At 41.6% G+C, this 72,089-nt stretch overlaps 1 protein-coding gene across 1 annotated transcript; it reads left to right on the top strand.

The window, feature by feature from the left end:
• Positions 1-34,230: 34,230 nt before the first annotated feature.
• LOC311271715 (uncharacterized protein) lies at positions 34,231-36,492 on the top strand (the record flags this gene model as incomplete). The annotated part of the gene is made up of 8 exons (XM_084377506.1): positions 34,231-34,297; positions 34,382-34,458; positions 34,577-34,763; positions 34,882-35,003; positions 35,287-35,360; positions 35,405-35,514; positions 35,817-35,963; positions 36,225-36,492. The coding sequence occupies 8 exons, from the start codon at positions 34,231-34,233 to the stop codon at positions 36,482-36,484; spliced, it is 1,044 nt and encodes a 347-aa protein (XP_084233632.1). The 3' UTR covers positions 36,485-36,492.
• Positions 36,493-72,089: the final 35,597 nt, after the last annotated feature.

Raw genomic sequence — 72,089 nt, 5'->3', positions numbered from 1 at the left:
GAAGTGAAGGGAGGAATTATCATCGCAGTGATTTTTTTCACCGCAACAAAGAGTTGGTGAGTTAGAGTTTTATGCCAGGGATTGACGCTGTTTTTCAGGCAGAAATGTCACTAAGAGTCTGTTGAACCGACAGGCTGAAAGACACTTCTCGACGTATAACTGCGGTATTTTTTTACTCACATAAGTTGCCAAAGACAGTACCAGTTACTCCGTTACTGTTGTTTTGTCCTGTAACGTTTCTTTGTGGGACATTTGTCTGTATTTCGTTGAGTGAACGACATGTTTACTTATCAGACTGTCACATCGACTACGCCTCTGATACCACCGGAGGATGCGGAGAATTTGCTCAGCATCCCCGCATGCAAACAGCAGTGTGAATGGGGTAATTATACACTCCTAACACGCTAAATTTCCCAAATCTCAGAAAGCTCTAAAGTCGCTATTGCCAGCTGCTCACTCTCTCTCTCTCTCTATTTAGTCCACGTACTCCGACAACTTTCCCCTGTTGCTCAGCAACCAAATGCCGTGCGCTGCCATATAATTTGTTGATTGATTAATGTGTTGCATTTCTCCATCAATAACAACAGGGTGTAGTCATGTTCATATCCTCGCAATCAATTTCGCTTGCTAGCACTGTCCTGAGAATATTAATCGTTTCTTCCTTCACCAAACGCAAACCAAACGTGACAAGAATATATTGTAATTGTAAATAATTTTTCAGAAGTGTGGTTTTACTTTGCCTATCAGCAAATGGAAAAACTGGTATATAGTCAGAAGTAGGCACTTTCTACGGAGGACTAAACATGACTTAAGTATAAATAAATGCATAAATAAATAAATGCATAAATAAATGTATAAATAAATTCTGAAATAAATAAATAAATACATAAATACATAAATAAATAAATAAATGTATAAATAAATACAGGAATAAATAAATAAATGCATAAATAAATAAATGCTGAAATAAATGAATAAATAAATAAATAAATGCTGAAATAAATGTATGAATAAATACAGTAAATAAAAGAATAAATAAATGTATAAATAAATATATAAATGCTTTATATTTATTTCTACATTTATGTTCACCTACATTTATTTATTTCTGTATTTCTGTGTCCATACGTTAATGAGGACTACTTCTGTCTTACTAGCCGTGCTGATGTTGTTGGCTACCAGCCCGCCCGCTCAGCTAACCCTTAGCTGCAGTTCTGGTTTAGTAATGGCAGTTTTTGTACGAGCGATTGCGAATGAAGTACGATCATTAGCGAACGATTTAGAGAACCATGCAACCAACGACTATGTTCAGTTTCGTCTGGATAGATTGATGGATGACTTGGCTCAGCTCAACACCGATATGGATGTGCAAACTGAGCTAGCAGTGTTAGACGGTCTGGAAGAAGTCGGCCGCCAATTTTACATCCTGTCAGAGACAGAAGAAGGGAGTAGTATGACCATGAGTGTGTGTAGTATGTAGTATGACCATGAGGAGACCATTGGTGTGTGTAGTGATTTTGGAGTCTCAATACTGTATAACAGTGCAGCTATTGATTAATATTGGTAGATATTAATGATTAATACCAATAAAAAAATCACCAAAAATATGCAAAAGGCACATTTATCCAAAACAGCTGTTGTAGTATGACCATGAGGATACCCTTGGTGTGTGTAGTGATTTTGGAGTCTCAATACTGTATAACAGTGGAGTTACTGACTTTTGTTTGCAGCGTCTTGCTCTTGTATTGCAATTTGCAGACAGTCCCTGCGCACTCGGCCGGCTGCCGGCTGTGCATAGCGATCAATGTTGTCCGTCCAGCTCGGAGGACGGCTTATTTTTGTAAAAATCGGGGTTTTGGTCCTTGTAGCTCGTAGTCTATGCTATCACGGTGGGATAGAGGACATCCAAGGGTCCCTTCTTCTGTCTCTGACAGGATGTAAAATTGGCGGCCGACTTCTTCCAGACCGTCTAACACTGCTAGCTCAGTTTGCACATCCATATCGGCGTTGAGCTGAGCCAAGTCATCCATCAATCTATCCAGACGAAACTGAACATAGTCGTTGGTTGCATGGTTCTCTAAATCGTTCGCTAATGATCGTACTTCATTCGCAATCGCTCGTACAAAAACTGCCATTACTAAACCAGAACTGCAGCTAAGGGTTAGCTGAGCGGGCGGGCTGGTAGCCAACAACATCAGCGCCGCTAGTAAGGCAGAAGTAGTCGACCCGAATCGAGCACACTCCTGTAACCAATCATGCTGTTGACTGAGGTTAGGACCTCCTACCTCATTAACATATGGACACAGAAATACAGAAACAGAAATGTAGTAATAAATATAAAGCATTTATGTATTTATTTATTATTTTATTTATTTATTTATACATTTATTTCAGCATTTATTTATTTATTCATTTATTTCAGCATTTATTTATTTCAGCATTTATTTATTTATACATTTATGTATTTATTTCAGCATTTATTTATTTATTCCTGTATTTATTTATTTCAGCATTTATTTATTTATACATTTATGTATTTATTTATGCATTTATTTATTTATTCCTGTATTTATTTATACATTTATTTATGCATTTATTTATTTATTCCTGTATTTATTTATACATTTATTTATTTATTTATGTATTTATTTATTTATTTCAGCATTTATTTATACATTTATTTATTTATATATTTATACTTAAGTCATGTTTAGCCCTCCATACTTTTGACACAAGTTTTGAAAGAAAACGACTCGGCTGCGTGAGGCTGCGTCTTGCTGTTACGTCAAGTTAAATGTATGATGTGATTGTCACTCAACATTGTCTCCATGGATTCCAAAGATTTCTGATTGGTTGTTTCGAAAATTCTCCTCCCATACAGTAGTAGCCAGTCAGCGGCAACTCAGCTTGTCGGTCTTTTTCTCTCCGCAAGAACAGGTAACTACCTCACATCTCATTCACGTGTAAGACAACAGCTAATATGGTGATATTAAACGTTAACAACAAAACATAGCTATTAGCAACACTGATAGCTGTCAAGCTAGGTTGTTTTAGCATTCAGACATTGTGTTGAAAGTGTCTTCTGATGTTGCAAGTTATTGCTGGTTAGCTAGCTAGCTGGCTAACGTCAGCTACAACGTGGCAACGTTAGCGTTGAGTGAATACAGAAATTAAAAAGTGCATGTTACTATTAATATAAATATTGGTGTTGTTAGTGCTGTGATTGAGTGATATGTAATAATTGTGGACAGGTTGTGTGTTTCTATAGAAAACTCTCTGAGTTCCCCAAGCAAATTTCCTCGAAGCGCTGACGCCGACATAAGCAGGCTTCGAGAGAGTCTGCAACTTTTTTCTGTAAGTATTTAATGTTGCATTTGGTGAGAGTGGTGTCATGTAATGTGTGTTTGTCTGAGTATTGTTAGGTACATTTCTGTATGTTGTGTATGTTGCAGTATTGTTGTCGAGATGCAGCGGTTAACCCTGAGGGGCGATACAGACAATCCCTCGTGGTCGGCGAGCGAAGCCTTGACATCGCCATGCGCTACCTGAAGAAGAGCAAGGCAGCCTGCTCCGTGATGAGTGTGAGAGGAAACAGGAAAGCATCCTTCAGCTGCAGGCAGAGTTGCAGCAGCTGAAGGAGAGGCTGCAGCCTGTGACACCTGGTAAGTAGAGTTACTGTGTAAGCCAGCAGTATAAGTATATGTTCAGTAAGCGTGGGAATAACTGAAAGACTGTGTGGGAATAATTGAAAGACTTCATGTAACAGAATGGTGATTGTGGCTATTTGCAGATATAAGTGATGATGACAACATCAAGACATGTGAGGATGGTAAGTTTTTAATGTGGTAGTTTGTTCTATTTAATCCCTGCCTTTACATGTGAGTGTAATTGAAGTGTAACAACTTATTTGACTGTGTTGTGTATGTTGTTTGTTGTAGGAGCACAGGGTGTTGGCACTGGCGGAATTCTTGATGTCTAAAAGAAGTTGTTGTTAAATGATTTCAACAAAGTTCTGTTTATATTTGGATGCATGTTTGTTTCCTTTCGTATACATTTTGTATGGTGTTGAGGGTGTTTGAAATTGTCATAAATTTTCACACAGAAAACAATCATAATCTTACAATATGGCAAAAATAATAATAATTAAAGCTGCAAGCAGCGATGAACGGGCCCTCGCCCCCCCCACGTACGCTGGGCTGTGGCGCCGTCGGAGGCCTGTGTGCCCAGTTGTGTGCTTGCCCGTTGCCTGTGGAAATGTCCTACCTAATGTAAATGGGGGGATCTGTATCACACAAAACACAACAGTGACATCTTCAGTGACTTCCTGTGTCCAGAGGGTGGCGCTATAGATATGACACAGTATTGATGCAGAGACGTATTCAGGGAGAGCCCCTCTACATGTGTGAGCAATTTGATGCCGATGGGAAATTGTATGTTGAAGTTATCAGGACTTCCTGCTTCATGGCGAAGGATCGATTCTGAAGGAAAATGGCGGACCTCCTGTTGGACTGAGGGTATGTGTCCAAGAGGGTTTTTTGTGTGACTGGTCATGTTACATGTGCGTACCAACTTTCGTTAATATGTGTGCATGTAGGAGGCGGGGCTTCAAGTTTGAAATATTCCAGGGGGCGCTATGGAGCCATTTGTTCACTTAAAGGTGACATTTTATGCTCATTTCTGCTTGTTGACATGGGTCCTTGATGTCTAAATGGAATGATAGTAACACGCTTTGGTCGAAAAAACCGAAGGATTGAGCACAGCAGGGTTGTTTACACACCAGTTTCACAGCCCTGCTCTAAGCGGCCGGTTTCAGTGACTTTTTTTCATTATGCTAATGAGCTACTGCGCGTGCCGCCCACTTCTTCCTGCCGACCGGAAGACGTGAGGACGGCATCGCGGGACCATGGCAACAAGCACTACACAGCAACTTTCATTAAAGTTGAGAAAGAAAAAAAAGAAAAAAGAAAAAAAAACAACAACAACGAGCAATACACAACGCGACGCAGCTTTTCTGTGTCCGTGCCTGCATATAACTGATAGTAGCACAGCAGACATGTAGCAAGTAGTGACTGCTTTACTGCAGATAACGTTTTGGTGCTCTCAGGTCTGGTCTCTCATGCCAGCAGCTAACGCTACAGGCTGTAGCATTAGCTGTACCGTTCAACGACGAGCTGTAGCCTACAGCTAACGCTACGGCTAACGCTACGGCTAACGCTACACACGTATTATATGTATACCACCACACAGAAAAACGGTCAGAGGACAGTCTCCCAGAGCCATGACATCTGCCAAACTACAGCAGCTCCTTGGGCTGTCACACAGTCAGCAGTGCATTCAGAGAAGACACGCTTCTAGAAGTTTGCTTACACACTGTCCTTTAGCACAACATGCTAATAAATGAACGTAGCTCACTGGCCGTGAATAACAGAGACCAGTTCATACCGTTTCCTCTGCGTGTTCACCGTGGAACAGCAGCTAAACGTCCGCGAACAACTGACACACACAACTGAGACGATGTCACACCGTCTCCTCCGTTTGTTCACCGCCGAGCAGTGGTTCACCGGCCGGTTAGAAGCGATAAAATCTCAATATCCTAATTCATTTTCTCAATTCACCATCATGTTTTAAAAGAGTGCCGATATGACAAATTAACGTTTCGTATCATTAACATTATCGTGAATCCTACGGCCAGTAAGCCCAACGTTGATAACTTCACATGTAATGTTAGTTCAGCCTCATATTTACACCCACAGTTAGCGTTAACACAAACTATACTGTTTAAATACTTACAGTTCCATCATTGACAGTGGGTATGGATCCATCTTTTAAGGGACAATCTCGTTGCCAGTCGAGCGTTATACTGACCCTGGTTGCTGAAACAGTCCGACGTCAAGTGACTGGCACAGACCATAACGCTTCTGCTCACTGAAGCTGGGACCCTGATAAATAAAATGTAGCCACTTCGCTCTGATATCCTCTTTGGTAGGGAGGCGATGTAGCGAAACATTAGGATCTGTGCATCCGACGACAGAGCAGCAGTGCTTGGCTTTCGGGTTGTACATGGTAGCGGTCAGGCTGTCGCATACAAGTTAGCGAGGACGACAAAATGGCGGATCCTCTTTCAGGTAGCTGGCGTAGTGTGGGAGGAGATACCCAGCGCGAAGGCGGGGAGTATGCAAAAGACCGGATTGTTACGTCACAATCCGGTCGAAATCCAAACGGCTCGTTTAGAGACTCAATTCCTGACTCTGCCAGGTACAAAATATTGACCTAGTTGTCAAAACTCATGCTTAGGGGGTGGGGAGGCACTCCGGATACGCAAATATACATACTAAAGCAAGGAAAAAGTCAGTTTTGCATAATATGTCCCCTTTAACACAGTATTAATGCATAGACCTATTCAGGGACATCCCCTCTACATGTGTGATCAATTTGGTGTAGATGGGAAATAGTATGTTGAAGTTATAAGGACTTCCTGCGTGATGGCGAAGGATCAAAATTGACCGCACCGCCACACCCACCAAGCACAACGCAGGCTGTTGAAGCCTGTGCCATTAAATCTGTAGGACGAGTTAGTTAAAGTACGAGGCTTAGAAATGGGTTCCTACAGAATGGGAACAGCCATAAGGGGTCATTGCACTGCCACGCCCACCAGGTATATCGGAGGCGAAAGCTTTGCACAAGGTGTCATCATCAAGGTCTGAAGATGATTTGTAGTGAGTGTGAAGTCTGTGGCGTTAAATATGTAGGACAAGTTACATAAAGTATGAGGCGAAAACATGACAAAAAATGAATGGGAAAAGCCTTAAGTGGGGCGTTAGGGGGCGCTACTGAGCTATCATGCTGCGCATGAGGGCAGTTGTGGTATCGAATTAATGTACTCATATGTGAGGAGCTAAGGGCCAAATTTGGTGAATCTGCGAACATCCTAAAGTTCCGAAAAATGCGTTGGAAAAATGAAATTCGCCGCACGCCGTTCAAGATGGCCGACTTCCTGTTGCGGCAAAAATTCTGACAAAAATAATTCCAGCCTAAATCCTTGAGACCCAAGACTCCTGTAAATTTCAAGACGATCCGAGAAAAGTTCACAGGGACAAAACGACGTTAGGTGGCGCTTTGGAGTCCCCTGGCGACACCCACCCCCAATTATTTTGAATTATCAAATTTTTCACCACATGTGATGTATGTTCCAAGTTTGGTGAGTTTTGGGGTATGTTCAGGCCGCCAAAAATGCGATCTCTGGGATGGAAGAATAATAATGAATTCTGCCTACAGATACAATAGGTCCTCGCACAAGATTCGTGCTCGGGCCCTAATTAAAAAAAAGTGTCCCAGATGTGTTACTGTCAGCCATTAGTTATCTTTGTGTTTGTAAAAGATGGAACAAAATTTTTGTAATGTTTGACTGTAGCATGTGAGAGGTGGTTTGTTTTGTAATCAAAAAGGTAAGATTATTGATGGAGGCACGTAAGCATTGTTTGAAGTATAAAGTTAAGTTTATATTTCTCCTTAAAAGCTGTTTACCTTGCCTTGTTTGGTGTCCTTGTTTTCAGCACAATTTCACTTATGTGATTTTCAAGTAATTTTTTCATTCTGACATATTGTATTAATATATTTAACTTAAAATCACACCAAAAAATACAATCTCAGTAGGAAAAAGTTTGATTTATTACTGTCAACACATTGTCTTTTTCCACCAATAAGAAAAGGGGGTTGGCATGTTTTTTCGCCTGCATGCAGTGAGGCTGTGTGTCGCTGCTACGTCATCTCAAATCTGTCATCTGCCACCTGCTCGTCATTTTTGGTATGTGAGTTACAGTCACCAGTTTATACACCCCTTTCCAGTTTGTAAACAATGATGACACAATCGGGATGCGCGCGCATTGTTGAGGTAATATGGCGGAGTTCAGTGACAGTACGTCAACGTATACAAGTGGATTAACTTTAAAAGATCGGGAAAATTACTTAAACAAACTAACATTACCTAATGGTAAGCAACTTCCAGATCCTTATGGAATTACAGAGTGGGAGGAAGACGTGGCCCGATGTCCAATGGCCGGTTATTCGTCTGTATTTAGTGGAGAAACCCAGTGTTTACACTAGAGAGAAACTGCAAGCCTACAAGTCTTTAGATGCTTACAATTATGTAATGTGTGGCCATGTACAGAGCATAAAACATCATGACATCGATCCTGAGTCTTGTGTTTTAAGATCGAAAGTCCATTTGCCCGGGTCAGCCGAGTGTTAAAATTATATTCAACAAGTCAATGATTCCATCATTGATTGCATTTTTTTCACATTTCAGATTTGCTTCATGCTGCAGCCATGCAGCAGCAATTTAATTTAAAGTTGAGCTCTGTGTCAGGATGGGGAGGACAGAGAAGTGTGCAGTTACAGAGGAAGCATGTTCATGGATACCTCAGAGCAGGAAAGAAGTAGAGCCAGCTCCACTTAGGGACATCAGCTTCCAGAAACTAAAGAGGCTAGACAGGCAGCTACCAGAAGTTTCCAAATCCGCTAGGAGGAACAGTGTCAAACCCAAAGGCATTTAATAGTTAGACAGAGGCTAGATAAGTTTCCTTTTGTCACTGTGCATTTAATTCATTTGAAGAATGTTCTCCTGCATCCTCTAACACCACAGACTACCCTGACATTACCTTATAATACAGAGATGAAAATCATAACAATGTATAGGCTAGACAATGAGTCATTTCAATATATGAGTAGGCTATTTGATTGACCTTTAATATTCAGAATCCACACAATAATTTTCTTCTTTTTGCCCTGTCATTAGCGCTGACCGATGATGACATCCTGGAACTGAAGGTTGTGGCCCCAAATGCTGCAGTACTCACAAGCTTCGAGGACAGTGACACAGACACCGCCTTGGAGGACACTGAGGCGAAGAACAACCAGGCATGCCAGAGCCCTTGATTGCTTTATTCATCGCAGCAAACAGGGAGCTCTCACCACAGGAAACACTGGTGAAAAGTGAAGAAACATTTCAAGAACTAATAACTAAACTAAACCATAATGAGTGTGAAAAACTGGAATCAGTAACACGGCAACAGTCAAAATCAAACAACTGGCACACCCATAGGGCTGGTCGTATCACTATTACAAATTCCACCACGTGACCACTACTGACAAAATAAGCAAAAATTACTTGACGGATATTATGGGGTACAACAAAACAAAATTTAATGTTCCATCTGTTGTCTGGGGTCAGGATATGGAAGAAACAGCAAGGAAAGATTACACTACACACGTGTCAGAACCATCAAGACTTTAAGGTCAGCCCCAGTGGATTAGTGGTGCGGCCCTGTGAGGTATTACAGCAATAATAACGAAATGCACATAATGGTAATGTGATTACTAGTGATAACAGTAGTAGTGGTTAACGGTAAGGATAGTATGTAGTAATGCATTACAATAATAGTAGTGGAACGTATGTAACAGAGATATGACTAATATTAGCAACAGTAGTGGTGGGTGTCAGGCAGGGTCATGGCAGTAGGTGCATCCACGATCAGGCAGGGCCATGGCAGTAGGCGCATCCACAATCCACGACCCGGGTGCGGCCAGGATCCATGGGAGCCTGTAGGACTAGAAAGCACAAGGACTCCGGGGAAGAAGTGAAGTCAGTGACATACAGAGATGGGGCATGCATACAGGCATAATGTATACAGATGGAGAGGAGAGGAGGAGAGAGAAGCTCAGTGTGTCATTTGTCCCCCGGACTAGGCCTATAGCAGCATAACTAAGAGCTGGTCCAAGACAGGCCTGGGCCAGCCCTAACTATAAGCTATATCAAAAAGGAAGGTCTTAAGTCTGCTCTTAAAGGTAGAGAGGGTGTCTGCCTCCCGGACCAAAACAGGAAGATGGTTCCACAGAAGAGGAGCTTGATAACTGAAGGCTCTGGCTCCCATTCTGCTTTTGGAGACTTTAGGAACTACAAGTAATCCTGCGTTCTGGGAGCGTAGTGCTCTAGTTGGGTGATAGGGTAGTATGAGCTCCTGGAGATATGATGGTGCCTGACCATTAACAGCTTTGTAAGTGAGGAGAAGGATTTTAAACTCTATTCTTGATTTTACAGGGAGCCATTGCAGAGAGGCCAATACAGGAGTAATATGATCTCTTTCCTGTCAGTACACGTGCTGCAGCATTCTGGACCAGCTGAAGACTCTTTAGAGACTTGTTAGGGCAGCCTGATAATAGAGAATTACAATAGTCCAGCCTGGAAGTAACAAATGCATGGACTAGCTTTTCTGCGTCTTTTTGAGACAGGATGGGCCTGATTTTTGCAATGTTACGTAGATGAAAAAATGCAGACCTTGAAATTTGTTTTATGTGGGAGTTGAAGGACATATCTTGATCAAAGATAACTCCCAGATTCCTGACGGTGGTGCTGGAGGCCAAGTTAATGCCATCCAAACTAGCTATATCATTAGATAATGCATCTCTAAGGTGTTTAGGACCAAGTTCTATAACTTCGGTTTTATCTGAATTTAACAGCAGAAAATTGCAGGTCATCCAGGTCTTAATGTCCTTGAGACATGCATGGAGTTTAGTGAGCTGATTAGTTTCATCTGGCTTTATTGATAGGTATAACTGGGTATCATCTGCGTAACAATGAAAGTTTATGGAGTGTTTCCGAATTATATTTCCTAGAGGGAGCATATATAAGGTGAACAGTATGGGTCCAAGCACGGAGCCTTGAGGAACACCATGACTAACCTTGGTATACAGGGATGACTCATCATTAACATGTACAAACTGAAATCGATCCGATAAATAGGACTTAAACCAGTTTAATGCAGGTCCTTTAATGCCTGTAGTAGAATGTGATGATCAATGGTATCAAATGCAGCACTAAGATCTAGTAAGACCAGGACAGAGACAAGTCCTTTGTCAGAAGCGATTAGGAGGTCATTTGTAACTTTCACCAGTGCCGTCTCTGTGCTATGATGTGTTCTAAAACCTGATTGAAAATCTTCATATAAACTATTGTTATGAAGAAAGTCACATAGCTGGTTGGCGACTGCTTTCTCAAGGATCTTGGAGAGGAAAGGGAGGTTGGATATAGGTCTATAGTTGGCTAAAGCTTCTGGACCAAGATTAGGCTTTTTAAGGAGCGGTCTAATTACAGCTAGTTTAAAGGACTGTGGTACGTATCCTGTTATAGAGACAGGTTGATCATTTCTAGTACAGATGAGCTAATTAAAGGTAAAGTTTCTTTCAGCAACCTAGTTGGGATGGGGTCTAGGAGACAAGTTGTTGGTCTAGATGAAGAAATCATCGAAGTTAGTTGGTGGAGGTCAATGGGAGAGAAGCAGTCTAAATATAAGTCAGAATTTACAACTGTTTCTGAGGTTCCTGTGTTTAAAGATACAATAGTGCCAGTTGAGGGCAAGCGATGATGGATTTTGTCTCTAATAATTAAAGTGTTATCATTAAAGAAGCTCATGAAGTCATTACTACTGAGCGTTGTAGGAATACATGGTTCAGTAGAGCTGTGACTTTCTGTCAGCCTGGCTACAGTGCTGAAAAGAAACCTGGTGTTGTTTTTATTTTCCTCTATTAATGACGAGTAATAGTTTGCTCTGGCATTGCGGAGGGCCTTCCTATATATTTTAAGGCTATCTTTCCAGGCTAAGCGGGATTCTTCCAAATTGGTGGAACGCAATTTCCTTTCAAATTTCCGTGATGTTTGCTTCAATTTGCGGGTATCCGAGTTATACCAGGGTGCTAACCTCCTGTGTTTTATAGGTTTCTTTTTCAGAGGGGCAATAGAGTCCAGTGTTGTTCGCAATGAGCCTGCAGTGCTATCAACAAGATGATCAATTTGTGAGGAACTGAGGTTAGCGGAGGAGTCCTCTATTATATTAAGACATGGCATTGAATTTAGTGCCAGCGGTATAATTTCCTTAAATTTAGCTACAGCACTATCAGATAGACATCTAGTGAAGGAGTTTTTGCCTAATGGTGTGTAGTCCAGTAATAGAACTTCAAAAGTTATTAAGTGATGGTCTGATAAAAGAGAATTCTGTGGAGAAACTGTTAGATTTTCAATCTCGATACCATAAGCTAGAACAAGGTCAAGGGTGTGGTCACAACAGTGAGTTGGTTTATGGACACACTGAGAGAAGCCAATAGAGTCTAATAATGAGATAAATGCAGTACTAAGGCTATCATTAACGACATTCACAGGAATATTAAAATCACCTACAATAACTACTTTATCTGATTTGAGGACTAGATTTGATTGAAACTCAGAGAATTCAGATAAAAATTCTGAGTAAGGACCAGGTGCTCGATACACTACAACAAATAGAACTGGCTGTAAAGTTTTCCACGTTGGATGTGAAAGACTAAGAACAAGGCTTTCAAATGAGTTATAATTTAATTTAGGTTTAGGATTGATTGACAGACTTAAGTCATAAATAGCTGCAACACCACCTCCACGGCCGGAGCCTCGAGGAATGTGAGTATTAATATGACTAGGGGGAGTGGATTCATTCAGGCTGACATATTCTTCAGGATGCAGCCAGGTTTCAGTAAGACAGAAAAAATCAATATTACAATCTGAAATTAAGTCATTTACTAATACAGCTTTCGATGACAGGAGTCTGATATTTAGGAGTCCGCATTTAATTCTCTTGTCTTGTTTTGAGATTGCAGAGTTGCTGTTAATTTTTAGTTAATTTTTTTTAAAAAATTTAAAATTTAAATTAAAATTAAATTTTTTTTTTTTATGTCAGCTACTGCGACCTTGTGGTGTGGACGAAAGAGGAGTTCGTTCTGCAACGTATCCTAAAAGATGAAGAACTTCTGCAGCAGACTCTGCCAAAAGCACAAGATGTCTTCATCACATGTGTGTTGCCAGAGCTACTAACAAGAAGACACCACCCTGCGATGGAGACACGGAGAGCCTGCAAATCCTGTAAGAGGCCTGATTTTGGCAAAACAATCGACTGTGTCAGATGCAACAGCCATTTTCACTACTGCTGCGTACAGATCAGGCGGAAGCCAGCCAAATGGTTGTGCCAGGAATGTCTTGGGATGGGGTGCTCCAGTGGCTCACTGGGTTAGAAATGGCTGGTCAAGGTTGTGGTGACATTGGTGTGATTCCTGTCTACGCCTGCCTACTCCATTTTCACTCCCATTGTTGTTGTGAATAAAATTAAATGTTCATTGTTAAGTAGAAAATGCAGTAAACTTAGGCTATTCTTTAAGGACTGCATTTAATTTGGTTTTCCTGTTGAAATGTTTCTGGTTTACCGGTAATCAATATGAATACATTTTGATCATTCTTTTTCAACGGCCAAAATTGCATCTTAAAATGTCTCTTGTGCACAAGACAGATATTCAGTTAACCGTCACAGAGAGAAGAAACCAAAAGTGAAAACATTAGTGAAACTTTAATAGTTAAGTAAATCATTAATGGGTTATACTCAATTCATAGTTACAGCTCTAATCATTTGATGGGAAAATAAAAAAAGGTCAGGACTACACTACACCACACAAAACTTTTGCAAGGTTTGTGAGGGCACCACACACAACAACAATATCATCAAGGTCAACCTGTGAAACTGGAATTCTTGCTTGCAAAATTTTAAAGTTCTTCCATCTCCCTATAACACGTTCGACATGTATCCTGACACGAGACAGTTGTCTTGATGTGTCGACCTCCTGTGCAGAAAGTTGCCTTTTGCCTTTAGTAAAAGCTGGCGTGCAAAGGGTGGCACCATGAGCTGCAAGTTCTTCTGCGATACGAAATCCCCTATCTGCCAGAATCTCATCATTAAATTCCAAAAGATCTTAAAAAGAAACCCGCCCACCCCAACCTTCGGAGAGAAATGAAATTGCTCCAGCTGGAGTGATGCCAATCAAATATTTCATAGTGTTATGTTTATAGTTTCACCATGACTGGGACCTGGAAGTCATATGACTGGGTCTGTTAATGAAAATCTATGTGCAATCTATTATACAACGGCATCTTTTAAACATTCGCTTGAACATTTTAGGTATATTCCTTAGTGTAGCTTCCTTACTTGGCCATTTAAAGCTATGGTCTACGATTTGAAAGATTTGTCATTATTATTAACGTCATTTAGATGGTGGTTATGGTCCAATAGTACAACCTACACAATGTGGAGAGTAAAAGGAACCAAATAAATCTATTCTCTTTAGTGGCTGTAAAACTGAAAAGAAATTGAGCAATAGGAGCCATCCGGTCCAGATGGCTCCTATTGGATCAATTTTCCGATCCAATCCTCGCTCACTCTCCTGCTCCTGCTCACGTCTGGTCCCGACCCACTTCTGCATTTGAAACTACAAGCCGACAAGAGGTTTGTTTTGCCCTGAGCAGTTCAGCTGCCTCTGCTTGCCCCACCGACACCAGTTTCAGATTTATTTACAGATTTTTATTTTATTTGTCCGGATTTATTTCTCCATAACAACCTCTCGCCCGGTCACTACTCAACTGTTTTGCTAACCCTCCTCCAGGTCTTGTCTGTTTGTTTTCAACGAAGCCTTTGCTAAATCAATATGATGGATTATCATATAGGCGTTACGATGTGTGTATTTGTGTCTTATCTGTCATGAACAAGAGATTACGGTTTACGGGCACGTTTGTGTCGCGGCCTGGTGCTACTCAGACAACAGCTGGGACACAGCTGGTACGAGGCTCACACAGGTTTATTTTTCAGCCACAATGTGGAAGCGATCGTTGTGATGAAAGCTGACGGCAGCATCTGTTAGTCTCTTGGCCCTCAATAACTTTTAGAAGTGGCTAACTTAGCTGTTGATAAATAGTAACTTATTACGTAGCTGTAACGTAACGTAGCTGTAGCATGCTAATGACGTTACGCTAGCTTGGCTGTGGAGCTTAGCTGTGGACATTGTAATGACTTACAAGATTTACGTTAGTTTCAACGTGCATTGTAATAACTTTACCTGTGAATCCGACATCGTTACTCCGCATTCAAAGCTGGGCTGTATTTGGTTTCTGCCGGCTTGTTGCTCTTGGTGCTTGTTGCGGGAGGGGGTGTGTCGCGGGACTCCGAGGGGAGAGCGATACGAGCTCGGAGGGGAGGGGTTAAGGAGCACAGAGGGGAGGGGTGTGTGTGGGGGGGATGCTTTTTTCAAACCTTTCTCAGATCGTAGACCAGAGCTTTAATAAGTGGCTTGAGTACTATGGCCATAGCAGGTAACCAGCTCCGACAAATTTTAGATAAGGTGGCTGTCGAGACCTTAAACCTGTAGGCTAAATCAATGTTAGTTAGGCCCAGCCTTAATTTCATCAACACAATCAAAAGATGATCCTATAGAGATAGCTTCTTGCTGAATGTTTTTACACTATCTGTCATTTTGGTGCACAACCAGTCCAAGAGCACAGATGTAATTCCAGTGAAAAACAACAGTTGTACCATGTTGAACTTGATATTTGAGTAAGAAAACGAAGATTTTTTAAGCTCTTCTTTCAGTCTCTCATTTTCATTCCGTAGCTGTTGACACTCTTCCTGCAGTTTGACGTGGTCATTCTTCAGCTGAGTGTACCTCAGGTTCAGGTCATCGTACTCTGTCCTCGTGACTGGGATGTCCTCTTCAGCTTTAGCAGAAAAGAGAAACGTTAGCACATACAAAAAGGTTGGGGTTGAGTGTGACAGACGTCAAAATGCCGCTAGTGCGCACACCCCTGAGAGTGTGTTTACAGTCCTACATGCATGAGGAGTGTTGAGAATAGAAGAGGGGGAGTAGAAGTGTAGAGAACAGGAGAGGAGGGGCGTTGGGATCAGTAGAGGAGTGTTGAGAACAGGAGAGGAGGAGAAAAGGAGGGGTGTTGGGATCAGCATAAGAGGAGAGGAGGAGTGTTGAGAGTTTTGTCTCCTTACAGTCTCCCTTTAGCTAAGTGGGTGCATGTGCCTGTCTCAAATGCTGCAGGTGGTGGGTTCAATCCCAGGGTGGTACTAACTGAGGTCTGTTAGATACCCTTTAGGGCATGGAATGACACCGGCTACACTTACCAGAACTGTGATCCATGCTGGTGACTTCTTCCGGAGTTTCAGGAGCAGGTTGATTTGGTGGAGCAACCCAAACTCTTTCACCCCGTTTCTTTTCTCTATGGTACCTTAAAGCAATAGTTCACTCTAAAACAAGATTCAGTCATTATCGACTCACCCACATGCTGATGAGAAGTCCGGTGTAGTTTCTTATTCCTCAAAGTGCAGCTGGAGACCTGCGGGGGTACTCTCCGCCAACGATAATCCATATAACGAGCGTAAGTGGCGCCCGGGAGAAAAGGTCCATAAAAATACACAAAAACTTTATAATATTCCTCCATACTACTCGTCCGCTGCAATTTAAGTGTCCTGAAGTGGCGACATCCAGAGTTCACTCGAAACGACGTCATTTAGTACATTTCTCTAGCTAAACAGTCACTATGCTATGTTTACACGGAGGCACGCTCCGTGTTCACGCGAGTCTCCCTCACAGCCGATTGCACTACGATTGCCGAGATACACACCGGTATTTACTTCCTGCTGTGAGCCACCGAGTGACACACAAACACAAGAGGGATCTGCCTCCAGGCAGATATAGCATAGTGACTGTTTAGGCTAGAAATTTGTACTAAATGACGCCATTTTGAGTAAACTCTGGATGTCGCCACTTCAGGACACTTGGATTGCAGACGAGCAGTATGAAGGAATATTACAAAGTTTTTGTGTAGTTTTATGGACCTTTTCTCCCGGGCACCACTTACGCTCGTTACATGGATTATTGTTGCTGGAGGGTACCCCCGCGGGTCTCCAGCTGCACATTGAGGAATAAGAAACTACACCGGACTTCTCATCAGCATGTGGGTGAGTCGATAATGACTGAATTTTGTTTTAGAGTGAACTATTCCTTCAACATAAAAAACTCAGAAAATGAACAGAAATACTGATCTCAAGCCATATTACTGATCTCAAGCTGTAATACAAGAAATTCCTCCGGCTTGTCTGTTATCAACATCCGGGGTCAAACTAGCAGTAGCAGCTACAGGTAAACAAGCCGGCTGTCGCGGGTGCGCGCGCAGCTCAGAGATGACATCTTCCAGGTCAGAGGTAGTAGCTCAACCTACAGACCCCGGATGTTGATAACAGACAAGCCCGGACTCAGAGGGGAATATCGTATCGTAACAAAAAATTGGTGAAATGAACTAGTTTCGTGGCAGATAATGCTCATAGAGGCGCCTCTGTGCCCCGATCACTTGCATTATATGGATATACGCGGCGCTCCACTGGATCTAATTTCGTCCGAACGATGCCAAATGACACCAAAGTTATCTGGGTGAGTAAATGGTAGTATTTTATGCTAGAAATAAGGTCCAGGTTGTAAAAAAACGGTAGTTATCCTTTAATACCAAATGGAGTAAAACATTGGTAAACATTGGTATTAATGAGTAAATCCCTTCACTAGTTTGAACTAAAGACACACATAATTGCATACCGGTAAATGTACGTAGCTAGGTCTTGTACAGACATTTATTATTCTTACCTTTCAATAGGGGTGGGCGATACTGCAAATTTTGGTATTGTTCCAATACCAAGTAATTATAGGGCCAGTATTACCGATACCGATACTTTATACTTGAAAATCTGCATGGAGCCAAAATAGGAACACTAATGTTCCTTCAACAGATACACAACTGAGGTAGGCTATATATCTTAATATAAGTATATATTTTTGAGATCCAGTAAAACAATTAAGAACCCTGAGAGAGGTGGAGAGGAGCGCTGTGTATAAGGACTAGCTGCTGCGCTCACACAAACTGAAATGTGAAGAAATACGAGTGATTTGCTGAACTTATAGAAGAGAAACTACAACAAAAATATCGATCTCATCACGCTAGTATCAATCCGATACCAATACTCACCTTGGTATCGATACTATCGATATTTGGATCGATCCGCCCACCCCTACCTTTCAATCTTTGCCTCTGGGTTCTGGTTTTGTTTTGTGTAAGAAAAAATGGAGGGCACAAAATCAGGACTCTCGTAGTTCAGTGACATCTCAACTGTACAGTAGGTACTACTTCAAAGTGGCCATTTCACTCGCGGGGAGCGAGATTCACGCAACGCGTGAAATATAAGTGACAACTGTAGCCACTAGGTGGAAGCATAGTACTGAATTGCAGCTCAAACGATTTTGGGACAATTCCACATTTGACCACAATGTAGCTGCAATGGAGAGTGGGGCTGTTTTAGGCTACAGGTAGAGTGAATGGAGAGGGGGACTGCTAAACCGTATCAGATTGATTCAGACTGATTGTTTCACAGCGGTGGGACACCTCAGTTATCTGGGTGACCTTGGATAATCACTTGTGCTTTCTTTGTTTTACAGTAGAGCTAAAATATGGACATTAGTTGTTTTTTAAGGAACATTTGTTTACTGGTAAAATTGCCGACCTGAATTATTGTCCCAGTCCGCCCCCGTGAGCCTATATCACGGCCTGACTGGATGTTGCTTAAATATAAGAATAGCCTATAATAATATCTGATACCCTAAAGACATCTGAGGTTGTAATTTTGCTTGCTCGCTGCAGCCACGGCTAATAAGCGGAGACAGAAACAATTACGCACAGCCTACAGAAGTTTCAACGTCCATATAAGCATTTAAGAAATGATTCTTATCAGTTCCATAATTCAGAGAGGATTTTTACTCAACGAAAAAATGTATAAAGATCAGTTTTTAGGTTGAAGACACGACAGCAGCACGTATGTCCAGACGCTGATGTGTGTTATGACTGATGTATAGCTCCCCTGGTAGAGCAGCTCCCTCAATGAGCAGAATCATCCGCTAGTATGAGTTCGAATCTCAGTGTAGGCAGTACCTTTAGTTAATGTGTTTTCTTTTCTCATCATCATTATGATCACATATAGCTCCAAGTTTGAGCAAATAAATGAGCAAATGAGCATTAATTCTCCGCCGGGCCGCGGCACCAGCTTTCCTGCTTGTGTACATAAAATCAAGCGTAGCGTTAGTTCTGGCAGGTCACGACGTCAAGCTCTAATCAGCATCAACAGCGTAGCTGTCACACGGAGCAGATCAGCTGATGGCTCAGCTGACTCCCTGTGCCCACTTCCATTGGGAAATTGCATTCAGAGCGCACTATTTAAACTGCTCTAGCCCGACCTCACTTGCTGCTTCCTCTGCTGGCTTTCTGCAAACAAGCTCCCGTATGAAGAAAAAATCGCTGTTCGTGTTCTTACTCACCCTGCTGCTCCCGATGTCGTCGCCCTCCGTCCATGATGAGGACCCGTGGCAAAGTGACGGTATCTTGGAGGCTCAGCAAAACTTTGAAAGAGAGGAAGCCATCTACGACGATGAGAGGGCTCCTTCTCTCCGTCGAAGCTCTCGCCTGGCAGGCAAAGGTAACGCCACAGATGCTCCACTGATCCACGACTGGCCGATTCCAAAGCTGCTGGAGTTTCTGTTTGCCAACAATGTTACCGCTCCGGTCGGAGCGTCACACCAGGAACTGTTCGCTTTATTCCTAAATTGCGCTGGGTTTCAACCTCCACCCCTCGATCAGCATCCTGTCTCCGCTCCTCGAAAAGCCACAGCTAAACGCAATCACAGCTCCCGGAACTCAGCAGTCACTCCGACTCCAGCCGCTGCCCCGCCGGCCAAAAGAGCTAGAGCCCCGACTTCGGCAGTCGCCTCTGCAGCTCCGGCAAACGAGGCCATCATGGCAGCGCTGTCTTCAATTCAGACGTCCCTTTCCAGCATGAACTCCAGGATCCAGACCTTAGAGGCCGCGACCGCTTCATGCTCTCCTCTCCAGGCCGCCGTGTTTACACCCCGGGAACCGGCTGCTTCCTCCTCGACGCGGGCCGATGACGTCACTCCTACACCTCTCGACGGCATCTCAATCCCGCGCAGAACTCTGGGAAGTGCAGTCCCAATCTCCAGCTGTGTCCCATTCTACCCTCCTGCTGCTGCCATCTCCTGCAACCTGAGAAGCCAAATCCTCGCAGGTAATGACGTCAATCTTGTCAAAATCCTGCTGTGCTCAGATGTAAGTGATAAGCGTGTGGTAGATTGTGGTGATGTGTCTGTGATGTTGAAGGATAGTGATCCCAGACTTGCAAAGACTCTGACACTAGCAGAATTCACTGTTGCTTTTGGTGTATTCAGAGATGTAATCTGTGAAGTCTATCCATCCCGTCGAGCCGAACTGGACACTTATCTTTCCATCATTGCCGATCTTGCCATGTCATACGGTGGAACTCTGTTCTACGAATACCATAAATCATTCTCTGCCAGGGCTGCTATGTTCATTCAGAGGTTCAACCAAAGGCTGGACTGGTCTGTGGTTGACCTGGCGCTAATCAGCAGGCACTGCACTGGCCGCCAAGCTCTTTCTTGCTCCATTTGCTGTTCTTTCTCGCACTCATCAAACATGTGCCCCAAAGCTGTGGCTATAGCCCATCCGCCGGCAGGCTCAAAAACCGATGAGGATAAGCTATTGTGGGGACGGGCATCCAAAGTCAGTGTGCCCCAGACGTACCCGCCTCCTGAGGAAGGAAAAGAGAAAATAAAACCTTCAACCCCAGTCAACATGGCTGAGCTGGGGAAGGCTTTAAGGAAGCATCCAAACCGCTGCTTTGTCAATTATTTGTTAACTGGACTGGTTCAAGGGTTCATGGCTGGTCTGTTGTGGTTGCCTAAAGTGTCTCATACATGTAGTAATCTGCAGTCTGCTCTGAAAGAGCCTGAAATAGTAGACACTTTACTGGAGAAAGAAGTTAGGAAAGGTTTCATGATCGGACCTCTGGATAAATCACCTTTTCCTGTATCGCGCATCAACCCCATAGGTGTTGCTACCCGGAAATATTCCGGCAAAAAGCGTCTCATCATTGATTTATCCGCTCCTCATCAGGGTGGAGTCCAAAGCGTTAACAGCCTCATTCCACTACTGCCTTTCTCTCTGTATTATGCCTCAATCGACGATGCCATTAAGCTCATCAAACAAGCAGGTAGAGGTGCGTGGTTATCAAAGGCCGACATCACAGACGCTTTTAAGGTTATGCCCTTACACCCCTCTCAATGGCATCTGTTCGGCGTTAAATGGAGAGAGAAACTGTATTTTGCAGTTAGGCTCACCTTCGGGTGTCGCAGCAGTCCAAAAATCTTTGACACGTTGTCAGAAGCCCTTTGCTGGATCCTGTTAAATAACTGTAAGCTGCCATTCGTGCTTCACCTGTTAGATGATTTTCTGCTCGTAGATTACCCTCATGCCAAGCCAGATCATGCTATCACCACACTTAAAGATACCTTTAAAAATCTAGGAGTCCCCTTATCCGAGGAAAAAACTTCAGGTCCCTTCCAAGCCATTGAATTTCTGGGTATTAAATTGGACAGCATTTTCATGCAAGCTTCCCTGCCTCTCGAGAAATTAAATCACATTAGGGAAATAATAAAGGAACAGTTTTCAAAAACCATCTCAAAAAGAGATCTGCTCTCCCTGCTAGGTCATCTCAATTTCGCCATGCGCGTGATTCCTCAGGGCCGCTCTTTCATATCCAGGCTTCTCGACCTCTCAAAAACAGTTGAAAATCTACACGACACAGTAACTTTTGATGAAGGGTGCAGATCAGAGCTCCGGTTCTGGTCTTTGCTGCTTGAAAAATGGAACGGCATTTCCTTTTTCTATAATGACAACACCGAATCCTCTTTGGCCATTAGGTTATTCACCGACGCAGCTCCTTCCGTGGGTTTTGGGGGTTTCTTTAATAACCAGTGGTTTGCTGATGCGTGGCCAAAAGAATTGTCATCCCTACCAGCCAGTGCTTCTTCTTCTGCCCTAATGGAAATATACCCAATCGTAGTAGCTTGTCTTCTCTGGGGGAAACACTGGTCCAGGAAGAAAATAATATTTTTTTGTGACAATGAAGCAGCTGTCCACATCATTAACAAAGGACGTTCCTCCATACCATTAATTAACAGATTTGTAAGACACCTTACTTGGGCATCCGTGCTGGGGAACTTCATCATTAAAGCAGCTCACATCCCAGGATTGGATAATAAGATTGCTGATGCACTGTCTCGTTTTGAATTTCAGAAATTCCAGACTGTGTCCAGAAGCAGCGCCATCCAGCCTGCCTTGCCCTCCTTTCCGCCATACGGTGCTAGATTAGACACCTCCATGCAGTCATACATGCTGTCAGCTGCTCACTACATGCGTAATGGTTTAGCAAAATCTACATTAAAATCGTATGACTCTGCATGGTCCTATTTCACCGCATTTTGTTCCACTTTTTCTGTTGCAATTCTTCCTATAAGTATTCCCACTGTATGTGCTTTTCTGGTTCACTGCTTTGAGTCCCGCAAACTGCAGCCATCCTCCATCAAAGGCCTCCTCGCAGGTGTTCAGTTTCACCTGCGCTGCTTGGATCCATCCACCAACAGCTTGCTAGAGAACCCATCCATTAAGCTCCTGCTAAACGGCTTTAAAAGAGAGAAACCACAAGGCAATGACATTCGTCTCCCTTTCACTCCTCCACTTTTGCACAAATTAATCACTCACTTAAGGAACGGGTGCTTTGGTCAATATACAGACTCACTGTTAGAAACTGTCTTCCTCACAGCCTTTTATGGGTTTTTAAGGTGTGGAGAATTCACCACACGCTCACAATCTTTTGATCCCTCTCAAGACCTCACCATAGGCGATGTAACAGTCCACAGTCATTACTTTTGTGTTTTCTTGAAACGTTCAAAAACTGATAGAGACAGAAGGGGAATATCAGTCCCAATTTCGCAAACTAATTCTGATTTTTGTCCATTGTCTTCTATGGTCCGCCATCTGAAAAGCCGTGCTCCAGCCAGCCCACAGGAACCGCTGTTCATCGCGGAGGGAGGGGAACCCCTGTCACGAGCCTGGTTCACCTCTCGCCTCTGTCTCCTCTGCCAATTCTGTGGTTTCCCTCCAGAACGCTACACGGCTCATTCGTTCCGCATAGGAGCAGCAACAACAGCAGCAATGGTCGTTCCTGTGTCCACCCTAAAAGCCATGGGCAGATGGTCCTCGTCTGCTTATGAACGTTATCTGCGTCCTGGAGATGGAGCCATCCTAGATGCTCAAAAAGCCATGAGCCAATTATTGTAATTATATCAGGATAATAAAACATATAGGCATGATAGGATACGTCTGGCTCTCTTTATTGTTCAAGCTGAGGAGTAATGAATTGGCTTATTTCTTAGTTAATGGGCTACTTATTCTCAACTCAGATAGCCTCCTAACATTTCTTGTAGCAAGAGGGTCCAAGGATTTGCCGGTGTGGTCGTTTTGGGGGTTTTTCTTTGCTGCTGCGCTCCCTGCTTATGCCGTTCATGATGGCTCGTGAAGGGCAGGAAGGTGTGCTCTTCCTGCCTCAGGCTTTCCACGCAAGCGCGTGGAAGAGCAGGGGGTCCCAGAACAGTACCATACTGCCAAATGAAACTTGTGCAAATAAATAAAGATTATTTTGACAAAGTGGTCCTGACTGAAATCAAGCGTAGCGTTAGTTCTGGCAGGTCACGACGTCAAGCTCTAATCAGCATCAACAGCGTAGCTGTCACACGGAGCAGATCAGCTGATGGCTCAGCTGACTCCCTGTGCCCACTTCCATTGGGAAATTGCATTCAGAGCGCACTATTTAAACTGCTCTAGCCCGACCTCACTTGCTGCTTCCTCTGCTGGCTTTCTGCAACCCACCTCCACCCCAGCGCCTCCTGTCATCTGTTATGAATCTTACCATTGTATCTTGTTGGTTACTCTGCTCTGTCTGGGTTTTTCTTTGCTGCTGCGCTCCCTGCTTATGCCGTTCATGATGGCTCGTGAAGGGCAGGAAGGTGTGCTCTTCCTGCCTCAGGCTTTCCACGCAAGCGCGTGGAAGAGCAGGGGGTCCCAGAACAGTACCATACCGCCAAATGAAACTTGTGCAAATAAATAAAGATTATTTTGACAAAGTGGTCCTGACTGAAATACATTAAATTCTGACACCACAACTGTAGCGTACTGAATATCAATAGATGATAACCAGAAAAAAAACGTTCTATTGATCTGATTCACCGGCTTCATGGACGTCGGAACTATTTTCTGAGAGGGGGGGCGGGGGAAGCACGCACTTTTATCAATGATTAAGGATTTGATTTGAAGTTATTTTATAATGGCGTGCAGTTATAAGAGAACTAGATGGATGAACACGGCATCTTTATTGTTAAGAAAATGAAACTTTGATCACTAAATCAAGCCATTTAAGGAACATAACAGCATTGGCGGCGTTTCCCAGATTCGATCGTTCTTAAGGACTTAAGAAGGCTCTTAAGAAGGGTTCGGCTAAGAAGGAGCGCTAAGATACGGGTGTTTCCCAGACGCGTTCTTAACTGCCTTTCTTAGGAGAACCTTAAGATCAAGCCAAAGAAGCTTCTTAAGAAGCTCTTAGTGGGAGCTGTCCACCGCGGTGCTGCTGAAACTGAATCAAGCGATGCCAGGCAAATCGATCACCCACCTCTTTATCAGCGCATAAGTCACACACAGCGCCCCGTGGTCCCCCCCCACAGGTGCAATTAGGCTACGCATGTATCGTGTGTGTGTGTGTGTGTGTGTGTGTGTGTGGGCGGGGTGTGGGTGCGGGTGTGTGTGTGGGTGTGTTGACGGCCGCGTAGTGCTCTCTACCGATCCAGCACGGATCTACCAGGGAGGGATTGTGGTTTGGAATGAGGGTGCCATCCATGGCATGGCGCAGGAGAATCGGTGTCACAGCTGCCACACTCCGCGACACCGATGCCTTGCTGAGGCCGGTGCCATCCCCCACCACCTCCAGGAAGCTCCCCACTGCGTAAAAACGCAGCGCAGCCAGGAGCTGCACCTCCGGGCTGAGGGCAAAATTGCAGCGGGTTGCTCTCTGGATGTGTGGAGACACCAGAGTGATCAGCCGTTGGATCTCCGCATGGGGCAGCCAGTACTTTGCCTGGACAGCCCGGTCTGACAGCACGTCCAGTGGGGAGAAGTGCTGACGCACGTATGCATTTATGTAAACCGTCTGGCTTCGCGCACGGCGACGCTGTTGGTTCGCAGCGAGAATGTGCTGTATTGTAGCCATTGTTTATCGCACGCGCGGACTTTGGCAACGCATTTATATAGAGTAGCAGGTGAAGCCTCTCTGGGTGAGGTTTAATTACATCTGTTCCCTTGATATCTGTGAAATGCCACAGGGTTGTTGTATTTTTATGTGTAGTACTATAAACTCATATGCAGATGTGTGTGGAAAACTTAAACGTGTAATTCAATAAAAAGTTGTTTTTCTTCTATTAACCCTCTAGGCGCCAAAGTCGCATTATTGCGACAGGCAACATTGCTGAATAAAACAGCCCATATCTTTAAATCTACTGCCTTGTGCTGTTACTGCTTGCTACCACTAGATGGCCACTAGATTCAGCTTCAATCCTGACGTCATTTGTGGGTGTGTTTCTATGCAAAATACCTGAGAAAAAAAAGTTTGAAACCCGACACCAGCTGTCAGAGCGGCACCGGCTAAGCGGCAGAGTGGGAGAGGAGAGAGCCGCGGAGCAGTGGCAGAAGTGTGCTGGACAGATAGAGACACAGATAGCGATTTTTGTAATGAAAAACAAAATGCCCAAAAGACTTTACAGTGCAGATGAGATGCTTGCACAGATCTTTGCTGATCGCGATTCAGAAGGGGACGATTTGCCCTCTGATGACGATCGCTTGTCAGAGACGAGTGACTGAAGATGCTGCAGCTGCAGACACTGTCACACAAGCAACACACACTGATCACGGCGAGAGTGAGAGTGATTAGGAAATTGACTCCTATCAGATTCCTGTTCATTTACTCTGAGGATGAGAGGATGAAAAAAATCTATGAAAAAATGAAATGAAAAAAAATCCACTGTGTAAATATGTTCAGAATTCCGTTTTACTGAATTTTACCTGGTGATATACAAATTAGATTAGTAAATTTACTCCTATCAAACTCCTGTTCCTTTATTTTGAGGATGAGATGACAATATAAATATTTTTTTTCTGTGTAAATATGTTAAAAAATCAGTTTGACTGAAAGTTACTTTCAGTCAACTGGTGACGTCACAATATGCAAATTAGATGACTAAATTTACTCCCATCACAAACTTTAGGTCATTATGTATATTTTTCTCATTTACAGTATGGATTTATCTCTCACCACTTCCAAGCTACAGCCTTTTGAAATCTTAAAGTCCAAACGGAATATTTTCCTAAATAAACTCTGGCACCTAGAGGGTTATCCTATGTTTCTTGCGCCAGTGGTCCGCAGCTATGAGCGCATTTCAACATTGAGCATTGTTTTATTATTTCGAAAAGTGGAGGATGTAAATTTCCCTGACGCGGCTTGATCACTGAGCATTTGGTCGCTAAGAAGGCTGTTAAGAGTGGGACAGCTCGAACTGTCGCTAATATTAGTCACATCTCTGTTACATACGTTACACTACTATTATCGTACTGCATTACTACATACCATCCTTACCATTAATCACTACTACTGTTATCACTAGTAATCACATTTCCATGTGCATTTCATCATTATTGCTGTAATACATCTTTATGTACTTTCACTCCTGTCAACCATCGCTTATAATCGAATACATTGTGATCTTGTTGATCTGCTCTGTACATGCGACATCTATTGCACGTCTGTCCGTCCTGGGAGAGGGATCCCTCCTCTGTGGCTCTCCCTGAGGTTTCTTCCGCATTTTTTTCCCTGTTAAAAGGGCTTTTTTGGGGCAAGTTTTTCCTCACTCGAATCGAGGGTCGAAGGACAGAGGGTGTCGTCTCTGTACAGATTGTAAAGCCCTCTGAGGCAAACTGTGATTTGTGAATTTGGGCTATACAAATAAAATTTGATTTGATTTGATTTGATTTGATCTTACATTTCCTTCTTAGTGAAAGATCTTCTTAAGCTAAGAGCGACTCTGGGAAACACATCCTTCTTTCACAGCGTTCTTAAGAGCGCTCTTAAGAAGATCTTAGCACTTAAGAGCTTCTTAACGAATCTGGGAAACGCGGCCATTGGCAGGGCCAGACACAGCTTAATGAGCTTCTCCACCTCCGAATGCAGGATGGAGCTTACTTCTCGTCCCCTACACACATTCCTCAGTATGGGGGAATGCAAATGTTAAGGCATCTGGAACAAGTTCGCTTAACTGGAAAGACCACATCCATCCCCCACACTTTTGAAAAGCTTGCTACGCCAGTGCCCCCACCCCCGCGCGCTGAGGACAGCAAAGAGGTCTGCAACAAATACATTGATCACTTGGCCAAGGGATCTCCTCCTGCAGGGAGACGGCTTCAGGGACTCACTCCGCTTTAAATAACCTTCTGTATATCCGACTACTGTGAAGCTGCTGATTATGTATTTTAATAAAGCTAGAGAAAACTGTCTGACATGACGTGGCGTCGTTCTTCTTTCTTTAAGCCTGTTGTAGAAAATATAAGGAATAGAAAGCACAAATATTTGTGTTAAATTCTGACACCACAACTGAAAGAAAGAAAGCAGCCGGTGAATCAGATCAATAGAACGTTTTGGTTTTTTTTCTGGTTATCATCTATTGATATTCAGTACGCTATAGTTGTGGTGTCAGAATTTAATGTATTTTATGTACACAAGCAGGAAAGCAGGTGCCGCGGCCAGCGGATAATTAATGCTCATTTGCTCATTTATTTGCTCAAACTTGGAGCTATATGTGATCATAATGATGATGAGAAAAGAAAACACATTAACTAAAGGTACTGCCTATACTGAGATTCGAACTCACACTAGCATAAGATTCTGCTTACTGAGGGAGCTGCTCTACCAGGGGAGCTATACATCAGTCATAACACACATCAGCGTCTGGACATATGTGCTGCTGTCGTGTCTTCAACCTAAAAGCTGATCTTTATACATTTTTTCGTTGAGTAAAAATCCTCTCTGAATTATGGAACTGATAAGAATCATTTCTTAAATGCTTGTATGGACGTTGAAACGTCTGTAGGCTGTGCGTAATTGTTTCTGCCTCTGCTTATTAGCCGTGGCTGCAGCAAGCGGGCGAGCGAAATCACAACCTCAGATGTCTTTAGGGTCATTGACGTGTGCACAAAAAAACATACACCGATATCACCGATAAATACAAAATACAAAGAATAAGACCTTAAAAGACATTTAAAAGGCTTCATAATGAGTTGTTGATGATGTTGATGGCGGATGAGATGAATGATTTTTTTCACTAAGTTTGTCCTTGCTAGAGGGACCCTGTAGCGACAGGCTGAGGGAAGGAGTTGGAATGAGGTGTGGAGTGGGTGAGGTATTATTAGCTACATTCTTGTATTTAAGCAACAACGAACAGAAACATAAATCAGGCAACTCTGTCCATTCCCGTTCATGGTCACTGCTCCCTGCTGCTGCATGTTGTCGTCCTCCTGCTCACAGATGCCACCTGGTGGTTGTTTGGGCACATTGCCGCTTCTCCTGAAAACACAATTGATCCTCCACTAAAAAGGTGCGTGATTCACGCGCACGCATGAACTCGGCCACAACGAAGTAGTACCTACTGTGAATAGCAAGATACACATTAGCCAAATAATACCAGCTAGCCAACTTAAAGCTGCTTAAGTGTTCTGAGATGCTCATGTAGGAGATACACTAGTAATAAATGTAATTTATTAATCACTGGCGATTAATAAAGCACTCGTAAATGGGGCACCACCTCTGTTGTTTTGTCTATTTGAAATATCCGGAGGGAATTAATCAAATCCAACTGGACAAGGTTAACTTGTAACAATTCTAATCAATTTTAAATAAATGTATTCAATCTCATAAACGAAGTAGTGACTTCTACACAGTTTCTATCGGTTCTCCACATTAAAAACAAACCTGCACAGACAACGACATACGGTTAAATATGTTTATTGACTAAATAATTAAGAGTAAATAAATGAAATGGTGATTTAAACAAACAACAATGATAACAGAAAATGTGGAGACTGTAATGATTAAAGTAATGGGATTATATTAACATGTGCTGATGGTGAAGTCAGTTCGGGGAGCATTCAAACATTACGAGAGTAATTTTAATATTAACAAGAGTAATTTTAATGCTAACGAGACCCTAACCGAATTCCTCTTAAGCTAAAAGATATGAATCAGAAGCAGAGTGGCACCGCTTGTGAGCGTAGGAGGCAGGACCGCTCTCGGCTTGGCACAAAGTCTTTCTGTTGTTGCAAACCGCTTGCACGGTTTCGGACACAGCAAGTTGCTGTAGTGTCGTGATGATGATTTTAATAAAGATGTTCTTCTTTGTTGCTTCGAGTGGCTCTCAGGCTCTGACTTTGTAAACTAAATCTAACTTCTTGAATAAAATAACTGACGATGATACGTTGATCAGGCAGATCTTCCGCTGTTTGGTACTCAGTACAAGATAAATTAAATTAAGTTCACTTCCTCTAAATCAGGTTACGATACTTAACTGTATAGACTAATTAAAACAGAATTTCGTTCTGGTAGAAACTTAATAAAAAGAAGAAGTTAGTCAGTACGTCGAAAAAATATAAAAGTGAGGAAAATCAACGCGTGAGCACTTCTGCTGAGATCGCTGTCTTGAAGCATGTTTCAAAGTAAAAGTAAAGAGCGGCAAAATTAAAGAAGAGAGTAAGAGCGTTACAAGAATAAGAGTAAGTTTTAAGAGTAAGAGTAAGACTGGAGAGAAGTGATGTCTCTGTTTTGTTGTCTCCAAACAGCGGGCGTGCATGGGGGCAGGGCTGCCGGCATTTTGTCTCCAAGTAGATAGTAGAAAGTGTGAAAATTCACAGGAACTCACTAAAACTAAACTATAGTTTTGAACGTTTCAAAACTGTGCTTCATCTTTCCCAGAATGGCCTAATATGTGGACTTGGTCCAACACAAAATCATATGTCATTATTAAAACCACTTTAACATTCAAAAAGGAATTAAAACTGGATCAAAACATCTAAACACACTTGATTATACAGTAGAACTAACCACTCATATATTTTTTTTAGGTCTAGCCTAATAATAAAACAGGGCATATCAAAGACATTCACTGGTAATAATCCAAAAACATATTAACAAGATGATTGAAAAGTTCTTCCCAATCATACCAGGACTCATCCTTAGAGGGTACTGTGGTTCCACGGAACACAGGACATTTTACACGTTAAATTTGATCTCAGTCAATCTTAATCGTAGAGAAATGTAAGAAAAATCAGATTTAATAACTTTTCTTTCTGTTTAATGATCTGTCAGAATTAGGAAGATGAGGTTCTGGTTTAATGGTTATTTAGAACTTGCTTGAAATCTGGATGAGTGCAGAAACCGTTATAGCTTTATAGGTTGGAATGTGGCAGATAGGAGCAGACATAGTCGTACATTTCTGAGCTGTCGACCAAGATCAGTAACAAAGAGGGGGAGTTACCAGACCTTGGAAAAGTGTGTGTGTGTATGTTAATTTGGATCAGGAGAGAACATAACAAATCAGCCATTGTTAATTTCATTTACAATTGCAAAGACATTTGATAATAACACATCTTTGTCACAAAACAATTTCAGCCTGTTCCTCTTGATGTTCAGAGAGTGGACTCCTCCCTGTTGACCTCGACCGACCTGAGAGAAAGGAGTATCTGTCTTGAGGAGGGGGGAAAGAGGGCACATGGTGTTGCAAAGTTGTAAAAAACGATAGATGGTCTCCTGGGAATCATCTATTCGACGGTTTTATTGTAAACAAAACAAGTCGTCCTTGCCAGGTGAAAAGGGGAGAGGCTCTAAGGGCCTCTTTCCTGACAACAGTCAGCTTGCAGATGAAGGGAGTAAATTAATGCAAGAAACAGAACCTCAATGAAATGCAGAGGCAATGAACGTGTTCCTACACTCAAGTCAGGCGAAAGGGGCAGCCAGGGAACACATCACAACCAATTTTTTTTTAAACGTTATATAGCTATTCTTTAAGGTCTTGGGGATTAGGGGAAATATAATCAAGGCTCTGACTATTATATAAAATATATTATTTACATTATTTGCAAAAATGGCCCACTGGCCTGGTATGTCTCGCATGAAAACAGTGTGTGTTTGCAGTGAGGCAGAGAGCCACAGTACAACCCTGACATTTACATAAGGTTCACAGACAATTTGTGTGTGTGTTTTCTGCAGTAAACACAGGTTCACATTCATCTCAGGCCCATTTACTGGTCTCAATTTGCATAAAATGCAAAAATGGTAATTTACGCATTATTTATTAGGATTTACAGGAGATTTCCTGATAGTAGTAGTGATCATACACGGCAACAGAGCAACCTTGGATTTTAGCCCGTCATGTGACGGCACACGGACACCTGATCTTACCGGCTTGACAGCTCAGCTTCCGGGCAAGCTACAGACACACCGATGGGATTGATGTAAAGGCTGAAGTGTCCCGCTTTCATTAAAAAAGAATTACGTCGCTCTTATTTTCCGTTCCGTAAATAGACACGAAAGAGTATGACTATACCCCCGGCATTGCCGGCGATGCCGCCGACCCCATAGAGTTGTTAACTGATTGTCTAGTTATGCAACATATCAGTAATAATAACAATAAAAAAAGACATCCAACTTAAGGTAAACAAGATAGTCACGATAACTTACCAGATATGAAATGAGCACCACAAACGTGGGCATTTCTGATGATGTCCTCTGTCCAGTCTGTTCGCTTAATGGCTTGCAACCACAGGCTCCTTCTGTGTTTCTGAAATAGCCTGTTTCCTCTTGGAATTGCAAAACGTTTTAATTCCTTTGAGCTCCGACTGGTACACCCGTACACGCAACAGCGAGGCATGTTGATAGTGTATAAAATACAACTATTTAACTAAAAAACACTAATCTTTGCAGCTACTCGTTCTGTCTTCCACTGTTTATGGGCCAATGATGCGTGCGCATCCTGTGATGACGTAGGCTGGAAAGGCACCTATACCATCAATGAATTTTGTTGACATAAGTATTATGGTGTTGGCACAGTGCCAAAGATTTGATATTTGAGACTGAAGAATTAGGTGGCATTTATGGTAACCTGTGTCTTTTTCACGGTTATATGCCCACCTGGCAGCCACAGTCTCCTAAAAATGTATCATATCTGTTGATTATGGAAAGTATTTTCACACAAAATGCTGCGAAAAAGCAACAGAGTTTCATTTTACTTAGGTCTTGAAACGGATTTGAACGCATCAACCACTCACGTGGTAAAAAATAACGTCACGTCATAGCTCCAATGTCAGACCCATTGTCTGTTACCTGGATCTCCTCCTGTGCAGATTGATTTACGTTGGCGCTACAGCTTTTTTGAAGACATATACACAGATACACAGACCTGCCAACATGTACGCATTTTTCGTACTCGGCACGCATTTTGACGTATTTTTAAGTACGCTTGTACGAATTGCTGCTCTCCAGGTATGCATTTTGTTGCATCTTACAGTTCACCGGTTTCAGTTTCTATGCAAGTTCAATCTATGAAGTTGATTCTGCCACTGAGCCACAACAATCTGCGTGTAAGTGGAGTGAAAAGCTTTTGGCCAATCAGAGCGCTACATTTTAACACCCTCGCCCACCTGCCCCTCCTAGCCAAATGCTTCGCACGTTCAATTCAATCCAGTGCCTCAAGCAAGTCAGGGTGGCCGGATAACCGATCCCTCTTTGCCCACTTGCTGTCACTGCTAATCGCCTACATCCCTATAGTTCTCAGCCAATGCAAACAGCATTGAAAAGGTAAAATTAAGACGTTGAGTTTACCAGACAGTGTTGTTAACCACTCGTCAAAGTTACTGTGTGTGTGTTGCAAATAGTAGTGTAGCGCCAGTTAAAATTAATGAAGCTTTTATGGTGGGGGTCTGAAGTATTTTATTCCTCAAAGCAATTCTTTATGACCAACAACAACAACGTCAGAGCTGAAATAAAACTTGTTGTACCCATAACATTTCCTTAAAGGTTGGCAGGTCTGGATACACAAAGATACTGGCACACATTTCCACACCTTTCGGATTAAGACAGCAGCATTGTTTTCTTCGTAAGGAATTTCAACTTGCTCAACACGGTGAGTTAATTTTGATTAAAGCCGCTTGTTATATGGCTGCTCTACCACTGCAGCCACTACTAATTCTGAATTTATTTCAAATACTGCTAAATTCAGTAAGGTAAATGACGTGTGTATGGTTTGTAAATAAGTATTAACAATGTTGTTATTAACATTGTTGGGTACTCTGCTGTCACGAGACAGCTAGTTAGCAAACATTATTAGCATTGCTCGGCAGCAGAAACCTTTGGCGTGTTTTTCCAAACTAGCTAAAAAGTTACTGAGTCTTCTACTGCTGTAGGTACTGCCCTGTAGTCATAGGAGAGGTGGTTGGCTGCTAGCACATGTTTGGCAGCATATGAATGCCTTTTTCAAATTCAACATTACTGGAATGACACTCATATTGTTATTGTGTGTACAACAACCAGACTGCCACTGCATCAACTGTCCCGCATACAGACAGTGAAGATCTATCACAAGTGAGTAGTATGGCTTTTTGTCAACTTTGTAAAAGAAAAAAGTGTCAAGATTTTATTGATGTTAGTTGGAAATTCCACAACTATCCTGTCTCTTCAGTCTCAACAGGAAGCTGATTTGACCGACGTGAGCATGAGCTTCGGGGAGATGGATATTCATGATCCAACAGACAGCATTTTTGCACCTCCAAGCACCACCTCATCTTCTGCCACAGGATCTGCTTCTGCCTCTGCCTCAGGAAGCCCCCCTGGAGATGCACCAACAGGATGGGCTGAGAAAAAGTGGCTGGTAAATGAGTCAAAGCTCATGGAACTTTTTAAAAGATGCAGCCAATGTGGGTGTGCCATTATTGAAAAGGAGGTTACTACAAAATCAAGCCAAATAAAAATTGAGTGGAACTGCCTGAATGGACACTCAGGAAAGTGGGCATCGTGTCCTGATAGAAGAGGGATGGCTGAAAATAATTTATTGGTATCTGCAGCCATACTTTTTACAGGAGCTACATACACCAGCATTGCAGAGTGGGCTGAATTACTAAATGTCCAAATGCCGAGGCAAACTCAGTTTTATGCCGTTCAGACGACCTACCTCATTCCAGTCATCCAGCATGCATACAGAGATCAACACGAAAAAATCATGGAGCGCCTCACTACATCTAGAAAGACAGTTGAACTCTGTGGTGATGCCAGATGTGATAGTCCTGGTAAGCAGTTTACTTCGTCGAAATTTTAATGTTTCTTCTTGTCATTGTAATGTCACAAAATATACACTTTGTTTTTCTCACCAGGTTACAGCAGCAAGTACTCAACTTACTCTTTCCAAGACGATGCCACAAAAGAAATTGTGCATTTTGAATTTGTTGAGGTAATTCAGCATGCCATATTAGCTAAAAATAAAATAACACATCCGTTTGAAACCTAATTTGGCTGGTTGTCAAAAACTGTGGATATGTCATATATGATGAGACATTGTTATGCTCTAGGTTACAGAGGCATCCAGCTCTGTGGCGATGGAGGCAATGGGGTTCCAGAGGGGGCTGAACCACTTGCTATATATGGGTGTGGATGTTGGTGTTATGACAACAGACAGGTCGCCATCTATCCGAAAAATCATGAGGGAAACATACACCAATATCCACCATGAATTTGACCCCTGGCATGTCAACAAAAGTAAGTAATATATCTACAAACAAATACAATTTCATATTTTATGTAATGTTGTATACATCGTCCTGTTATAACTAAAAACAATGGGGTATACCTCTTTTGTTATTGTTGTTTCAATTAGGTGTGAAGAAGAAACTTGTGGCTGCTTCAAAGAAGGCAGAAAACAAAGCTCTCCAACCATGGGTCAAATCCATCTCTAACCACCTGTATTGGTCATGTAGCTCATCTAAAGGTGATCAAGAGGTAATACTGATATTTTTAGTATCCTTAGCATTTAGTAGAGATCATTTTGTCATGAATGTAAGAAAAATGATTGATAAAATACTTTATTCTACTTCCAAGAAATACTATACTTTATACTTAGTTTACTTTACTATACTTTATTCTGATTGTTTTCACCCTGGTATAATCCAAATATTCCTATTGTGCTGTCCCACACACATAATCTAAACTCAGGGTTCCTTTCCCATACTGTGGGTTCTCCAAGGATAAATGTGTGACTTGGAGACTGTTCTCATTTTTGTAGGATATTGTGCGACGTTGGAAGTGCCTACTGCATCACATTTGTGGCGTGCATAGATGGGAGGAGGATGGCGTTGAGTACACCTGTCATCACCCAGCCCTGGCCGAGAGCAGCAGAGAAGGAAGAAATGGCTTCAAGCAGATTCGTCAGCTTTCCGGGCTCTCAAAGCAGTGGTACTGGACAAGAATCTCCTGCGAGACTTGAGGCAGATGGCACGCTTCAAGCACACTGGTATGCCTTCTTTCAAGAGTAATGCATTTCATTCCAATTCAAGATTTCTTCTACAATTACTAAGTCAAAAAATGTCTGCTGCTGTGAGGACTAATACCGCTGCTCTCCAGTCCACACCACACTAATAGTAATTACAATGCACAACCGCTCTACTGTCTACAATATCAACTTTGCTGCTTTTTTTACACCCACATAGCAAACTCACACTGTCAGTAATATTAGTTGTACAAATATTTCACATTTACGATAATTTGTCATCTGTGGATGTAGCATTCACTATTGTTTTTGAACTTGCAACACAGGATCTCTGGAGGTCTACCACGCTTCCATGTTGAAGTATGCTGAAAAGAGGCTGCACTTCAAATATGACTCCATGAGAGCCCGTACCCAGCTGGCAATCTTGGATCATAATGCCAACGTTGGCAGACCACAGGCAACAACAACAGAAGGTAAAGATGTGATATATTACTGGGAAATTCTATGGATTGTTTATGTGTAGTCTATGTTGTTATTGTTCACTGCCTGGGAAAATATTCTGTGCAGAGTAAATATTTTCTGAGAAACATATGGGGGGGTTAGAACTAAACTTGTATTGTGTGTAACTGTATTTTCTGGTATAAAAAAGCATTCACCTAAAACTACCTGAAAAATTAATATGCATCAATGACATGGTAAACTACAATTTATATGTTTTTTTCTTTTTGCCTTAGGAGAATGCCGGTACAAATATTCATTCTCCAAACAAAGTGCACAGTGGGTTGCAAAGCCCATCTATGAACGTACCAAGCAGACCTTCCGTAACGACCTCATGGAGCGTGTCCTGAAGAGAAGAGATGACCAGACTGTTGTTTATATAGAGCCTTTGCCCTGTCTCAAGCGCCGAAGACTTCTTCACAACATTGCTCCTGTTCCAAGGCCTGAAAAGGCAGATTTACTTGCACGCCATAGTTCAAGGTTCAAACCATACTAAAGCTGATAAAAAATAATGTATAGAACATTATTTTTTATGCTAGTTTTGTGTGTGTGTGTGTGTGTGTGTGTGTGTGTGTGAGGTTTGAAATAAAGAGATAGAAACACAGCTGTGCTATTGTTATTACTTTATTGTAAATGATTGAATATTACAGTGAAATGTATGTGTACAGAAATATTTACATTATCCTGAAGATGTCCTCTGCCTCATTGAACCCAGTGTAAGTGCCGGTGGGAGAGGGGTACTTGCTTCTTATAGCCATAACCATGCAGCTAGGCAACACTCTCCTATTTCCACGACCTAGACGCTCTCCTCTGAGCGCCCACTCCAGCACCACACGGTAAGCCACTAGTCTGCATTGGCTGGAGAAGAGGAAAGAATCAAGTTTATTTGTGAAAAGTATGACGACAAAATAAATACTGTAACAGTAATTACTCATACCAGAGACCTTTCTCAGTAAATAAATTACACAAAGGTAAATATGTAACGTATACTCACTCAATAGATAGTTGGCCATTTTCTCCCTGTGGTCTTGGCCGCCTCTTCCAGTTGATCTTGGGAACATGGAAGAAAGTCTCCAGCACGGCCCTGTTGATCAAGGGGGGGAAATCCTCTGACGACGTTACACAGCGTTGTGTACCGTCCACTGGGTAATCCCCGAAAACAGCTGGCTGCAACAGGTCCCATTCCCTGCAACAGGGGCATTCCTCCTCTGTGGGCATAGGTACACAGCATCCACAGAAACACCACCAGTTTCCAGAGTTTCGCAGCCTTGCAGCAGCTTGTTCCGTGCCCTCTGCCTGTTGCCCAACTCTGTCTCTCCTCGCCCGTTCTTCAATTTCTTGAAGCTCTTCATCGGTGTACTCTGGCTCAAATAAATACGGCCGGCCATCAAAATCAAATTCAGTTTCATCCACGTCGTCCACATCGGGCAAAAATTCAGCCATGACTTTTTTTTTTTAAACCTTTTATATGAAACTAAAGTAACAGTGTTCGGTAATCCAACAGAAAATCACTCCGGTCGTCTCTCTTCACCTCAGTCAGGTAACGGTGTTTTGCCGCGAGTTATCGCGAGATTTCGGAACGAGATTTCTAGCGTGGTGAGATTTGGACACAGATCACAACAAACAGCGATCTCCAGCTAAAGGTACAGACATACGTTCATTTCTCCTTTCTAGTATGTTGTCGGACACTCATTGTAACTATCTGAGCCTGTCAGTGTGAAAAAAATGCACGTTTATAGGGCGAACTTTGACGGGAGCCACTTGCCCCGTTTAGGAGCGCTAGCTGGGCTGCAGGCTGCCTGCCTAGCTCAATACTGGAGCCACCTCAATAATTGTAATATCCATCACTCACGTATACAGAAAAAAATATGAAAACAGGGCCCAGGTTGAAAAAAAACGAAATTCCCCTTTAACAGATGCTGTAGGTATTGAAGCTGAGGAAGAAAGGGTTACGAACAAAGATGGTGTGCGTCGTCAGTTCCCACTTAGACTTGCATGGGCATGTACTGTACACAAGGTACAGGGTTTAACTATTGACAGTGCCGTAGTGTCTCTCAGTAAGGTGTTTTCTGCAGGACAGGCGTATGTGGCCTTAAGTCGTGTTAGAAGTCTGTCAGGTTTGATGATTCAAGATTTTGAGGAAAAGGCCATTTATTGTAAGGAGAACATTAAGGACGCAATTCAGAGTATGCCCCCCTTCCTGACACAGAAAAGCATTAGGCACAAATTGAACACAAGTAGTTGTAATGTCTTTTAAATGAATGTACAAAGTTTAAGGCAACACATATCTGATTTGGCATCATGTACACAGCATTTGCAGCTTAACTGTATTGCTGTTAGAGAAACTTGGCTACCTCCTGCATCCTCAGTAGAAACGGTAAACATCGATGGCTTTACTTTTCCTAGTAGTCCTCGAAGTTTATCGTACAGTAGTCACCACCCAGCACTGACTGCACTGCAAGAACAACAGCATGGTGGTGTTGGCTTGTACAGTGCAAATGATTTGACTTTTCACATTATCAAAATGCCTCCATTCAATTTGGAATGTTTAATGTGTCATAGTGTAACATATGACATGTTAATAGCAGTCATTTATTGACCACCATCATATCCCCTGTCTTTGAAAATTTAGGCAAATTGCTGAATTGGCTAGACCCAAAATATAGCACAATTGCTATCATGGGAGATTTCAATGATAACATTTTGACATCATAGACTATCTGCAGATTTCTAACAGACAAAGGCTATGTTCAATGTGTGACGCAGCCAACTACAGAGAAAGGGACATTAATTGATCATGTGTGTGTCAAAACTATACAGTATGACATTGAATGTGTTGTTTCACCAACATATTTCAGTGATCCTGAGGCAGTTGTTTGTTCTTTTAACTGTAGAAGTGTTGTTTCATGAAAGACAAAGTAATTGAGGTGGCTGTAGGTCTAAGTTGTTGGTCAGTGGAGTTGGTTGCATGTCAATTGATGGTGTGTGTGTAAAAACAAAACATAATGAGATTGTTTTGCAGTACAATTGACTGTATTTTAGGTGTCATGAAGCTGTTTGAAATTGACGTCAGAGTAAATTTGTTGTAGATGGGAGTTGTATGGTTGGCTTCAGTGACAATTGTTTTCTGTGGTTATTAGGCGTTTGTTTGTGGATGACCATGTTTTAAAAATCTTTCAAAAGGAAATTGAAAATTATGTCCAATGTTAAATTATTTTTTTGATTATTATTATAGATTATAGATTATTATTATTTATAGATTTAAGTGTTATGAGAGTATGTTATTTATTATAACTATGTATGTGATGTATGTCATGCTGAGGTTTCTTTTTCTTACATTACAATAGCATTTACAAGTACAAGTAATAAGCAATATTTGGCCTATTAAAAAATTGCTTCAAACATTAATTGACATTGAGAAAATAAATTATAGATGTCATTTTAACATATTATGTAATGCTGCCATATGCTGTTGCTAATGTAGGTTATGCTTTACCTGGCACATTCAGCCAAAAAGCAAAAGGCACTGGTAATGGCTACTCCTGGCGTATACTGGGATGGGGTTTGATTCCCTGCGGTGCCCTGCTGATTGGTTTGGAATTTACATGCAAGGCCAAATTCTTATTATTTTGGATTGTTGACATTCAAGGTAATTTAATTTTTAATTTCATAGAATATAAAGGATAGGCAAATATAAGCCTTCGGCTTCAGCCTATTCCCTTTTCGGTCACTGTATGATATTTTCTTTTTTGTGTGTGTGTGTGTGTGTGTGTGTGTGTATGGTTGTAATTGTGTATAATATATGCTGGCTAAATTGTTCACACAAAATGGTTGATTTTGATATTGATGTTGTATGACCGAAAAAAACACATTTCATTTATTCAAATTTGTGCTGTATGATGTGGAGAAAACAACCTGTAAATGTCATGTAGATCGTATGATGTTTGTCCTCATTGCACTTTGCTGAGCACAAGATGGCGCTTCAGTTGCCTTCTTTCAAAAATTTGAGCATGTGTTATGTGTGAGAGAATTGTGGATTTTGTTTTTACTTCTGCTTTGTTTTGCTTGCTTTTATTGTGTAAGGCTCTTTGTGCTACATTTGATTTGTGCTATATAAATAAAGTCTGATTGATATGAGGCTGACTTCCTGTGTCCAGTGGGTGGTGCTATGGAAAGGTTCCTACCTAAATAAGATACATGTGAACCAAAACACAACATTGCCACCTAGTGGACAATTTGTGTCCTACACACACCATACATGGAAATGGCTGTTACAAATGGCGAAGCATCGAAATGGACCACACCGCCACGCCCACCAGGTATAACGGAGGCAAAAGATTGTGATAAGTTTTCATCTTCAAGGTCTGAGGATGACACTGACTGAATGTGAAGTCTGTGGTGTTAAATCTGTAGGAGGAGTTTGTAAAAGTACAAGGCAAGAATGGGGCAAAATGGCAGCCAAATCTCAACTTTGAATCAAAATGGCCGACTTCCTGTTGGGGCAAAAAATTCCACAAAATGAATTCCTGGCTAAATCGATGAGACCTATGAGTCATTCAAATTTAGTGAAGATTGGATAAATTTTTTAGTCACATGACCTGGCATTAGGCGCCACCTGCTGGTCATTTTTGGTGTGTAAGTTATAGGGGCCAGTCTATACCACCCCTATGAATTTTGTTGACATAATTGTTATGCAATGGGCACAGTGCCAAATCTAAAATTAGACTGCCACCAGAGCGCCACCTAGTGTCTGATCGGTAAGACCTTTGTCAGCTACCCTCAGGAGGGCATTGGCAATGAGTGTACCAAGTTTTGTGTTAATCCGACCAACCGATTTCGAGATATAAAATACTTCAATTTAAAGAGCGCCACCTAGTGGTCATCGCCCAAAATTTTGCACAGAGCCATAGGGTCTCACAGGGAAGTAGTAACCTGAGTTTGATGTCATTCGGATACACCAATGTGGAGATATGCAACACTTCCTGTTTTGACCCAAATCTACAGGAAGTTGTTGTTTAATAACAACATTATTCTTTGGAATATCAAAATTCTTTTAATACATTTTTGTCAGGAGGGTCCACAGATTCTGTGCGCAAAAGTTTCGTGCAAATCGGTGAAATTGCCTGGGAGGAGTTCGAAAAAGTAGGTTTACGACAAACGGTATGCGGAAATGGGCGTGGCCTATATCACATCATTCAACACAATTCAGGGAACACATGGATGGAAGGTTTTTCAAGGTGCGATAAACTATATGAGAGTTATAAGCCAAAACTTACTTTCCTTGATTATAGTGCCACCTAGTGGTGGACATTCACGACGACCATAGATTATGAAGTTTTTCGCCAGATGCGATGTATGTTCCGAGTTTGGTGAGTTTTGGGGTATGTTGCAGCCGCCAAAAGCCGCCGAAAGTCATGGAAGAAAAAGAAAAAGAAAAAAAAATTCCGCCTACAGATTCAAAAGGGCCTCGCACTGGTCAGTGCTCGGGCCCTAATTAAAACTGCAAGCAGTGATAAACAGGCCCTCGCAGTCCACGCACGTCGGGGCATGCTGCTGTCCGGCCATGCTGCTGCCGGGCTTTTTCATGCAACAACTTCCGTTGAAGAATCAAAAGTGAAGGCAGTCAAGCTGTTATTTCCTCATTTAGCAATAAAAGCGCCACCTATTGTCCAATTTGCACCAAATGTTGTTGTACAAATGGTCATGGGGCGATGGAATACAATTAACAAAAAAATTGTGTTAATCGGACTGTCTTTCGTCAAGATACACAAGACTGTCTGTTTGACCACAATGTGCACAAAATTGTAGTTCTATATTTTGGGCGTTTTTTGGACTATCAAAATTCTTTTACCAACTTTTTGTCAGGAGGGTCCACAGATGCTGTGTGCAAAGTCTCGTGCAAATTTGTGAAAAAGTTCGAAAAAGTACACTTTTCATTTTTCGTGATTTCTGATGCAAATCGGTGAAATTGCCTGGGAGGAGTTAGAAAAAGTAGGTTTGTGACATTTTGCGAATTTGCGGGAAAAAAATCTGGGCGCAAATGGGCGTGACCTATATACCGAGATTCAACAGAATTCAGGGAACGCATGCATATAATGTTCTTAAATGTACGACAAAGCATATTGGAGTTATAAGCCAAAATGCACTTTCCTTGATTATAGCGCCACCTAGTGGTGGATGTTCACGACGACCATAGATTATAAAAATTTTGCCAACCCTAATGTGCTTGCCAAATAAAATTGCGTTTTCATCCATGTTCATGCAGTGAAAAATGTGATGATTTGGGACAAAGAGAAATACTGATCACTACAAAAACAACAGGGGCCTCGCAGGTTACCTGCTCAGGCCCTAATGATTGCATTGCTTCAACATCTTCTGGCTTTATGAGAGGCCAGTTAAGAATTTTGTCCATGTAAGCAGAAGCAATTTTGTACTTATTGCCAAAATGTTCAGCAAGAAGGTATTTAGCACTTTGGTATCCTTGAGCAGGGGGTAGATGCTGACAACTCACCAGTTCTCTTGGCTGCCCCCTGGTGTATTGCTCCAGAAAATTCAAGCAGTCACTCAAGTTATTTGTCTTTTGTTCCACACAGTTTTCAAAGGCTCTAATAAAGGACTGAAATGGAAGAGAGTCGCCGTCAAACACAAGATTATTTCTTGTTGACAGAGCAGATGTTAAATTTTGTTGAACCAACAATGCAATTATGTCATTTTGTCTTTGCATGATGTTCACAATATCATTCTGGGTGTTATCATTGCATACTGCGTTCAGATATGATTCACGTCCTGTCTGTTGATCATCATGATCCACTTGTGTTGTTTGTGCTTGGCTGCTATTTAACACTGATCTGATGTCCCTTTGTGTTAATGCAGATCATTGTTAAGGCCTGACAGTCAGCCTGGGTCGCAGGATGAGACTCATTCAAAGCATCCTTCTTATCCCTTTTTTCTGGAACAAAGCGACCAGCATCAGGATTTAGTTGGCTTGTTCTTTGAGTGTTGTTCCTTTCAAAATGAGTTCATTCCATCCGATCCTTTAGAACCACACTTTGAATTCATCTCCAGCACATGAAGTTTTGCATTGGCTTCAGCAAGTTCAAGTTCCATAGGCAGCTGTTTCTTTTCCCGTTTTATTTCCTCCTCTCTGGCTTCCAGTAAATGTTTCCTTTTTAATGCCGCCATGCACTCCATAAGTGCGGGTGAAGTGGATGACACTCTGGATGACTGAGTGTGTGATCTGGGATGATTCTCCTTTAAACATGAGATGTAAGAAGCACTGTCCTCAGGATTAATTTAATCAGAAAGCACACTTTGGTTGTTAGGAGGTTCAGTTTCATTGTCATTTGATTGCACATATGGGTGGCCAGCTTCAGATAACCACCTCTTTACCTTTTCAGTGAATCACCAACTTGATCCTTTTTGCTTGAAAATATTCAGTTTGTCTCTCAGATTCATCCTTTGGCAAACCCAGATTTATGACATCTTCATGCATATCATTAGCTTCATCATGACACTTAATGAGCTTAGTTAAGCAAGATTAAACAGGTTTCACATTATCAGTGGATTCCATCAAGACACGCATTTGCTCCATGTACTTCTCAGCCTGTTTGCATTTTAAAGACCTCTTTTCTTGGCACATTTTCATATAAAATGCCAAACCTTTCATTGTAAACTTGACGCTCCGTTTTTTCAGGTGGCAAAGACGGAGCGTCACTCTTTGTTTTTGATGTGATATGCATAGGAATGGAAAATCCCAAAATATTTTCAAGGCAACTACACACCTTGGAACAGAGGCCAGACACAGAGGGGCATTCCCAAAAAACATGAAGGTATGTGCCAACAATATTCTGATCACATTTTGTACAGTTGGGATCATCTGTCAGTTTCATTATAAAACGTCTGTATAGTGTGGCATAAAATTTGTGCACAAACTTGTAATGAATAAGTTGATGTGCTGGATTCTTTGATGAGATGGGTATGTTGGTCCAAATATTGTCCCAGTCCAGGTCATAACCCTGACCCTCGTCTCAAACCTTTTTGAACCCGGTTTGCTTTCCACACTCTTTGTTTCCAGTGATCACAATACGGATAAACATGATTTGTTGCATAGACAGACTTTGCACCACAGCTTTATGAATGAATCTCCGGTGAGGTACTATTGCGCAATCACTTTGCGCATCATCCAAACTCCGACAATTTCTTATAACTCCCAATATTCATCAATCTTCAGTGAAACAATGATTCCAGCACTCTAATAGTTGAGCCGTTTTCCAATACAGCATCCAGAATAAATATTTTCACATACTGATGATGTTGATGACTGTGGGCAGTTTTGTGCGATGTCCATTATTCAATCCCGACGGTCTTTCCATGTGACGATCAAACAATCTTCTTCCACATGTGAGTACTACAAACTTCCAAAAGGTTCATCAACAAAAAATGTCCACTTTAAGGGAGGTTTTTTACTTTATGTAGTGGCGGATTTGTTCTAAATAATAATGCCCTTTGTCCAAATACAAATCATTATCAACAAAATCAAAATCAAATGGCCACTGAGGCACTTAAAGAGTGAATCTTACGCAGGGTTGTGACAAAACAATTTTCCAGTCATTTTGGTACGGTTTTGCAGTTTATTTTCCTTTTGAGTGGCAAACAATTGAGAATGGCGTCTGCATCTCTCTTGCCCTGTCACCCTGGTAAAAAACCATAAACCCTTCCCCTTGCCTGCCTCCCACCACCTGCCTAGTCATATAGATTCACCTGTGCCAGTGCCTTCAAAACAAAAGCTCCTTTTTAAAAAAGGAGGCAAAGACACACACCCCTGTCTACATCAATGGAGCTGAGGTGGAGCAGGTTTACAGTTAAAGGTTCCTTGTAATTGCCATCACTGAGAACCTATCTTGGTCAATACACATCACCACCCTGGTTAAAAAAGCACAGAAAATGCTCTACTTCCGAAGAAACTTAGGAAGGCTAAATTCCAGCGCAAGATCCTGGTCAACTTTTACATAGGAGCAATAGAAAACATCCTTACTGCAAACATCACAAACTGGTTTGGTTCATGCATGGCCCAGGACAGGAAGGCTCTACAGCAGGTGATTAAAACTACCCAGAACATCACTGCTACCCAACTACAAAGCATTAGTGACATTGGTGAAGTGAGATGTCTGCACAGAACTAAAAGACAACACCGATCCTTGCCGCAGACTACAGAGCATCTTCATTCCAAAGGCCATGAGACTCCTGAACTCATCCTCAACACTCCATTGCCAAAAAATGTAGCAGGACACAAGGACTTTTAAACATTACTTCATTTTTTAAACAAGCGTTTAAAAAACTTTACCTTGTACTTTGTACCTTGTTAAGTTATTGTGTACAGCATAATCGCTGCAGTGTACAGCATAAATACTTTTCACAGTACAGTGTCATGGCCGTCTTTCAGGATTCTTGGCAGGGAACCCTACCATTCACCTCCCACACTCTTGACTTGACTGTACGGTAAGTAGCAGTTTGCCGTGTGCAGGACTGCTAATGCCAGGACCCCACATGAATAATGGGAACCCTTTGCAGAGGCCCAGCTGCTCCTGTCATGCCTCAGTGCAGCCAAAGCCATACTGCAGGCCCCTCAAACTTTGCCCTGATAACACACACTCATCGTCCAGCCACACAAGCATGTGGCCAATCACAACTGACCACAGTATGTGGCCATATGTCAGACTCCTGCCCATCTGCTTCCTGGCCAGCCTGACCTTGGAGGTCACTCAGAGAACAGAAGGTATAGCCAAGGATGAGACCAGTGGCTTCGAGTGGATGACCTCCTTTTAGCCTTGCATGGGACTGGGATTTTGTAGCTAAACCATAAACTATTAACAACAAAAATAAAATTACATTAAAAAAAAATGTTTTTTAACCCTCTATCAGAAGCACTATGTAAAGTTTGAACAAAACCATAATCGGAATCTTACCCTAAGTTATGTGTTTTTAAATGTTTATATAATTATATTTTGCAAATTATCCTTACGGTTTCTTGGATGTTCAGGACATGATTTTCATCCCAATCCAGTGAAAAATTAGCAATTTGTAAATCACAAAATTGATTAAATTTAGTTGTGAGGGCCAAACTTCATGAACTTCAAATCCTAACTAAAATACTTTTTTTGGGTATAGCTACTGTATATAGTAGAACTTTGCAGGGTCCCATGAGAAATCCATGACATGAACTAACAAAAGTTCTAAATTGTGGCTGAGATGGCTTTGAATGACCCATCATGGAAATAAAAACTTATATTAACTATACAGCATAAACTACAGCAAATATATCTAACTATATTTATACTAACAAAGCCAGTAAGAGAAAAACAGACTGATTTTGTGGGTACATAGTCAAAAGATAACCATTGACCTACTGTGATAAAAGTGCCAAGAGCTGCCAGTGTGTTACAAGCACCAACTGACAGGAACTGCCTTCGCTTTATCTCAGCAGTGTGCATAGACTGCAATTCAACAAGCAGTCAAGCTTAAATTAAAGTCCATGTTGAGAGAAAATGACCAAAATATTGTCCATCAGCCAGGGCACATTGATGGAATGGTGTTTATCTGAACTCCATCTCACAGAGGTTATTTAATGTGACGTTTTATTGATCCCTGCAGGGAAAAAAGATTTTAATCTTGTAAATCTGGTAGGGAGTCTATGTTTTGCTCAAGAACACCTCATCAGAGTGACAACCACTGGTTAAGTTTGACATTATTTTGCAGAACCATGCCCATAGTGTTTCTATCAAGCCAAAGTTAAAGCCCCAATGTACAATGCTTTTGTTTAATTATTGATGCTTTCATTTTTCAATTACAGATATATTGGGATATTAATTGATGAATCCCTCTCCTCACCCAAGTCGAGGGTTGAAGGACAGAGGGTGTCGTCTCTGTACAGATTGTAAAGCCCTCTGAGGCAAACTGTGATTTGTGAATTTGGGCTATACAAATAGAATTTGATTTGATTTGATTTGATTTGATTTGATTTTGCAAATCATATTCAGCAGCTGGTAAAAAGATTGAAACTGAAACTGGGTTCTTATTTTAGGATCAAATCCTGCCTTTCTTTTAAATCAAAAAAGAGACTGGTTGCTGCCACTTTTATGTCTGTTCTGGACTACGGTGATGTTGTATATATGTCTCAAAGCTCGTCTCAAAGCTTACATGCTCTTGACACTGTATCATGGAGCTCTGAGGTTCATCACTGGTTTTAAAGCGCTTACTCATCACTGTACACTGGTTGGATGGTCCTCCTTATCAATACGTAGACTGAGACAGCTGCATATTCTCACTTACAAGAATATGCAGCTGTCTCACTTACTTAGGTTTACTTCCTTCTTATCTTTTGTCCTACATTAACCGAAGTAATGCTGGGACTTACAATCTTCGGTGTCAGGATTCGATCTCTTGCTGTCTGTCGCAAAAGTCAGAACTGAACTGGGAAAGACAGCGTTTAGGTTTGCTTCTCCCTCTGCCTGGAACATGTTACAGAAAACTTTGAAACAAAATGAGTTGGTCTCATTGAACACTTTTAAGGGGAAATTAGATGACCTGGAGGCTGAAACATCCAGCTGTAGATGTTTTGCCTGAGGCTTTTATTTTAGCTGACCTTGAAATGTTTGCTGTTTTGGATGATAAGTGTTTTTGATGTTTGTGTCCACCTTGTGTTTGTGTGTATATGACTATGCTGCTGCCTGTCTTGGCCAGGACACTCTTGTAAAAGAGATGTTTAATCTCAATGAGTGTTTTCCTGGTTAAATAAAGGTTAAATTAAAAAAAAAAAAAATTTTTTTATGTTTTCACTGTCACATTATTCTAACTTTGGGTTATTCAGAGTGCTAATGACATGGCTCATGGAATGGTAATGTCAGTCTCTCAGCTTGTGCACCACAATGGTCTAGAAGGAATTACTAGGGGTCTCTATCAAAACAATAAGGAGAGCTTAAAAACTTTGGTGTACGACCAAATACCTGCAAAATTGACATCCCTATCATCCTTAGCTGTAAATTGCTAATTAAAAATAACAGCAAGCTAACATGCTAAACTAAGATGTTTTCCCATTTAGCTGCTAGACCATTGTGCCACAGTAATACTTGGCATGGCGGTGTCCCCTTAGTTTGACTCTTATTTATTTATTTGCTGTTTATGTTTTGCAGCATTGAATGATTTGTGTATACTGTACCTAAAACATGCATGTAAACATGTACCTGCAGTTTAAAAATATGTTCATTAAAAGAAAAAAGCACAATGGTGTAACACAATTATTTGTATATGACTAATTATTCTACCTCATATGAAATGCAAAGGGTAGATGGCTGGGTTAAACATTTATTATATGTATTATATATAAGAATAATGTCTGGGAAACTAAGCATGCATACCCTTACATCTTTGATACTTTAAACTACTCTCATGCAGATTGCTCATCGGCAACTGTTTGATTGATTGACATTTTTTTCTTTTTTGCACTTGTGAGAAGGGGAACAACCTGAAAACACCAGGAGCTGGAGCATTGGTGCTGCATATATTTCAATTTCTTATTTGACAGTTGGTCCAATCTCCCTGCTTAGCTCCATTACAGTTTCCATGCTGAACTCTGATCTTGATAGTCACTCAGCAGCATCATAAAATTCAGTTATCTCTTAACCTTATTTGAGGAACTTGATTATTTTGCTCAATTAATCTCAAGCCCTCAAGAGTCAGACCTTTTAAAAAGTTAAACCTCCTCCAGTGTAAGTTTAAAGTTAACCCTGGATACAGTTTAAATTGGAGTTTAAAGTGTTAGTGGAAAATAATTAAGTTAATCTAGGTTTGGAGTAAAAGCTAAACTGAGGTTGAAAAAGAGGTTTAAATTTTGATCTTTACTAATTTTTGTTTCAAAGTGGTGGATTGGATGTAGCCAGCATAGCAGAGGATAGCTGTGTGCGTGTGTGTATGTGTGTGTGTGTGTGTGTGTGTGTGTGTTGTAGGGAGGGTTCCATTCAGCAGCTTTACTGACAGGAAGCAGATTGGCTCTGTCCCCACATTCCTCCAACAGATGTTTGACGGAGAAAATATTTTCACAGCTGTACAGGGAAGAGGGAAAATGTATGTCGTGCAATTAATCACACTGGAGGTGGTGAAAAACTGAGGGAAGAAAACCTCCACATGCATATTTACTATAAATGAATATTAGGGCCGGGACTCGATTAAAAAAATTAATCTAATTAATTAGAGGCTTTGTAATTAATTAATTGAAATTAATCGCATATAAATATTTGACCTGAGAACAGTGAGAAGCAATTTTTTTCATATGAATAATAATCATATGGAATAATGACTGAATACATAGGCTTAAGCAACAAAACATTGTTTATTTTTTTTCAAGGTGGTACTTAACCAAGACCAACAGATTAGGGATGCAAATTATCGATTAATTCATTAATCGTTAGTTGATGGACCTTATCGATCGATTAACGATTACCTGATAAGATGCAATTTTCCTGAGAACCTAAATTTAAGGGGAAAATTTAAGCTGAACATTCCTTATACAGGACTCTACACTAGTTTGTTAGTTTATTTTTAGAGCACAGCACAATGAAAAATGTTTAAGTAACACGTTATTTGGTAAATGGTCTTTCCTGCCACTACACTATGATGATTACTGTATTTAACTACTTAAATCACAGTAGCATAAACTGATTTGTTGAACTCAGCCTGATGTAAACATTAATAAAACACAGGCAGCGCTATGTTTTCCCTGTGTGATGTGCACCGTGAGACAGTGACAGGTCTGTAGGCTACCTACGTCTTGACCACATGTCAGCTGTTCAGCTGCAGCAGAGGAAACTCTGCTGTTCTCAGCTCCACTGCGACGAGCGCTTTTTAAACAGTAGCGACCGGCTAAACTACGGGAGGATACTGTAAACCGGCGCTGTGTGTTTATCAAAGCTTGGTCGCAGTGCTGAGGCACCAGGTCGGTTTGAGCTGCGTTCAGGCTACATTAAAACTTTATAGATCCATGGGCAGTGATCACTGTCGGCGGCTTTTTAACTCGTTAAATAATTGTGCTCCAGTATAATCGGTACGCCTGAAACTCATCCAGTGAGAAACGTTCCGCGGTGCAAAAATAAGTGCGATTAAAATGCGTACATTTTTTTAACGTGTTAATTTTTGTGTAATTAATTAATCTTAATTAACGCGTTAAAGTCCCGGCCCTACTGAATATATATATATATTGTTTTTGAGGTGGGTCTTGGTAAATTCCATTTGATGGTCACTCACTGTATCCTTAAAAATTATATTTCTAACACTAATACACTACTGTTATGTGAAGTGAGTGCTGATGATGACAGGAACTACAAAAGTGCATTTTATGGAAATGTGTTTGAGTGCTGAGTTAAGCAGTGAAGGAAGAGATTAGGGGGAGGTGAATGCATCTTTACGCCCATAACACAATTCAAATCACATGCTTGACCACAAATCCAAACAATGCATCAGACAGAAACAAACTATAGCGCCGTGCCAAAGTGCTGACAAGAAGCAGAGCAGTTTCACATCTCTTTTCTGTCCAAGTCTGATGTTAGTCAATGGAGAGCACTTCTCACTTTCTGACAGCAGAGAGACTTCTTGCTGCCAACAGTCACCAGAGAGCAATTACTCTCTTTCACGGGTTTGTCCCAAGCCTTTTGTACACTACTGAAACTGTTGAGGTGACAATTTATCACTTCTCCATAATCCTCCCACCAACCCCAGCCCACCAAAAAGTTCAACAAACAGCTTTTTGGCAGACAGTTTGTTGCTTGACGCATGTAGCAGAGTCCTAAATTATACGCTCTATAAACTTACATGTGATTGAACAGTTTTTACATATTCTTAACCTTTTGTTTTCCTAAAGGACATACAATATGTTCTTCTCAGTGAAAAACCTGCTTTGCATTCACTGAATGAGTTTTGAAGTTTACAACTGGGCAGTCACTATGTGCATTACTCAACAATTCTCTATACCCAAGACACAAAATGGGTCATTTGGTAAGGAAACCAATGTTAGCTATGCGCTAGCTAGTAGACTGCATTTGTAACTTAATTTCATAAGCATATTGTTACAGCATGTCTTATCATCTCTAACATTTTCACCATCACTGTGGAGCTACATTGTGTATTATATTTACAGGAAATTTTCTTTTGATTTCTGACAGTTGATCCTTCATTAAGTCATACAGACAGTGCATGCTCTTCTACTTTGAACAGCCACACTCTCATTTTATTGTTGACCATCAGATAGGATTTAGAAAATGCACCCATTATTTGTCAATGCCTTCCAAATAGCTCAATTTGCTGCTTTCTGATTAACTATACCTCTATGGTTAACCTATGGTTAGGTCCGGCTTGGGTTAGGGACCCTAACCTTTGGTCATGGTTAAAAGAAGTCAGGCGTAGGATTGGGTAGGGAAGCTAGGGACATGTCCTCACCAATATCCAGTGAGTAATAAATTGTCCCCTGTAATAATTTGGTGCACAAATGGTTAACAGATCTTGTTCTCTACCAGTCCAGCAACCCTTAACCAATATCGCTACTAGGATTGGCTTTGCGTTTTCTTGTTAACATGTAATAGACTGGCTCATGAATGTGGGCTGGCTTTAGTAGCTAGCTACATCCTGGTTGAACTTATTTGTGCCAAAGCTGTTCTGTGTACCCAGGGATAAATAAAGTCAGACAAACGTATCATATTGATTCAGTCAATCACAGTAGACTACATTTGTGATGCGCTATATCATTTGGGGGGTTTGTTTGATTTTACTCGTTATATTATGTGACATATGTAACGAGCTAGGCACATACTGTTACAGTGAGGTTATTTTTAGGATCCAAATGCAGAGAATAGAGACAGGAAGTCAGTGAGTAAAGGATTTATTTTACAAACTGATTTCCGGAGGGTTATGTGGAGGAGAAGACCAGACTTGCAGGCAGGCTGGGACCCACTGGAGGCCAGCTGTGAAGGCGAAAGCTGGGACCCTCTGGAGGCCGTCAGTGGAAGGCTGGGGCCCTCTGGAAGGAGAGCGGGAGGCGGGGAAACACCAGTGGGTGTCGGCTGGGCCGCCAACAGAGAACCACTGGCTGGAGAACTACTGGCAGGACCTCCGACCGAGAGGCAAGAACAGGTGTCGGCCAGACTGCCAACGGAGGAGCAGGAACAGGAGTCTACTGGACCGCCAACGTGGAACCACTAGCAGGTGTCGGCCGGACCGCCGAGGGAGGAGCAGGAACAGGTGTCCGCCAGGGTGTCAGCCATGCTTCTAATGGGGAAAAACCCGGCAGGCATCAACTGGGCCACCGACACTGGAGCTGGGGCTCTGAGCAGGCATGGATCTGAGGCGCTGGGCAGGCACGGCTCCGGGGCACTGGACAGTAGTGAAGACAAAGCCCCGGGCAGCGGCGAGGAACAGTAGGACAGGGAGCCAGACCTCAGGGAGCCAGGATGCGGCTGGGAACACGCTTTGCAAAAACTTTGCATTTCAATATTTGAAGAATTGCCACCTTAACGTTGTGGTGGGGTTTGTGTGTCCCTGTGATCCTGGGAGCTATGTTGTCAGGAGCAATAGGAGCTCCTGGTAGGGTCTCCTAATGTAAATTGGTCTCAGGGGAGGGACCAGCCAAAGAACCATGATTCAGCAAAATAAGGGATGGAGTACCTCGCCCGGTATGGGGGCACGGGGGCCCCCTCCTGGAGCCAGACCCGGGAGGGGAGCTGGTGTGGGAGGCAGAGAGGTACCAACTAGATATAATTGGGCTCAGCTACAAGCACAGTACCGCCTCTGGAACCAAACTCCTGGAAAGGGACTGGAATCCTCCTTTTCCAGAGTTGCCCAGGGTGAGAGGTGCCCGAGGCTTCCCGAGGAACGAGTCGCCTCTGTGCATCTGAAAGTCACTGGGGGGAAGGCCCTGACTGTCGTTTGTGCTTACGCACCAAATGGCAGCTAATATTATTAAATTATATCGAACACATCTTAGTTTGGTGGAAGCTATTGACATAACTGGATTAAGTAAAGACTCTTTTGTGTGTGTATAACCTTAAGAACATAGCAGAAATGTACCAAACTGGTTTTCAGTGCATTTTATGAGGTAAAAAACAATAAAGTTATATGTTCTTATACATTTTGCCATAATGACACACATAACAATACTGGCCATGCTGTAGCAGCTTGTAACAATGTAGAAATTAGGCTACTACTGAGTATTGATGAGTTGCAATGCCAACATGTTGACCGCATCGCGGCTGGTGTTTGATGTCTCTAGTTTTGTCTGAGAACTCCAGTCACATGTGAGGTCCTGGTCCTGGAGATGCTGTCTGTGCACAAGAAAGTTTTGTATGAGTTCAGTCATTAGAAAACATTTTACATTTCTCATTGTATGTGAGTGTCAGAATCAGAATCAGAATTTCTTTATTTGTCCCGCAAATGGGGAAATTTCTTTGTCACAGCAGCCAAAGGACAGTAATTACAATAAACGATAATAAAAAGTAAAAATTAAACAATATAATAAGAAGATAAGAAATAGAATAGACTTGTATATACATAGTATTTACAATATGAACAGTGTAATTATAAACAGTGTGGTATCTTTATTATTATTATTTTACTTTATTTATTATTGACAAATAATAAATAATAAATATGGGTATTAAAAATTGTCCAGTTAGTGCAAACCAAAATGTATATGGATATGTGTAGAGTTTTTTATGGCATAGTGCACATGTGAGGTCTACTGGGAGCAGTGCTGGTTGTACAGTCTAACAGCAGCAGGAAGGAAGGACCTCCTCCTTCACACAGGGGTGTATCAGTCTATCACTGAAGGAGCTGACCAATGCGATGATAGTGACCTGCAGGGGGTGGGACTCCTTCACCAGCAGCGATGACAGCTTATCCATCATCCTGCTCTCTCCCAACACCTGCACTGGGTCAAGAGGGCATCCCAGGATGGAGCTGGCCTTCTTGATAAGTTTATCAAGTCTCTTCCTGCCTGCTGCCGAGATGCTGCTGCTCCAGCAGACTACACCATAGAAAATGGCTGATGCCACCACAGTCATAGAACGTTGTCAGGAGTGCCCCCTGCACTCCAAAGGACCTGAGCTTCCTCAGCTGATGGAGTCTGCTCTGACCTTTCTTGTATGTTGCTGCAGTGTGATCAGTCCAGTCCAGTTCATTGTTCAGGTGAACTCCCAGGTACTTGTAAGATGTCACCATCTCAATGTCCGTTCCCACGATGTTCACCTGTGTGCGGGGTTGTTTACGTCTGTGGAAATCCACCACCAGCTCTTTGGTCTTCCTGGCATTGAGCTGTAGGTGGCTCCGCTGGCACCAGTCTAGGAAGTCCTTAATAAGTTCTCTGTAGGCTCTGTCCCCGTCCCTGATAAGGCCGACGATAGCAGAGTCGTCAGAGAACTTTTGCAGATGGCTGTGGGGTGATTGGTGGGAGAAGTCTGCAGTGTACAGCAGGGATGGGGAACCTCCGGCCTCAAAAGTTGATGCAGAGTGTCGCTCTTTCCAGGACAAATGGACTTAGGAATTCTTCTTTGTGGACATGAGAGGCAAGCCCGTGTGCCTGGTGTGTGGGGACGCGCTGGCCGTAATGAAAAAGGCAAACCTTGAGCATCGTTACAGCGCGAAACATGCTAAACTGGATGCCTTGAAAGGACAAGCGCGGGTGGATAAAGTTGCCGCTCTCCGACGGAGTTTGAGGGACCAGGACAACGTGACGCAGGCTAGCTTCGTGGTCAGTAGCTAATTTAGTAATAACCTTATGAGACAACTCAGATCTGTCATTTTTGAGTGATTTAAAGCTTATTTGTCCCAGAGGGGCAATTGCAGACTCAGGAAGAGTAGTACAATTAACAAGAAGTTAATGTTGGACTTTTCAGATGGCTGTATTTTTTAATATCACATGCTCTGAATTTGAGGTACATTATAAGGTTGTCTACTATCAATCTGAGGTGAAATTGTTCAGTGGAAATAGGGAGTTTTCTTTCAATAGCAGACTGAATTCAGGGGGAATATAACTCAGATCTTTCATTTTCGAGTGATTTAAAGCTGATGACATTTTAGAGGGCTAAATTTTTTAAATTTCATGATTTGAGGTACATTATAAGGTTATTTACTGCTTAAACTACTAAAGATCAGTGAATATAAAAACAACAGGAACAGATTATTAAAACAATAAGATACACCGAGATGGATAAAATTGGCTAAAACATTAAATAATGGTCATGATATTTATGTTATTGCAATTAAGTTAAAAAGGCCATAAAAATATGCTGTGAGCTGCTTACCTTAAAAAAGAATTTCATGGCCCCTGAGGGATGGTATGAAAATTGAAATGGCCCTCGATAGGAAAAAGGTTCCCCACCCCTGGTGTACAGGGTGAACAGGAAAGGGGTCAGGACTGTCCCCTGTGGGGCCCCCGTACTGCAGACAACTGTGTCCGACACACAGTTCCGAATCCTCACATACTGTGGCCGGTTGGTGAGGTAATCAAGGATCCAGGACCTGAGGTGTTGGTCCACCCCCATGAGCTCCAGCTTGTCAAAAGTACAGGCTGTATGGTGTTGAAAGCACTGGAGAAATCAAAGAACATGATCCTCATGGGGGGGGGGGGGGGGTCAAACCTATTGAAGAATAGGTTGTTCACCCACGTCTGATCCCCGGCAGCCTGAGAGTCTGGTTTCCTCTGCCCTGAGATGGTTTTAAGGTTTTTCCAGACTCCATTGATGTTACTCTGCTGCAGCTGGATCTCCACCTTCCTCCTGTAGCTGTTCTTCCCCTCTCTGATCTTTTTCCTCAGCTCCTTCTGCACAGCCTTCAGCTCCTCTTTGTTTCCTGACCTGAAGGCCCTCTTTTTCTCCTTAAGGAGAGCCTTTATGTCAGGATTAATCCAGGGTTTGCTGTTTGAAAAACACCGTACAGTCCTGGTGGGTACAGTGTTATCAACACAGAAGTTTATAGCCTGTTATGCAGCCTGTTAAACTGTCAATGTCCTCCCCATTAGAAACACACAGTTCTTCCCACACAGTTGAGTCAAAGCAGTCCCTCAGAGCCTCTTCAGACTTCTCAGTCCATGCCTTAACTGTGCGGGTTTCCACTGGTTGCCTGTTAACAAGGGGCTTGTAAACAGGCGTGTGTGTGTGTGTTTTTTTTTTTTTTGTGGGGTGCAAATGATTTTATAACTCACCTAAATGACTAAAATGACCTGAGAACAATCGTTGTACCCTGGTGGCGTACAGCTTTTCTGTAAATATAAACAAAGTCAATGTTTCTCTTTTTTTCATCAAATTTCACGTTGACACTGTCACAACTGAACCAGGACTTGAACCCAAACGCACGATTCAGGAGACAAAGTGAAAAATAACCAAATATTTTATTATTAAAGTGCAACTGAGGAGGACATAAGACAACATTGACACAAGACAACTAAACACAACCAGCTTTCTTGACCATGACAGACACAAGATCATTGAGGCAGTTCTCACTTCTATTACACATAGTGGTGGGCCATTTTTGATTCTGAGGGGTTAAAAAACAATTCTTTTAAAAAACATGACATTTTGATTCATGGAGACTTGTCATTAGAAACCTACTTAACTTATCAACACAGCACAGTAAACCACCAGCCCAGTCTCATGCCAAAGTGTGTAATACTGTAGACCCATCGCTCCACTAGAGAAGTGGTTTTTAATTTAAAAACTGACTTTCGAGTCAGAAAAACCTGTTTGGTGACACCTCTGGGGTCCAGATCCACAGTGAGGACCAATGCATTAAAGGACAGCATGTGAGTGTTTACCTTGCCAGAGCGCAAAACATATGCATATGTATGAAGGTGCAATACCAGCAGGGGACACTAATAACAGGAGCAAAGGAGAAATGCAGACATAAGAGCCAGAAAGTCAACATTGCAAGTTGGTTGGGTTTTTCATTCATAGGACTTTCACTTAGGTGACCAGGATTCAAGTCCTGTGTGAAGCCAATAGTGTAATAGTGACAGTTTTATTTTATTTTAAGCAAAATCTTGATCTTTTACTAAACTGAACCAAGTAGTTTTGGTGTCTTTATTCTTTATTTTGAAAGTTTAATCAGACATTGCATGTTTGTTATTGCTAATGTGTGTGTACATATACGTAGATATAGGAAATTTTTTCATGGCTTTATAAGACACAACCTCGGATTCAAATCCTGGGCCGCCGTTGTGAAGACAAGACCTCTGTATATGGGGTGCATGACTGGGCTATTGGGGCGCCCCTGTTATTGCTGGCCACACATTTTGCACAAACACTGTGACTGTACAAAATGCTCGATGGAATTTTCACAGGGACAACACTGTATTAGGAAAATCAGACCTGGTATTAGTATCTGTCCTTAGTGATCAGACACAAGTGGGCAGCTCTCAGTCCGTCAGTTGACACTTGGAAGTGAAATGCGTCTTGACATGTGTCTCAAGTGACCACTTGTGATCGGATTTTAAATGTCCACACATGCAAATAAACATGACATCACTGGGACAAATGGATACAATGTTTTTGACACAAAGAATGAATAACTTAAAAAAGAATGTAACTTAAAAATACAGAATACTGTATTTTTAAGTTACAATATTAATATTTTAACTGTAACCACATTTCTTTAATACCGTATGATCAATGCTGTAATTTACTGATTACCAGTATTCTGCTGTCAATAAAATGTTACTGCATTTAAAATTTACATTTTTAAGTTTCAACAATTATTGGGACACCAAAATATACATTTTCCTAACTATTTATTCACACATTTACAATATTAGTAACCATAAAACAATGGATATTCATATCCATAAATAGTGGCAAAAACACATCGACAAAACATATGATCACTATCACTATCACACTATTCTTGCATAGAACATGTTGTAAACACGCTGAATACAAACAACCAAATGAAAAATGGTAGTACACAATTAAATCCCCCTGGAGCAAAGTCCACTCACCAAATCTAAACATTAAGGTTGTGGGGAAACAGTTACAAGTATAAAAGTATTTCTATAAACACAATACTGCTTAATTGGCAACCATACCATGGCTATCACAAACATAATACGCAATGAATTTTCTCTTTCAAAACACATTCCGTGTACAGTTTTCTGACAAGCAGCTACAACAATTTCTACACATTTAAAATATTACTAACCATAAAACAATGGATATTAATATCCATAAAATCAGTGGCAATAACGTCAACAAAACCTGATAATCACTATCACACTATTCTTGCATGGAACATGTCGTAAACACATTGAATAAAAACAACAAAACGAAAAATGGTAGTACACAATTAAATCCCCCTGAAGCAAAGTCCACTCACCAAATCTAAACATTGAGGTTGTGGGGGAGGTGTAGTAATAAGGTGTTAATATACTAAGTGCTGTGACACAGCTGGTATTTACTTTATAGAAGAAAAAAAGGACTGTTACACACTATCTTCTTCACTTGCAAATGTATACATTTATTGGGAATGTTTAAGACAGATATCTATTAGCTTATCTTGTTAGATAACCTGATGGTCTGTGTACTGAATGGTTCAAATCATTAATAATAATATTGATAATAATATTTTCAAGGGAAAAAAGTGTTTGGGAGTCCTTTCATTAGCATTAGTTGGCCAGTGGTATTCTCCAAGACACCTGAAAGGTGTGCAACAGTTCTGCTCTTTTGTGTATACCAAGTACAAAAAGACTCCTAACCTCTTAGGATTTCAATGATTCCATTATCCAGTCATCAGTTCCACAGTGCTGTTCCACAGCAACATTAGTAGCAGATTCCTGAAAAATAAACAATTATAGTAAATAAAAAGTGTATAAACAACCCATATTTGTGCAAGTAGTAGATCAGTTATGCCTAAAGCAATGCTGTACTGTAGCTTTTCAGCAGTATTCCTTAAAAAACCTTGACTCACGGTGCTGTGATCATAAGACAGTAATTACTGTTCTTAATTTCATAACCAATTAATCACAAACATAACCACCATGCCATATATAGTACCAGTCGAAAGTTTGGACACTTTCTCATTCAAGTGAATGGGAAGGTCTCAGCAAACTTTTGACTGGTATTGTATGTCTAAAAATGCCATACATCAGCAAAATTAGGCAAAAGAAAGTGGAGTAATAACTCTCAGAAACACTGAAATTGTTGTTTTTAAATGGAGAATGATAGTAAATCTAAACTATTCTTTCACAATGTGGCCTTTTCTGATAACCATATTTGATTGAATCCTGGTCCATTAGACTGAAGCAAATACAACTTTTAAATGATCAGAAAAAAGTAATCTTGTATTTTTCCAATGCTCATCCACAAAAATGATCTGTTTCTTCAAAAATTATCCGCATTCTGTGTAGAGGAAGCTTGCAAATGTGGGTACAGGTTTGTAGCTATGAACTGTTTTTTGTCCCCTGAAAGCTAAATTGCCATCATACAACTATTAAGTATAATGTGTCTCTTGTAAAATTGACTGTATGTGCAGAAAACAGAGCCATCTGCTGTGTCTGGGCATAGGTTAAAACATGTTTCCAAGCCCTATTGCCATAAACTTTTAATGACACGTCAATAAATCAAATCAAAATCAATGATTTACGTCAATAAATAAATGTTTTACAATGAGCCGATCAGTCCGCCTGAAATTGTATTTTATTAAGTTAAATAACATGGTTACAGTAAATGGCAAAGATACTTCACTACTCTAAACCATCTTTGGTTAGGGTGAGACTAGGTCATGGGCGCATTGCATTGCAGTACACAATGTAGACTGGTAGATGCATACTGGAGATATTTTACGAATCAGTGCGACATCTGGGAATTTTTCACATACTGCAGATATAGCTTTTGTTTGCATACTGCATACTACATACTGCATTTTGGCCATATCAGTACTACTAGCAGTAGCCATCGCCATGGTAGCGTAACGCCAAGGCAGTGGCTCATTTGCATTTAAAGGGATGGGCACTGAAACGGACCGTTTTGCACAGGGCTGTTTTGAGAGGGTCAACAGAGAGCTGTGATGTTTGATCTTTGGGGTATTTTGACCGAAGTGTGTCTTTAAGACACTCAAGAACTATTTTAATTTGTGGAAAAGGAGCATAATAGGTCCCCTTTAAGTGTTAAATAGCTCCATATTCTGATAGCAATCAGAATTACTGAACAAGAACTCAATAGTGTGGAGTGTTTGTTTAGTAACAGGGGTATCCCTGTCTCTCCAGCTCTTTTGTAAACAGAAAACACATTTTTAGGATGGGATACCAATTTGATGTAGTGAAATTGAAAGTGATGCCATAAAGAAATGAACTGACAAAATTTAAAGTGGAACACTATAAAACTGAAACTGAATATGACTGGATGAAACTAGCAACCCTCCTGAACATTTATTGTCAGGTTATTAACCTCCTGAGACCCAGGGGGAAATGTGTTTTAATTTCTTTTCTTTCCTTCCCTCCTTCCCTTCTCCCCTCCTTCCTCCCTTCCCTTCTCCATTCATTTGCTTCTTTCCTTCCCTCCATCCATCCTTTCTTCTTTCCTGTCCTCTCGAGTGGACAAAGTGGCAATGATTACTATCTGCAATGCTACAGCACACTGTAGTTAATGCTTGTCTGTCAGCTGATAGTTTTAGTTATTAATATCTAGGTTTTCAATATCTAGTTTAGTAGTATAGTATGTGATTTATGCCTCAACACAACACAATAAAAGGTGAATTTAATAAAAAGATTTAACCCTCTGGTATCCTAAGGGACACTTTTGTCTGTTGAGGAAAATTTTCACTCATTTTTTGGCATTTTTGTTTCACTGTATGACTTGAAATGGCATGATTTTTGGCTAGGAAGCTTAATTCTATGTACCCCCCCCCCCCAAGCAGCTGGTGTCCTCTTCTGTGTGACTTGCAGGACAGACTACATAGAAGCCGCCAGCCGCATTGACAAAACAAAAAGGAAAAGAAAAGAAAAAAGTAGAGTGTGAGGAACTTGGCCAGTGCCCAAAAAAGCCCATTTCTTACGAGTTCAATTCTATTTCTTACGAGTTAAATTCTATTTCTTATCTCTTATTATATTGTTTATTTTTTACTTTTTATTATTGTTTAAGTGTGATACTGTCCTTTGGCTGCTGTGACTAAGAAATTTGCGGGACAAATAAAGGAATTCTGATTCTGATTCTGATTGAAAAGCCTTGAAATATGCAGTCTGTTTCCATAGGCCTTAGAGCTTAGATCAGGCCCAAAAAATCAAGTCCGACCATACCCGAGCCTGTGCACGTTGTGTCCGAGCCCGGCCCGGCCCAACGCATTAACTGTAATTATGAGCCTGAGCCCAATTTAAACCTGAGAATTTTTTAATACCTGGTGTAACAGTTAGAGTTATACAATGTAGCGCCACTAGGTGGCGCCTCCTTTTGTTTAGTGGGTAATGTAACCTGTACGATGAAGAAGAGCAGGTGTACTTCCGCTCCCCGTGAGAAAGGATACCACCGACAGAGCGAAGACTCCCCATTTTATTTTGTCTTTATTTTGTGAAATGTTGGTGCAAGACCCTCGGCCTGTGTTCGTTTGCGTGTATGCCTGTAACATCTAGTGCCGCAGAGACCTGGCATGGTGTGGTCAGTATTATGAATAAAAGTGCCGTGCGGAAACCCCCACATGTTGCCTGCCGTCTCTTGAGTAACCGGAGCAACCCGCACTTAAGTGGACCATCACCTTCCCCTTCACCAGCCCACGTTACAGTGGGCTGTTATAACTGACGCTCTCAACTACAACTCCCAGTTGTTTGAACTACAGAAATCTGCTTAGAATTATCTTAATGAATAATGCAACAAGGATGAAGCATGTCATGCGTTGTTTGTTTATTCAGAATGGAATGGATCGCAAATGAATAAAGTAATGATTAATCAAACAAACACAAATGCTCGATCAAGGGCCCAGCCCGGCCCAGCCTGAGGATAGTGGCAGGAGTTATTGACCCGAACCGGCCCGCAAGTCCGGGCTCGGGCACATAATATAAACTCTAATAGGCCTGGATAGAAGGTAAATGGCGCCAACGGGTGATCGACAGTAAAATCTGCAAATCTCACCTCTTCTGAAGAGGAGAAGCCTCTGTGATTGCAGAATGCATGTTTTTTTTAATGTTATAGCTCTGCAATCAAAAAATGTGGTTATAATGAAGTCTATGGGACAAAAATGTCCACTAAGGGTATAAGTGTTAGTAAATCTGAAAAACTGAAACTACAAAAATAAACTCATAATGCATCAAAATCAGTCATGTTACTAATCTTTGACATATCCAAGGGTCTGATACCACGTAAAAAATCTCCCGTCTCCAATCATTTTTTGTTGAAAATCAGCCATTTTCGGTCATGTAAAAAAAAATCTGGCGCGCACAAAAAAATAAATCAAAAACCAAAGCAAAAATACTAAATTTAGTAGTTTTGAGAAGAACAGAGGTTGACTGAAAGATCTGTGCAAAAAAATCAGAAAAACATTTATCTGATATATTTTTTGAGCAGTTGTTTTGAGAGGACATGTCCTTAAGGGTAAATGTGTAACTTTTTTGAAAGGATACCAGAGGGTTAATAAAGGGAATTTAATTAATGCTGACTATTTCTTCAGTAGAAAGTAGTTAAACATTATTTAGACTAAGATCTCAAAACTTTGACAAATAAAAACCAAACCCATCTTCATGGATATGATGGCTATTATCAGAACCTCACCTTAATCTAGTTGTTTTGCCAGTCAAATGCAGAGAAGGCATTCATGAAGGAAACGACACGTGGACTCATATCAGATGTCTTTCGCTTTACAGTTCTGCCAGTTTTCCGGCTTGTCTGGACCTTGGCTGTGCACTTGGTGGAATCCGGATTGATTCTGGCAAGGAACCTAATAGAAATGAAAATAGAAGTTAATATATCTCTTGGCCAGTTTGATGAGCACATCAGTTCAACAGGAGTCCTCTCAGGACAGATCAAGAAGTTTAAAGAAAGATAAAACTCAATTGATAATTATATGGAAAATATGTAGTTCAGGGTTAGGATCAACCTGAAAGGATATGAACTTTAAGAGTCAAGTACTTTTTGTCAAGGTGCCTCCTAACTTTTGAGATTTGAGTTTTGATCATAAGACTTGTTTGCCCTAAATTGTACGTATAAATCCTTTTGTGATCCTATTCTGTGTTTTCATCTTGGAATACAAATTAATATTCTTTCACCACTATGAAGTGTTCTGGGATTTTTCAAATATTTCAAAGTTAAGTTAGAATGTTATTGGCAATACCTCTGGACAAATTCCAGTGTTGTGACTGCTTCCACCTGATATTCAATATTGAATACGTAGAAACTGGCGAATAAGACAGCCAAGGCAGTTGTGAAATCTGGCATGGGAGGTGAATGTGGGATTACAACTCGGCCCTCTATGGACAGCATCCATTTGTTAGCAGACCACACAGTGTCTCCTGCAATAATCAAACAAAAAACAACAATTCAATTGCAAGTAAGTTATGTCTGACTCTGCAGACCCTCTTCGCTTGTGCCCAGTGCGACAGTGGCTGAGTGGGTAGGAGGGTGTCTGGTAATCAGAAGGTCACCAGCTCACCCCCGGCCCTCCAAGACAATATGTTGAAATGTACTCCCCAGGCACTGCAGTAATGACACTTCCTCACTAGTCTTAATAGGGTAAATCCAGAGGACAAATGTCACATACACCTTGTTCACAATATACAATGACAAATACCGCCCAAACAACTAAAGGGGCCTAAATTATCTTTTTTTTAATTATGACATCTGAAATTGTACCTATTTGTAAAGCTGAACTGCCACAAGAGTTACCTGACTATATTCTCTGCGTATGTCCACTGAGTTTTATTCATCTCCAAATCTGCTTTAATTGAATGACAGTTTTACCTAGTGCAATGACTCTTGGGGTGCTGGGAAGGACCAACTGTTCCTCTGCATCGGCAGGAGTTGTTGTCACCTATGAATATTAGAATTTAGATTAACAAAAGCACAGAAAAGCACTTCACGCAATTATTACAGAAAGAATACCTACACAGTAAACAGTTATAGTGCTTTACACTGTATAGTATCAGCTCAAACTGACTTGCCTTTTTGGTTTTACACTGGGCAAAATAGTAGGTAGTACCTGGTATTTTTTTGGTATAACCTCTGTTGTGGTTCAGAGAGAACTGAGGCGATACCAAAAGATGACGTGAAAACACTGCAGAGTATTAATGATCCTTAATGTCATTAACAAACTTTTAAAATAGCCATTATAAATGTGTATTGAATCAATGTTGCAATTATATCGTCTGTTTCTCACTTTACATGTCAACAGTAATGTTTTTTGTTGGACCCTAGGGGTGAAAAAGATTATTTCCAGACATTGTCACTGTTCTTTAAAGCTCTCCTAAGCAGAGTGGTGGACATCGCTATGACGACAAGCTACAGTAAAATGAAAGGGTACTATCTGCTGTGAGTAAAGTATTGACAATCTAGTACCATGAGAAAGTGGCAATAGATAGCAATGAAATCATTTAAACATTTTGATCAGCATTCCAATGCACATTAATCTGATGAATCCAACAAGGCATCAAAAACAAAAAAAACTAAATTGTGAGTTGGTTGAAATACTGCAAGAGCCAAGTGTTCACAATAAAAAAGAACTCTTTACAATAAGAGTTATTGAAGACCAATAGTGATAACTTACATCAGTGAGGAGAAGAAGGGCATCCTCTGCTTCTTTAAAATGTGTCATCATCACCAGCATCGCTGCAAGACCATCGCTGCCCTCTCGGTCTTCCTTCAAAGCATCTTTCAGAACAGCTTTAACCTCCTTGGTCCACTTCATCAGCTGACATCTGAAGTACTCCAGGAGCCTCTTCCCCTTTTTATCAAAGTCTTCCTTCAGTCTGGTGTACAGGTCAACACCAGTCAGGGTGGTGAAGTGGGAAAGTAAGAACTTCCAAGACAGGAGAAACGGCCACTGTTTACTTATGTCCAGAATGCTGGGGGGTGGGTCTGCATTTATGTCCTCTCGCTGTTTTAGATATGTGATTGTCATAAGCTCCTTTACCCTTCCTCTTTCAGCTGCCCTTAGCCCCTCTTGAGTAAATATATCCACCATCTCTTTCCTCTTTTCTTCAAGTGAAGAAGATGTTTCCCCCTCTGGGTACTCCTGTGGCTGCCAGTTAATACAACCATAACTGTCGATTCTAGCACATTTGGCAGGTGGTGGCTGGTTATCATCAATTGTCTGTGACCTTCTGGGTTTTCTCAGACGCGAGAGTGTGTTGTCTCTATTGACATATTCAACTCTTGTCTTCAGCTGCTGCAGTAAACTGAAGTATCCACATCCAATCGTTTCCCCCTCCTCAGTGTTATCTAAAAAGCTGCCAGGATACATCTGAGTTATATCTTTTGCTACTGCTGTGCAATCACTGCGTGTCGGGTTCAAGCAGTGTTCTCTCATGGAATCGACAATGACATGCACCATGTGTCGGCGATCCCCTGGTTCTGGACGATTACCAGCATCAATGGCTCTTTTGAGAGAGGGCCTCATTTTGTCCCAGGGCACCTGAAATCTGTCCACCCAATCCCTGTGTCCACGTGGACTGATTAATCGACTGGTGGAGGGCTCATCTGAGAATGAGCTAGAGAGGGAAGTACTAGCGGAAGAAACAATTGAAGAGGTGGTCGACTGGGGACTTTTTGGATCTGTATAACAAATCAACATAAGCACAAAAAAAAAAGTTAATAATGTCTCATTCCTGCACTTTTCATCTTAATAGAACCATTATCATCAAGATAGAACTGCATTAACATTAACATATAAATGAGACAGCTTACCACTTTTGAAAGAATTAATTAATTTTCGGCACTGAACGGGTGATAGTAGATGTCTGATGTCTTCCTCTTTAATCAACTGAAGATCATCTGGCCCTTCCACACCTAAGTTGGTTTCCAACTCATGAACCACTGCTTCCACCTTCTCCCTATGTAGTTGTGGTAGCACACGCTGTATAGCATCCTCAATGAAGTCCATCATTTGGTCTTTACCTGTAACAAACAGAATGGTGCAAGGCAATCAAGTTGAGACCAAACTGATTATATGTGGCCAATGGATAGTAGTCTGCTAGACTGTCCACAGACACACACTCATAATGAGCATTATGACTGTTTTGTAGACAGTGCACACCAAGATCCAAAACATGCACTGACTGATGCTGCTCAACAACAAAATGCACACATGATTGATTAGTCAGTATGAGCACAATTTTCACAAACTTGTAGCCTGTGTCATGTTGGTTTACAACAACAGCCATGCCTCTTTGATACAGCGTCCCTTTGAATGTAACAGATGGTGTTTCAAAAGTGTCCTCTGGGCGAAGGCCCTTGAGACTCACAGCTCTCTGGATAGCTATCTGGTACAGTTGGTCATGAAACTTTGTGGCTTCCCCTATTTGAAGCAATGGAGGAAATAGGCTGCCAGCATGCAAATACGCTTGTAACAACTGGTGTCTTTCAGCCAAAGTACTGCAGAGATTTTTAAAATTATGCAGTTTCCTTGCACACTGCTTAAAATAGCTGTGCTTACTTTCAAAGCGCAACGTCCATGATCGAATAAGGGGACCAAAATGGAGGATGAGCTCAGGGTAGTGAACAAGGTAATGGTGTTTGGGTTTCAGTGATTTTCCTGGGAATTTTTTGCTTCTCATTTCAAGGTACTCCTCAATAAGCATCTGAAGATGTGCAACTTGGTTTGTATGAATTTTGGGTACACATATTAGATCAACAACCTCCCTCAACTTGAGACACAACTGCCAAGCATCGTTTTCAAGGGGATTTTTTATCCTGTCCCCAATCATTACAGGAAGGAGCCGCAAGAGGCACCAGTTCTGTGCAGCATGCCCACCAAGCTTTTCCCCATCTGGTTTTACCTCACATGGTTTGTTGTTAGCATCACTGCCTTTGTATGTGAAGTGTGAAATTATCCTGTTTAGGTGGTTGTATGTGAACTGTTTTTCAGTCTTCACCAAGTGCTTTATGTACAAAGCAAGATCAACAGAAACAATCCCTTCAAACAGGTCATGACCCAGACATGGAGGCAGGCCTGGCTGGCAAACATGAAAATACTTCAGTTGATTGAACACCGAGTCAAACTTTACCCCATATGCCATTTCCCCCTCTGCCACACAGTTGTTGTAGGTCTCTACTGATCTAACAGGACCTGATTTTGTGGGAGTCTGCTGCCAGGTTTCCCTGTCTACAAGGCAATACCTGCAGAAGTATCTACTTTTACTGAAGTTCTCAGTGAAACCTCCAATGCAATGAGACCCTAGATTATCTCCGGTTATAGCCAAAACAGTACCCCTCACAATATTTCCTCCAGGACCATGAATTCCACTTTCTTCCATTTCTTTCAAGTCTTTAACTGCAGCAGAAAATACCTTTTCTTGGCCAAAAAAATTGAAGTCCTCCTCCCTGCACAACAAAACTAGCTGCATTTGATCAATGGAGGACCTGTTGTGTGCTGCGATCTCTGCTAGTGTCAAATACACAGCTAAAATCTTGTGCTTCTTTCTGCCAGAGCCGAGAGGGTTAGCAACCTCAAATGAATCTTGATACAAGATTATGCCTACTGAGGATGGTGATTCATTTAACAATGTATTGTTTTTTATGATTTTACCATCTCTCAGATCTTCCAGGACATCAGCAGTTGTTGGTGTGTTCGATTTTGCTTGGAGATATTGCTCCTGAACTGAGGTCTGGCCAAGTAATGCCTTCACTGTTTCTTTAATGGACACATACTGGCAAAATCTCTCTTTTCCGTTTTTATCAATGCCCAGGTAAATCTGTGTTGGCTCAACATAGTTGAATTCACTCTTGAAAAGTGTTTTTCGTGTTTGATCACTTCTAAATACTCCTTCATTGCATCTTTTCATCAGGTCATTTTTTGCCAGATTATCAATAAGATCCCTGATTTCATTTTCAGGCACATTTAACTGTGTCAAATCTTGATGCAATTTGGACAAAAGATGGGCTGTGCTAGAACTGTGCACCTCCTGGAACTCTCCAATTATTTTCTGGATCACACTGGCTGGTAGCAGCATTTTAGCCTGCATCTGTAGATAAAACAAGGCCAAACTGTACATAAACTCATTCTCGTCTACTTCAATACTTGTGTTATCATTTCCACCATCCAACACCTCTGCTCCAACATTTTCATCTAAACCTGTTTTGGTCATTTCACTGTAAGAGGAGCTAGCTGAGCTGGCAGCAGCAGCACTAGAGGTGCAAGTTCTTTTTTTATGTTTCAGACTGATGTGTGAGGTGAAAGATGAACGGACAGAAAAAGTCTTGGGACAGTTATCATAGGGGCAAGGCACTTTTGTCCCACTTTCAATATGCAACTGGAGATGCTCCCATAAGGTTGCTACACGTTCTGACACAAAGCTACATCCCTCAAATTTGCATGCTAAAGCATGTCCTTGTGTTTGTGCCCCTGGTTTAACTGTGGGCGTATGGAATCTGTACATGTGCTTTTGAAGTGCAACTACTGTTGTAAACGCTGTAGGACACTCTGCATAGCCACAATGAAACCGGATGTTTGCAAGATTTCTGTGAATTTTAACATGCCGAATGAAAGCAGGAATTGACCCAGTTCTGACTTTACAAACAGTACACATGTAAGACATTTTGATGTCCTAACCAGAGAACTTAGTTCTCTGTTCTCTGAGTCTGCTAACTCAGTTAGCTTAAATTTGAAGAATTTGCAACTTTCTTTTTCACAAATATCTGTGACTAGTCTTATGTAAATGAGCAAACTAAGTTTGATTTAGTCAGTCAAGAGAAAAGTCACTTACATGCAATGATGCACAATGTGCTGCTCCAGGCGTTCAACCGTGTCTTGTTGCCAAGTGGTGGAAAAACAGTCCTCTTCCTGCAGCAGACTCGACTGGAGAACGTTGCAGACTCCTTTCACAATCCAGCGGGTGTATTTTCAATACAATGTGTATTTTCTCAAAAACAGCAATTCAGTAATCCGTTTGCGCCAGTCTGTCTCTCTTTCTCATTTGCTTGCTGCGCACCTGTAGTAGGCTACAACACCTGAAGCGCGCATGGATAACGCATTCTGATCACGTGATCAGGATGGCTTCCCAGGCTTGAGCAGCTGCATGAGTGCAGTTCCGCCAAAAAGTACCGCTCTGTGATTACCGTATTTCCTCTAATAGGATGAGTACCATATATGGCAGCATTGGGCAGGCTTTTCTTTTGTCTGTCCCCTGCTTGATACTGGAACATTAAGCCTTTCTGTTTTTTCTCTCCATATAAGCACTTATCACAGAATAAATAAAATAAAATAAAACATTAAAGCCAACATAGAAATCCACATAGAACAGTCGTTTTTTAAAAAACATACAATATAACAACTCTTTTGGATAATTTTCACTATAGATTTGTATCAGTAATTTTGGGATGCAATTAAAACTACACATTAGCAGCTAAATGTGCATTTTACAAATACAAATAGGTATTGTAGTATTGTAAATATGAACAAATAGAACGCCGAACGGAGACAAAGAGGCCATTGTTTGGCATATAGGCCTATAGCCTAGAGTATACTGACAAAAACTTTGACCCTTCTATTGTGTATAGGGTTACATTTGATCATTTTTGAGTCAGGATTTGGCTTTATATTACCCTCAAAAACAGCTATAAAAATTCAGCAAAAACAAACAAAACTCCAAAACAAGAATGTTAGTATCTGTAGTGTCATGTGTCAAATATGACCTGAGACTAATAGCTGTTACTACACTGCTCAAAAAAATAAAGGGAACACTTAACACAATGTACCTCCAAGTATATCACACTCGTGTGAAATCAACCTGTCCAGTTAGGAAGCAACACTAATTGTGAATCAATTTGACCTGTTGTTGTGCAAATGAAACATACAACAGCTGGAAATGAGAGCCAATTAGCAAGACTACCCCTATAAAGGAGTGGTTCTGCAGGTGTGACCACAAACCATTACTCTGTTCCCATCATTTCTGGCTGATGTTTTGGTCACTTTTGAATTTTGTTAGTGTTCTGTAGTGTTCCCTAGAGGTACAGTAGCATGAGGCGGTGTCTACAACCAACAGAAGTTGCTGAGGTTGTGCAGCTCATCCAAGATGGCACATCAATGCGAGCCGTGGCAAGAAGGTTTGCTGTGTCTGTCAGCATAGTGTCCAGAGCATGGAGGAGATACCAGGAGACAGGCCAGTACACCAGGAGACATGGAGGGGGCCGTAGAAGGGCAACAAGCCAGCAGCAGGACCGCTACCTCCTCCTCTGTGCAAGAAGGAACAGGAGGAGCACTGCCAGAGTCCTGCAAAACGACCTCCAGCAGGCCACTAATGTGCATGTTTCTGCTCAAACTGTCAGAAACAGATTCCTCAAGGGTGGTATGAGGTCCCAACTTCCAGAAGTGAGGCCCAGACACCGTGCAGGGCGATTGGCATTTGCCAGAGAACACCAATATTGGCAAATACGCCAATGGCGCCCTGTGCTCATCACAGATGAGAGCAGGTTCACACTGAGCACATGTGACAGATGTTGAAGTGTATGGGCTGTCGTCCTCCAAAGGTGTCGGCGTGTAGTATGTTGATAAAGAAATTCTGCGGAGGCAGGCTGGGTGGAAGATAGAGCAATCTTTATTGAAACAGATCTCAAGCCAGCGTCCGAACCAGAGTGTGCACTCAAATCTCGGCAAAGTGATGCCCAAAATGCTTTTCCCTCTGCTCTATCAGAACTCCTCTCTGACCCTCAGTCTTAGGAGATCAACCAAATTCCACCCCCCTTCTCTGCCTGTGCGGGCCTTTTTGAATCCCTTTCGCCTGCACCTACCTACTTCTTCTAATTGGTCACTTTGGTGGATTGTTGGTCCATCTATCCAATGGGCGAAAGATGAGTTGATCTGCCCCTGGCCCCTTTGGGCTGTCTCATCTTCTATAAGTTACCTAAGCTGGCCAGACTGTCCCTATACAAACATGTTTACGTTGAGGCAACTCCACACATCTGGAATAAAAATTAAACTTGGTTGAATACCTTAACCCCAAGCTAACCTTTAGCGCACAATCAGAACTGATTAACGACCAATCACCTCAACCTCAGCTGCCTTCCTTAGGCCCCCAAAACAGGAGCAACATGTCACCATTAAATCATCCCTCAGAATGTGTTGTTGCACAGATACCACAACGTGACAGAGTCTGGAGATGCTGTGGAGAATGTTATGCTGCCTGCAACATCCTCGAGCATGACCGGTTTGGTGGTGGGTCAGTAATGGTGTGGAGAGGCATTTCTTTTCGTTGTAGGGAGGTCATACAGGCACGTGGAGGCCACACACACACTAATGAGCCTCATTTTGTCTTGTCTGGAGGAATTTTCGTTGACGTTGGAGCAGCCTGCAATGTGATTTTCCACTTTAATTTTGAGTATGGTTCTGAATCCAGACCTCCATGGGATGATAATTTTGATTTACATTGATAATTTTTGTTATTTTGTTCTCAACGCACTCTACAATATATTGAATAATGATTTTCAACTGCAATATTTCATTAATTGAGATCGAAGATGTGTTGTTTAAGTGTTCCCTTTATTTTTTTGAGCAGTGTAGTATGGCAAAGTAAAGTAGGCTTGGGAGCCAACAGTTCCTAAGCTATGTGGCCCATAATAGGTCTGGGGTCTATCTCCTGTCTAAGTGTGTGGATGTATGAGTGCACCCCCTGGACATGATGTACAAGAACACTCCCTGGACATGATAGTAGGCCAGCTGAGTGCCAAACAGGGAGGCATTTGGTGTAATTTCTTGGTGTCATTTTTGTCATCAGACCAAGACAGGGAATTGGACCCCGGTCCCCGACCTCCCAATCTCAGCTTGGAAACTGTATCCACAAAGCCCCTGAGCTGATAGTGTATGGAATGCTTTATTGAAAAGATGTGGGTAGCTCTGTGTATCAAATTTGGCTCAAACAATATTGGTCTTTGGACTTGTACTCCCAAACA

This window comes from Pagrus pagrus, assembly GCF_965226575.1.
Source record: "Pagrus pagrus genome assembly, chromosome: 16".
Classification (NCBI taxonomy): domain Eukaryota; kingdom Metazoa; phylum Chordata; class Actinopteri; order Spariformes; family Sparidae; genus Pagrus; species Pagrus pagrus.
Note: the sequence above shows the minus strand (reverse complement) of the source record. Positions and strands in the feature narration are given on the sequence as shown.